Raw genomic sequence first — 60,948 nt, forward strand, 5'->3', positions numbered from 1 at the left:
AGTGAACATCACAATGGTACAGTTATATACACTGTACAATACATATCACAGCAAAGAGGTGTATGTTTAAGGTTATAAATCACATAATGGTTTTAATATTGTACTTCTAACAAGTCACACACTTTCCTACTCCATTTTTTATTGTCAGTGCTTATAAATATTATATAGGCTAATATATATGTATATATATATTTTTTAACCCAAACAGTTAATGATGCTGTTGGAATGAATCTACAGTCCACTTTTGGGTCATGGCCCACCAGTGAAGATAACTGGGATTAAATCACTGTATGTATGTACCTTTGAATAAATGCATTATGGTACAATGTACTCCAATAATGGTAGTTGTCTTTTTTTAATCTACATATTTCCATTTGCCACAGTCTTAACCGTCACAGACCTAAATAACCACAGACGACCAAAACTACTGACTGATCTAAAATGGCAAATAACTTCTGAACCACTAATCCTATCAGTACACGTAAATAATTCAGTTTCAGGTCAACTGCAGTTACTCAGCTTTTCACTGTCTTCAGATGTGTCCAATTTAGACGTCTACAATGTGAAAACACTGTCATTTTCTACAACATTGATTCACCTGTAAAAAAACATGTATGACAGTGGGTGTCGATGCTTGTGTTTACATTCAGTTCATGAAATATTTTGTGGGAAAATTGACTTTTTCTTCAGTTTTCTCTGTTCTGATATAACAACCTTTGAATTTACTCTGAGCTTTTATGAACATCTCCAGGATAAGTAAATATCAAACAGGAAAATATGTGATTTTCACTGAAAATTGCAAAATAAAGAATAATATTACAATAAGTGGTGATCAATTACTTAAGAGAGGATCAAAAACTCCTGTGGAAGTCACCATAAAAATATTTCGAAGTCATTTAGTGTAAAACAAACTTAAATAATTGATTCATAAACATTGCATAAGAAATAATAACAGACTACAGATGATCACAATCAGCTGATCGGACATGTATGTACATTTTGTTGACAGAGAAAGTCAAGACCAGGTCTGAGGAGGTCTCTGAGTGGTCTCCTGGACCAGCAGGACTCACATCCACATGGACCCCATGAACACTCACACACGTTTGTTTCCCATTGTCATCAGCAAGGGGCGACACAGTCCGCTTCACTTTACGGCTTTTCTTCCCGTTGTCCTGGACTCGTCCCGGCGTTGGTGACGTCACCAATGGGACCGGCGATCAAGCTGACGGAGACACGGCGCGAGAGCAACGGAAATGCATGGGTACATTTTCACAATAAAAGCATAAATGATCGGTCGATTTCTGTGTTTGTCAAATGTGGGGTGTTTATACTGGGTTTGGCTCTGGCAGGAGAAAATATAGCGCAATGATATGATATGTGAAGTAATTTTACAACTAAAAGCAAAAGTATTAACTGGAAAGTGTTATAAATGCAAAGGAGACACAACAGTTGTAAATGATGGAACAATATGAAGATGATGTAACAACAATGTAATCCTTGCATTCATGTTCTATTAAAATAAAGGACACCCAGCAGGGGGGCCAGAAGGGATTTGGGGCCCCATTTTATATGTATATGTATATGTATATGTATATGTATATGTATATGTATATGTATGTATGTATGTATGTATGTATGTATGTATGTATGTATGTATGTGTGTTTTTTTTGTTTGTTTGTTTTTTTTTTAACAGCATTGGATTTTTCCCTCCACTGATATAGAAATAAGATACAGCTTTAGTTTTTGGATTGAAGCACAATGGTGGAAAAAATGTTGAAACTGTCAATAATTTAGTTTTGATATTTTTTTCTTTTTAACAATAAACAAACAAAACAATATGTCTGATGCAGCCACACCTTTTGAAACACAAAATATTTTTTTTCTGCAAATATTTCATGATAATATTTGAGATTCTGGGTGTCCAGAACCTTTTTTTCTACTCTTTTTTTCTGTATGTTTAGTAGTACCAGCTAGGACAGTGTTTCTCAGCGGAGGTGGTACCACCCCCCGGGGGGCTTTGAGATATCTTTGGGGGGCGTTTGGAATAAGAAAACCGCAGATCCTCTGCAAACAGGTCCATCACCTTATTTATAGAAAAACATACATCCCCCTACCCCCGTCCCAAATTTGTTTTCAGTAGGTGCCAGGTGGCCAAAGATCAGGTGGGGGGGCTTCACCTACTGAGCTATATAACCCGCCACAAAACACTGAGTTAAAGGTGGGGTAGGACATCCTGGAAAAAGGGTTCGAGCAAGCTAAAATTTGAAAATACACAATTAGTCCAAACCCCTTTTTTCAGACTTCCCCTGAAGCCACACCTCCATTGTATTGACTGTACTCGCAGTGGGGGGAGGGACAAATGGCAGTTGAATTTGATAGACATATCACCATTCAATCATTTCGATGGGTCGGTTAAAATGATTGGATGGTGTTTTTTCAGTCCTATCCATTCCACAGGTGACTAAATTTTTTTTTTTTTTTTTTTGTGTTAGAGCATTTAATTAATTGGTTGTAATCGGGGTGTGAAGGGGATTTTAAGATATATAGTAAAAAAAAAAAAATGCTGAAGGAAAACATCTCCTACCCTACCTTTAAAGGTGGGGTCTGAGATCTTAGAAAAACGGTTGGAGCTAGCTACATTTTGAAAATACTCAGTTCAAAAGTCCAAACCCCTTTCTTCAGACGTCCCTCTGAAGCCACGCCTCCAGAGTAGTGGCATGCGCAATGCTTGTTCCTGAGGGTTCACGAGCGCTGCACAGCAACAATTCGCTGGCTGAGGCTCTGCTCTGCTCTGTACCCAGGTTGGGCTCCGACGCCGTCTAAGGTACAGTCCGGTCCGGTCCAGCCGAACTGTCTCCGACACCGGCTGAGGCACTGTCACCTGTTCCGGTCCCGTATGCCTCGGGCTCCTACCCTGACTATGGTCCCAGCTGCGTCTCTGGCTCGCGTATCCATGCATAGCTCATTCAGTTTCCTCTACCACCCCTGCTCTTCCAGAACAGCCCCAGTTCAGACCTATGTGAATAATGTTACATTTCCTAGTGGTTTATGTTTGTGACAAAACAGTTTGCCGGTGAACTTTCCATCTTAATATAACTAATATAGCCAGGTCTTGGCTACGCTTCCTGTATAAGCACTCCAGCCTCTGGGAATGCGAAGAGGGGTACATGCAGAGGGGGGGAAGGGGAGAGGGACAAATGGCAGTTGAATTTGATAGACATATCACCGCTCAATCATTTCGAGTGGGCGCTCGAAATGATTGGATGGTATTTTTTCAGTCCTGTCCATTCCACAGGTGACTATTTATTTATTTATTTATTTTTTTGTGTTAGAGCATTTAATTAATTAGTTGGAATCGGGGTGTGACGGGGATTTTAAGGAATATAATAAAAAATGCAGAAGGAAAACATCTCCTACCCTACCTTTAAATGAACAGTCTGTGTTCCATGTTGACCTGGAGGTGTTTTATTTTGTAGGCACAGGGCGGATGTGTAGTGTTCAGTGTGTGTGTGTGTGTGTGTGTGTGTGTGTGTTATTGAAGTGTGTGTGTGTGTGTGTATGAGGTGGAGGCAGGCAGCCTGAGACAGAAAAACAAGCGAGGATAGGTCCAACCGTACATGGCCTGTCCATGTTTAAAAGGGAAATTCACCAAACCCAAGAGTATGTGGATATAAACCTCATTTTTGTGGGTTTGAAGCGGGCTCAGTTAGTGTTCCCCTCCCGGTGCTCGGGTGTGTTTTTTTGTTTCTTTAGTTTATTTTTTTGGTAGTTCTTGTGTGCGTGTCGCCGTTTGCCCATTCTCTCTGGAGTGAACACTAAGGTAAGGAAGGCTCCGACCGCAAATGCACTCAACTCTGCGCACTTACTCCGCTCCTCCGACTCACATTTGAATTCTTTTTCTTTTGTTTTTTCTCACTTCAGTGCGTATTTTCCACATGTCGAACAGTCGTAAAAGTTGTTAGTGAAACCGTAGCTTTCTCGTCTCACTTTCTCCATCTGTCGCCGGCTCTTTGTCCAGTCGGATGGGCTGAAAACCGAGGTTAGCGTTTGCGCTTATTTGATAGCGCTCCCCATATGGCGCAAACCTTAATTTTACACCTAGAATAATGAGTTTAATTCATGTATTTTTCTATTTTTAAGGGGCCATTGTGTCAAGGCCTGTAGGCTCAGGCTATCATAGCACAAGCAGGTCTTAATATTCTAATATATCTGTTTAATAAGGCTTAATTCATGCGTTTTTATTTCCACTTTTATTAATTTAAACACTTATTTACAACTATTTTTGCAATTAAAATTAAAATGTTTGTTTGCCACTGTTAAAAAACCTAAAAGCTTACACAATGAAAAACAAATAATTCACTCAAACATGGTGTGCCACATGCTGAGGTTGTCAATGTTTCTAGTGGCTCCTCTGTGGAACTACAGCATGGAGGATATTCACGAGAATCAATCCACCAACAGGAGGGGATGACATCTGGGTCCAAACTTCTATAGAAATGCATGACATTCTTATTATAGGACATAAAAGAAAAGGTGATTTTTTTTTTTTTTTTTTTTTTTCTATTGGCATTGTACGTATTCATTTTACACCAACATTCAGTCAGGTACTCATTCATGGCACACCTATTCTACAGACACACCCTCTGTTAACAGCAACACGGTGGCACAGATTTCTAGGACAAGGTTCGCTCAACAATGACAGGTATGTCTGTGCAAGGTAATAAAACACTGTTGGACCTGTATCACACAAACATCCAATCTTACAACATGCATGAAGAACTGGCGGTGTCGTAATTGCAAGGGTTTTTACCTGTTACTTTGCTGTGCTGTGTTTTTTATGTGTGTCTGTCTCCACTTCAATGCTTTTAATTTCCTGTAAGATATTCGCAAACAATTCAAAACCAAGCCCACAGCCTCTCAAGTCCAGTATAAGTCAAGCTGTCAAACATTTACTAGTTACCGCCTGGAAGTCCTTGAAGCAAAGTGCATGTAAAAGTACAGATAATTTGCTGGTTGTCGGACTTAAATAGATGAATTAGTGTTTGAACAGATCAAGTTGGAACACTTCACTTCTATTATCGTGTGACACATTGAAATTCAATATAAATAGGAACTGATATGTAGGTTTTGTAAATTAAATGCTCAAGGTGAAAGATCTGACGCAGCATCTACAAATAATTAGCAAATCAGGCTCTGAGTAATAAGTATTTTCACTGATGTTTAATCTAGTTATTATTTTCACAATGAATCAATGAATTTTATGGTCTTGAAAACATGAGAATGGTGGAAAAAGTGTCTACTCTTCACACCAAGTATCAGTCACCAAAATAGTTGGTTTATTTTGTAATCTCAGCCTAATTCATTTATTAATACAGCGCTACTACCAATTAGTTCAGTCATCATTTATTAGGCCCTATCCATATGAAGGCGGTTCCGGTCGTATCCGCAAAAGTTTTTGACCACACAAAACCGGCATTTACAGTCATTGTAACCACAACTTTTTGAAATCGAGTCCCAGAGTGGATACATTTGAAAACACCAGTTTCGGGTCTTCGTCTGTACGACCAAACCGCAACTTTTCTGAAATGATGATGTCATAGCCCCACCTCTCTAACCTTTCACCCCAGAAGCATGATGCCACTTCACAACAACAACAACAATGGCGGACTACAGAATAGTGCTTGTGCTACTGCAGCTATTGAACTTATTAGAAATACTGAATCAAAATCTTTGGCTACTCTTTCATAACAATGAGCAACAAACAACCATAGCTACCAATATTCAGTACATGCTCTTGGATCCACTGTGGAGAGGGGAAACCAGGAGGTAATATTTGAACAGACCTGGTAGAACCAAACAAGCTTTATACACATGCTCCATGTATTCTTCTCTGTTTTTCCAAGAGCATTACAATGCCACATACAGGCCTGGCATTTGTACTACATCATTTTCAGTGGTTTCGTGTGGATGCAGATATTTCCTGTAATGACACTTTTTCTGAAAACGACAAAAAACAAGATCGGATAGGAAAAGATGTGGTTTTGTGTGGACATGGCCTTAGTTTTTGGCTTTTCCATGCTGATTCCCTGCTTTCTTCTCTTTAATTTTTTTTCACCACAAAGTGCAAATATTTACAAGGTGTCCGTATTTACAGATACCTATTACTAACATTACACATAAGGTTTGATGGGAGAGAAAGAAACCGAAGCTAAGCAGTATGACTAGATAATACAAACATGAGATTGGTAGCATAGTTGAAATCATGTTAAATTACTGCCAATTTCTGCTCTTAACATCAGTCTAAGTGATACTTAAAGTGTGAGTGCCCCCAAGTGGTCCGCGAGAGGATGTCATAAAAAAGTCAAATTTATATCAGTGTTTCTCAAACCACCCTCATCTGACTTCCAAAGCAAAGTTACGAGTACAGATAATTGATTTCTAAATTAAAAGTGAATCCAGTGTAGCCTAAAGAAGCCTAAGAGTAGACTTTTATTGAATTCATCTGTGCAAATCCACGTTTTGCGTCACCGTCTCTATCTGTATAGAGTAAGTAGGTAACCTAACTGTTTAGGTTACCGAGGTTGCCTATTGTCATATGAAAGACCTCTTGCGACTTTTGAATTGTGGTGGAAATGAAGTAGAATAGCTAAGTAATCAGAAACGAAGAGTGAAACGAAATGAAACGAAGAGTGACTTGAACAGTTCTAAAATACGACAATGGATCAGTGACTGAAGAGAAAAGCTGGAGAAACGACGACCAGTGTTAGCAACAAGGTGCAAAGACAGTCTGTAAGCATTTAGGTGTTAGCACCATTTGTAATATACTGCAGACTTCATTTGTAATATACAAAATATAATGATATTGTAATATAGGCTGTTTAAAAAGTTTTTGTTTTAAGTGTGGGAGTGGGAAACTGGCCAGCTGGTTAGGTGGTCCGTGATTTTTTTTTTTTTTTTTAATGATAAAGTGGTCCTTGGTGTGAAAAAGTTTGAGAACCCCTGGTCTAAATATATGTAGATGTAAGAGGACTTCATCATAGACTAGAGGAAAGCTTGAAGGTTAAAGTTGAAAATGAAAATTTATCAGTTTAACCATATACAGAGTAATCTTCATTTGTTATATAACTTCTACAGCGATAGAGTTGATTGATAGTTTCAAATTGAAGTAGTGTTAAATCTACCCGATCATCAGCTTTGTGAACTGATTTTTGCTGCTATTGGAGGACTAGTCATACATTTTATAAACCTGACCTCCAGGGAGTGTGAAAGTGAACTTGAGATAAACCAGAGATAATCTCTGGAAGGTTAAGTACTGTTGTTGTACTTTAAAACATCATAGAAAACAAGGCAGCAGATTAATGATCGATACATAGATATGATTTCATTTCTCTTTGATGATTGAAGTATTTATAGCAGCACATATAACAACTAAAAAGACATGCCATCAAGGCTGGGATTTTCAAAATGTTTTTGTCACACTGCCTTGTTTTACTACATTTTGTGAATCTTTACATTGTTTGATGGCTTACAACATATTTATGGAAAATAAACTGTAGATTTCTAAACTCTAAAGGTTAAATCTGATCATCCATTCACCAGTGAACATGAGAAAAGTGTGCGGTAGATCCCGGAAAAGCTGATGCCTGTAAATATGTGCTATCTGTTGTTTTGGGTTGGACTTTGTGCAACCGATTGCATTTTTTATAAGGAATGTTTTTCCTGTTTTAGTTTCCTTATAGCTACTGTTTAATGTGAACGGAAAGTGCTCCTTTTACTCAAACACAGTTAGACAGTCTACAGTAGAAGCTGTTATGTATGTATGTGAACAGCAGATGCACGCAATCTAATCATTTATTTAATAGTTTATGATCATGAAAAATTCATGCCTTTTAATTTAATTGATATATAAATTATTTATTATTGCACAATCATTTTTCAGTGAAATATCTGAGAGGAAAAAGTTAAATCCTGTTACATTTTATGACAAAGTTAAGTTTCTCTATAGGAGCTCTTAATAAATTTATGATGCTTTAATCCAGTTTTAGACTTGGTTAAGGCTTTCACTTTGCTTTACAACATGTTTGTGTCCTGAGCTGCATATTTTAGACTGCTGCTTAGACTTTCACATGAAGGGAATTAATATGATCTTATTGATACTAGGACCGTTAGCTTCTTTTCAATGATCAGAGTCTTTGATTTCTGTTCATTTTTCCATGTGGGGGAAAAACGTAAGCCTCCACAGGTTTTATGTTTATATTGCTTACAGGGTTCGTCTGCAGCGGTTTGTCTTAAAATAGTGAGATAAAACCTATATCCTGCTGTGTGATTAGCTCTGAGTGAGTATTAATGAGCGAGAACCAGATCCATTCCATCCACATGCATATGGACGTATGGATATGCAGTTATCTGTTACAAACTGCTGTTCATAAACACTATTGGCATTTATCATTAGCATACTAAATAACTGTTTCATATAGAGCTACAACTAGTGATTATTTTACTTGTTGAGTAAAGCATTGATTATTTTTGTTAATTGTTCTATCTATAGAATGTCAACATGTTTCCCAAATTATAAAATAACATCCTCAAATGTTGTGTGTGGTTTATTGTTAAAGGATATTTGTATTTTAAGAGACTGAAATGGGAGAGTTTTGACTTTTTTTAACTTAACAGTTATTATACATTATCAAAATAGTAGTCGATTAATTGTAGGCATCTGATCAGTTAATGGTTACAGCTGTAGTTTTACACTCATTTAGGAAGGTATAACATCACAACTCCAAGTAAAATGACAATATTAAATGAATCTCCATCTATTCTGATAATTGACGGGAGAAATTTTCTGATTCCAGCTTCTTAACTCTTTATAGGGCACTCATAGAAATACTCTGAAATTAAAAATTTTCAACCTTAGTGTGTTATTGGAGGACATAACAGGTTGTTATTCCTTTTGTGAATTTAAAAAAAAAAAAAGTTTTTTGTTATGTAAAAAAATCAAGCTCAATAAAGTTACCATATTTGGTTCCTTACCCATAAGTGGCAAAAAAAAAAAAAAAACAAGAAGTATAAATAAAGAATGCAAGAAAAACACATGTAAGCTGAAAAGAACAACACTTTTAGAACATTCCATCAACATAAGTGCTGATCCAGACACCTGCCAACATCCACATTATCCCTTTGAACATCATTCCTTACATTAGTACCATTACTTCACGGTACCTAACAAAGCAGGTACACTCACTGTTCATGCAGAGGTGGACCTTACAGACTCTGGAGACCACATTGGACCTGAGATTGTTTACTCACTGTCATTGTTGCTGTCACTGTCTTGTAAATGTATGTGGAAATTACCAGAAATAGTTACTTGCCTGATTAAGGGTTAAATGTGATTATATCCCTCTTTCTTTACTTCTCCACAACAGTCACCTGATTATCTGTTTTTTAAAATGGCAATCATCTTTTTTCCTCTATTTGTTTCATACAATTGATTCATTAAGGGAGAAAATAATCAAATAATTACTTGCAGCTCTGCAAGCTGGCACATCACTCCACACTATCGATAAAAGTAATTGATAAGCTGGAAGGCATTAAATTCTGATGGGTCAGTCTGCTTGGATCCTGTCCACATCCTTATCCACCGTGAGTCGCCTCTCTGTGCTCACTGCAAAACGGTTGATGCTTCTCTGTATTCATGGTTTAGATTGTTGAGATATTTTTAACTATATCAGATCTCAGGTGCAGCAGGAGACACCAGACAGGGAATGGCGATCAGTGTGAAAATTGACATTTTGGCTTTATAAAACCCATGAAAGCCTAATATCTGTTGGAGAGAAGAAGGTATTAACAGCAGGCACCAATGGCTGGTCAGGAGAGTAATACTCGTGAGGATCATGACAGCGGGAAGATAAAGGCCATCCCATTGTCATTGTAATCATCTATAATCTGGGGAAAGGGTTGTCACGAAACTTGCACTACACGCTGTTATGACAATGGACCCCTTTTCTATGACCCCGTGATCTAGAGGGCAAAAGAGGATTTGTGATGATATTGAGCAGAAGGGGCTGAGCAGTGCTGTCTGCTTTCTAGGAGTATGTTTATTTTTTACCACATTTTACTGCTTACATTGATTAATTGTTATAGAAATGGATTATGTGAATTTTGTCCATGTGTCTGATTATCTTGACAGTCTTACTTTTCCCTCTGATGTCATTTTCAGCTGTTTGTCAGTAGCTCGTGGTTTCAGTTGTCCGTTCTGAGCGTCTGTTTTGGGTTGAGTTCATCTATTGTCCGCCTCTTCTGCCTTTATCTCTCTCATCACCGCCCTCCACCACCACCCGGGCTTGAGCTCCTAATTCATACCCAACAACTGAACTAATAGTCTGTTGGCTCTGGTGTCCTTGTGTCACCACTGGGCATCAGGCCTAATCCTGCTGTTTGACACTGAAGGAGAGCCGTGAAGGGAAGGAGCGAGAGTGAGAAGGGAAGCTGGTTATAGTAGAGTACCAAAGTGTCTCAGCCATGAAACTCTGTCAACAAAGCCACAGCTGTGGGTTTGTTTTCTGTGGATGGTGCATGATGATACCAAGCAGTTACACAGAGTTGAAGAATTTGTAACATGATTAGTGAAACCCAAGAATGTGAGCAGTGGATGGATTATATTTAAAACAGCAGTGGGTTCCTGCAGAGAGCTGAGGGAAGTGTCTCAGATGTTTATTGTATATTGTAAGTGCTCGAGGCCTGAGTGGTGTTGAAATTGCTTAATACTTCAATCTAGTGATGGAAAATAAGGTTTTATTGATGCCAGAGCCAGTGTTGATTTTGCTTAACAGTCCAGTGCTTTATCGATTCACTTATGGATTCCTAATCAGTTTAATCTGCAGGCAAACTGTAGACACAGCTTTTTTTGTTTATAATCTAAATGTACACCTTTAGGCTATGGCTGCAGTTGTATATCTTAAAGTTGTCAAATAAAACTTGCAGTTGTGTGATTGGCTTTTAGTGAGATTAAAGCATGGTTGCACTTGAATGTTCAAGTACTCCGTGACTCATTCAGTGGATAGACATCCGGTTTTCAATGTTACTGTGCAAACATATGCTTTTTTTCAGTGGCAAGTAATAACGTAACGACTGTCTTTCTTGTGCTTCCTTTTTAAGCTAAATAAGTGGTACTTCCTGTAACACCATACGTTTACGATGGGAAGGTCATCTTTAGGCCACTAACCCCACTCACACATGAGGCGAGGCTTCACTGGATCATGGGTAGTTAAAATTACTGTGGCTACGCTAACATGCTACCGCTAACATGCTGTCAAATCATGCTGTCAGACTTAAGATGCATTTGGATCATGTGTGACTGTCCAAATTTGTAATGGGAGACATCCCAGTGTATCTATCAGAAATTCACGGACACACTATGTTGTTCAGTGTTCTGGTTTATCAGCTTTACCGCTCACTTCATTTGTATGTGTGCGGGGTTGTCAAAGCCTTATTGCCTCCAGTGAATTCACTGCCGGGATGAACATGAGCTCACGAGTGGATAAAGATAGCCGTGTAAAGAGTAATCGAGGGACACTCCAGTCTCTTCATGAGCGACTGCAAAGGTGTTGAAGTTTAACCACTATTATTAAGAGTAAGTTACTTTGTGCTGAAATGGTAATGATTATCATGAGACCCCCATCCACCCTCAAGCGAAGTTTCAAGGATTTGCTGTTGAAGCCCTTGGCACTAAAAGGCTTTCTGGGCAGTCATAGTTTGAAGTGAGTTGGCATGAGTTTTATTTCAAGCATGCATATGTATGAACACATGCCCATGAGAAGCCAGGGGAATATGTTTTTTTTTTTTCCCATGATGATTTTCATCTGAAATAGAATTTCTCAGATGTACATGAATGTATCACTAAGTTTCCCCTCTGGTATGTGTCATTTACTTGGCAAACAGAAGATCTACCTGTGGGTGGTGCTTTATGTTGTTCTCTATCCAAACCTTATCAGCATTGACATCAGTTTTTATCACAGTCTTATTTTGAGAATCTTCACCCAGTCATTGTTCCTGTGCAGTGCAGTGTTGTTTTACAAGCTGTTCGTAAAATCAGTTTTCCACTGGGTATCAAACATAATAAGGAGTTGTATTTCACTTTCACTGTCAGGCACAAAGTCACAGAAGACAAAGACAGACCAAAAGATGCACTGCCCATGGGTCTTAACCTGAGACAGACTAGGGTTCACAGTTTGGTTCAGTATTCAGTGTTGAAGCTGTAACAATTCTACACTAAAATTCTACAAACTGTCAATAAGAAATGACCTGGTTTAGGGTACTGCAAGTCTAAAATAAATCAAGGAATGTCCAAAGATGGCAGAACATATTCATATTCTCTGACACAACCATCTTGACTGTTTCCACTATAGTTGCAGTATCTATTCTAGAATATTCACAGATATGAAAAAATGTGTCACTCTCTCTGTCACTCCCAGGGAGAATGGAAATAACATGACAGCATGAACTCTTCACTTATGAATTAAATTTATGGCAAAATGTAATCATTCTGGTGGTCACTGTCAAGGGGAAACAGAGTAGACAGTATGTCTGACAGTAGCAGCTCAACAGCATTAACACATGGTGAAGTGGACACAGGTGAGGAACACCGAGTGTATTGTAGTGTGCGTCTCCACTGAACTACCAGGGTGTCAGTGAGGATTTGAGTTGCACAGTGTGGGATGAGATGTCACAGATTCTTTCATAGGAACAAAGTTGAACACGTATTTGTTGTTGACTATTGACATAGCTTTGAAGGCTAACTGTGTTAGCATGTGGTATTGATGAACATCTTGTGCTCTGTCAAAACTTCCTGGGTGGAGCTCCTGCTCATGAATTTTGGTTGTGGGAGTGTGAGTAGGTGGCTAAAAATAAACCTGATGGTAAATATGTGACTCAACAGGGTGCACCACAGGGAAATTTCATAATAAACCGAAAGTTGTGTACTCAGACTGTTTGATACAACCTCATGTACTGTTATTCCCCTAGCAGCAGCAGGTGGACTTAAGCTGAGGCCAAGCTTATCAACTGACCTCAACTTAAAGAGAAAACACAAGTTTACCCAACAGCTGGTTCCACAGATCAATCTCAGCGAGATTTTTTTTTGTCTTTCTCTTTTCGAGACCAGTGAAGTATTTCCATTTCATTCTTCCATTGAAGTTAGTGACATTGACACCTGACTTGACTCAAGGGGAAGGCAGGGCACTTACATAATATACATAAAGATAATAGGGCCAAGTGACTCTGGTAAGATTATGATATTTTAATATTAATGATACATTTTTTGATTTTTTTTTTTTTTTTTTGATTTTTTTTTTTTGAAGAAGTAAGCAAATTTGGACAATGGTGTGGACCTCTGGGAGTGTAAAGGGTCATGGCTGAGCTGATTCTGAACAGTATCTTGCTGACAGTAAACTTCAGTGCACCTTCACTGCATAACAGAGTCATTTTATGGTCTTGTTAGTATAACCTTTTAACTACTCCTACAGTGGAGCTGTCTGTCAGGTGTCTGTGTTTTACTGAATAAACAAACGGCCTGTCAAAGTCTAGCTCTGCAGATGAGTGAGCTGTCATACAGACCTGTCACAGCCCAGACATCAAAGCCTCTAAAACCTGAAATAGTAACAAAAAAAGAGTGTTTAGATGCACTATAAGATCACTTTTTAGAGTTTCCAAATCAAGCAAATGAGAACAAAATCATTCTGACCCAATTCCAGCAGCTCTTTATTGGCTTCATTTTGGAGTTGAGGTCCTTTCCTCTTGGTTTAGACACATTTAGCATCATTAATGCCAATGTTGAGGGTACGTCTGAAGTGGACACCCTTATTATGTTTCTCCCTGTAATGGCAGGCTCTCCCATGTCTTTTCTCTGGGTGTGGATGTTCAGGACCGCTATGAACACACTGTGGCCACACTTTGAATGGACCAGATTTAGCAGACCTCAGCTCTAAGCCTCTGGAGGTGTCCTGGGAGATTACTTTGCAGATTGTAAATACGACTCTTCCTCCCTCAACAGTGAAATGTGACCATAAATTCATAAACATCCAGAGCTGCTCATTAAATAGTAATCAAGGGACAGTGGCTCTCCCACGTTAGCCATCAGCGTGTACAGGCCTCATATTACATAGCAGAAAATTGGTACTTTGGGCCATAAAGTGAGACAGTGAAGTGTGAAACCCAACACTTCTTAGCAAGAGCGTGTAAACTTCAGACAAAAGGTGAGGGTACAGTCTGTATCCACACATACTCAAACAACAAAACACTAATGTTACAGCTCAGACAGCACAGCAGTGACAGATGGTAATTGACAGTTATGTCAGTTACGGTAATTGGTTTTGTGGTCAAACCAGTTTCAGCTTCTTTAATATAAGTGTTTACAACAAATTGAATATACTATTATACTATATTTTAATGTATTAATATTTCAGTTGGTTTTTTTTGTCAGTATTTACCAGTGTTTTATGGCCAAAAGAGATAGACTTGTAGACATTTACTGGTAAAAATCACATAATTACATCTGAGGATATTGTAATTTAAGTGGTCTGAGAGGAAAGAAGAGCGCTACCCACTTCTATGGATTTTTCCGGCTTGGGAAAATCTACCCCAGGATGTTAAGATTCAATCAGTTGTGAGTATATTGCTGTACTCTGATTCGACATCAGAGGTTGGAAAAGTGGCTTCTGTTCTGCTCAGGGGTGTGAAACGATGTCTGGTCATATGTATTTACATTTAGCCTTTTCATTCGGACTGAAGGTTTCAGCTACTGTAGCCTTAGTAATATAATATTCCAAATATTATGCTTTTTAATTCCAAAAATGTCCTCGATATGTTCCAGACTAGGGTTGCATGATACTGGGGAAAACTGATGTTGCGATTTTTTTTTAACCCTGCAATATATATTGCAATATGAAAAAATACTTGGGAGGATATAATAGCTGTGTGGTGCCGACCTAAATGGTCAAACTAATTACTTGTGTTACATCTCGCTGTGACGACAAGTGCAAGGTACTGTCAACATAGAACACGTTTTAATATTGTTCTTCTTGTAGCTAAAATAATTCCAGATAACTGACATTGCTTTTCTTTTTGGCACCAAGTCTTTGTTTTCAGTGATTTTCTCTTGTTCGTTGCTCATTTTTCAATGTTGTTACCAGCGACTCACTCCATGTGCAGGGGTGTGGTCTGCTTCAGCAAACTGATTAAGAAGGATTGTGATTGGTGGATCACTGTGCGCAGTGTGTCAGGTACCCAGGTTGAAATTAGATGAGAACATGTTGAGTTCATTTGTCTCCTACATCACAGTTTATAGTTGTTTCCACGTTCAAAGTATATTTATTATAGCAACCTTTGAAATTCACTATGGACTGATCTGTATGAAAAATTACAGTTTTATCCTTGTTTGCAAGCTTTGATTTATTAAAACGAACAACGATCACATGATTATTCACAGTTAGCCAGTAGCAATCCATTTTTTCCATCATCTGATCTGTCAGTTGTGAACTAAAAGCAAGAGTGTTGTCTCCTATGGAAGTCACTGGAGTTTCTTTGACTCATAAAAAGTTCTTGTTTTCTGTGGGGGCTTCGGCAGGCCCTTCATGCTCTAATTGATTTAATTAAGTGGACATTTTTCCCCGTAGCACAAACAGGCTGTACACAAACAAACATTCAGTTATCTCACCCAGAGCACAAAGGCTTTGCTTATCGGTATTTCACAGAGCGATCCACGCTCTAAGTTCCCCTTAGTGCATCGCAACCCACGTTACATGCACCCTCTGAGGTTCAGCCTCATTAACAATCTCGCACCATTCCTGTGGATTTGGAAGGCACAGAGGGTTTTCCCAGATGTGAGACGAGAATTGTTTGACATATCACTTACATGTGTTGATGGACAGAGATATTTAGTGGTTTTATGATGTCTTTGACAACCTTGTCTCTTCAGATATTCTTTCATTCCGTTTCATATTCCCTCTGCAAGATGACATATTCTGTTCGGTATTATCTGTGACTAAGATTATTTATACGGGCAACCAAAATTACTTGTTCAGTTGTTTGCTTAGCTGCATGAATCTGGCATCAGCACCTGATCATGTGAGTGAAAATAATCTCTTGATGTCACAGTAAGTAGATGGTGTTTGTGCAGATCAACAAGACTCACTGTAGTAATGAGTCATTTTCAATCCACATCTTATGTTGTGTTTGGGTTTTAGATGGAGTTGTATGTAGTGCTGTCATGGCAGCAACAGGGTAGTTGTCGATTAATTGTCATGCGGATAATTGTGATTAATGATTTGTCTTCCTGTTCATCTTTGCCACTAGTGTAGCATAAACTGGCTCCAGTAAAAGTTAAGCACTGGGGAATAAACGCAATGAAATGAAGTCATTAAAATAAACCACATAAGTCTCAGACAATATGAAACTATTTTGGAGATAGTGAGCATATTTCACAATTCTTTTATATCCAGATGCATGAAGATGATTTTCACAAGTATGCAAAACTGTAATAATGTTGCTTATAAATCTCTCAGGCATAGTTGTGTGTATATAAGACTCAACTGTCTTAATATTTTTCCCACAGAGCCATCTGTACAGATCTAAATTGAACCCTTTGGGTAATTTTTAATTTTCAGGCTCAGTAAACTGGATTGAACTGAGATCAGATTCATAAAATGTTCTTATCTGTGTGTTTCTGTACACAGATAAAGCTTTCTAACACCATCATTTTATATTGAGGGTGTTTAATTATCTTTGCATACAGTCAGCCTCCATATTATGCAAGGTATCTTCCATCAACAGCGATGTAAATGATGTGGTTATTGTGAGGCACATGCAGGCTTTAAATATGCAGCAGAGCAAACTCTAAGGCAGCCGTGATATCATTTATCTACATAACTATGCCAAGGTCAGCGTGCAGGACTCTGCAGGTTCACTTGATTGCACAGCTTCAACCAGTCAGGGATCAGTGAAATGAGCTTGTTTTGCAGTTTGTTGGCTTGAAAATAATGCACACTCAACTCTGTGTGTGTGCTGTGAAGTTGAAAACTGGATAGTAAGTTGCTTGTTGTATTCAAAATATTATAACAACCTCTTGAGAGCACTCATATTAATACTTAATGACTCGAACCTGCTGAGAGGATAAGAACTTTCTGAGTAATTTCCCACAAGATAATTGAGAAATCTGTAGGATTAAAGAAAGTGCCCACACAACACACACACAGAAAATAAAGTAAGCGCTTCCTCCAGGCGTCTGAGTCGTATGAATGTTTGCTGGGGCATGCACTGTGGGAGGAGGGATTATGGTGATGGAATTCAACTCCAGTGAAAACCTGCCACCGGCTCTGCTGCACCTACAAGACACGAGCATAACAATGTTGTCAGAATTACAAAATGAACAAGACAGGACACAACCAAGCAGAGGTAACAACATATCTGAGTGTGCCCTTAGTGAAACCTGACCACCTGTAGTGTACACAGGGCTCCACACTGCCAGATTCATATTATCACACTATGTCATTTTTTCCCTAAGCTAATACCCCAATACAAGAGCTGAAATAATAGTCTATACCAAGAGTGTTCTACAACAAGCAGTCATGTGAAAGCCATTCTGAACCCGAGTCAAAATTATTCACAGCAGCCATCTGGGCATCAGTCTGGACCATTGTGCTCATGAAATGTGTATGAGGACAGATCAGTGCTTTGAAACAACCGCTCCATCATTTCTGCATGAGGGTCAATTGACAGGAAAGCAGCCATTTTGACAATAACTACTATAGTCAGGGATTTGGATCCAGCACCCAAGCCCTTTTGTGCACCTTTTAAAGCGGTCTTAGTTTATCAGCAGCCACACCATGAGACAGATATGTAATAAACACTATATGTATGCAGACGGGGCAGTGATTAAATGTACTATACTACTCTCAGGCTGTGACAGAAGTAATGATACAAGAATTAAATTCATCAGCACACGTTTTGTATCTGCACCGCAATAGTTGTAAATCATGAAGCTCATCTAATGATCACCCTGGTACAACAGTGGTATTTATGTGAACAGAAAAAAATCGATCAGAAGGAGAAGAGTGTGGATACAGGGATAAGAAGGCAACATTTGGTGACAATTAAGCAGAGAATGCTAGAGGGTAGTTTCAGCGAACATAAACACACCTGTCGTGTTGGATCTTAAGTAGATGTAGGTCGTAGCAGCAGTCACTGTGAAATGATTATCCCAAATGACTGAAACTGTCTGAATTTTGTCCCAGACTGTCTTTGGTTGTAAAACCTGGACAGTGGCCATGTTGGAACGTCTGTATGTGACATAGGATGACAACTGAATCTACAACTACATTTTCTCATGTTGTGGTGTAGAACAATATTGCACCACATATACTGTGTTTAAGCCAAAATGTGAAGTAAATGTATGGAATTGTTCAGTATTAATTTACCATTAAATAAGTCCAGTGTTTCAGTTTGATCCAAACACAGATCTCCTCTTTTGGCTTTTTGGTCTGCATTAACATTCAGTTTCACACCAGCAAATTTGGTTGGTTCTGAATGGAAATATCACAAAGTCAGAATAAAATGAGGCAGGTGTGATAGTGGTTTCAGTAATAGTAACGTATGACTAAGTAAACAGATAAATCTGGTTGTAAACATGAAAATAATGGTAGAAAATGTAGGTGATTCTAGATGTTGAAATGCTCCTATTGGTGTTGATTCTTTTAAGAGTGTGACGCTCCATTAAGAGCATCTCTAATGTTTTCAGAGATGGATCATTGCGTGGAATCATCACTTCATGTTTGCTATAAAGACATTTTTTCCTCTTAAAGTTTGCTCGTTTTGTGCTCAGTTGCTGATTCAGTTGCTGAATGTAGCAACATGATAGGCTTTTTCTAATCCATTTGTGCCCGCTCCCTTCTAATAAATCTCGCACATACACATAACTGCTGCAGCCAAAGGAAATCCTGCTTTATTCATGAGATGTATGGCTTCACAGGCTTCTCTAGAGGGTTCGCATAGGCAGTATTTAGCCCGTAGTCTCTCTCTGTCTTTCTGTGTCTACAGTCATTTACCCTATCTGCATGTTGGCTTGGCAGAAACACTGTTGTCTGAGTGTGACCTCGGCCTTCCGCAGCAGTGCACACACAGCGGCTGGCAGATGCCTGCTGAATGTGGTGCTTCACTGTTTTATGTGGCAGCAGTTCAGTGGAAGGAGTGATATCATCTGCACGTCAGAGGCAGATGTACCATCAGATGCTAAGTCACATTAAAACACTGTAGAGGCATGTGGTTGTACTGTAGAATGTCAACCAGTGAGGAGGAAATCTGAACAGGAACACCGCAACGCAGAGGCTTAACAATATACAGCTACTTTTTTCCAAAATATCCTGTTTTTATTCAGACAATGCTGCAAAGAGAGTTAATTTTCCCAACTCAGTTAGAGGAAGAATGTTCTTTTTTTGCCCCTGTTCTGCTCAGTTGTTGTCTGCAGGGCGTTCTGACCTGAAAATGGGATCACACTGACTGAGGAAACATTGTGACCTCTGTTTTTTGCCCTTCGTCCTCGATCACATGCATGGTCTAAGGATGAAAATTCAGTGGATGCACTGATAAAGATTTTTGGGTTGCTTAAAATAACTATTTGGCCAAAAGCCAGTGCCCAGACTGTTGGCTTTTTTATTTCATCCTTTAATTTTACCTGAAGAACAAAGCAATTTTTCTTATAATATACTTAGCCATCAAAGTATTTTTAATTAGGACGTTTTTGACTGTAGAAGAGTGTGTAGAATGTGTGTGTATCTATTGTATGTATGTGTGTATGTGTGTGTATATGTATATATATTTTTAAATTTAATTTAACCTTTTATTTAAAAATCCCATTGCGATTAAGAACCTCTTTTACAAGGGAGTCCTGGAAGAAAGGCAGCAGCAAATACAACACACAGTTACAAGGTTACACAGTTAAAACACATAAAACAGACACATTTGACAATAAATTGTTAGGAAAAATAACATTTACAAGCAATGCATATGTTACCACAAATCATAATGTATTGGTCTGTGAAGAAGCACATTTCTCTTTTAACTCTTTTCTGCAAAAACTGTGGTAATCTCTGGTTTGAAGTGTTAAAAAAGCACAAAGGGCAAAAGAAAAAAAGAGAAAGAGTTGCTTGTATTGATTATGTGGAGAGGAGATGACTCGTCCTCACACTGAGTTTTTCCCCTCAGCCTCGGAAAAATCAAGAGCGAGAAACAACAAAGATATGCTGGGGGAAAAAGTGTGTTGTATATGTTATAAAACCAGGTGTTTAATTCCCTGTTGAACTAGATGTTGGATTATTAAAGTCGAAGCAATGGGAAAAAAAACTGCTGTGGTTACTGAAGTGTTTAAATGGGGACAAAAGGCGAGTTAAAATCAGACTGAGAAGATTTAATTAATATTACATTCTTTACAAGCTCGCAATTTTCTTCTTCACTGCCTTTGCAGGTGCATCACAAGTGTTCTTTGCGTGAAAAAGAATATAATCAGCAGTAGAAGAAAACAAAATGGGGAGGAGCTCCACTGTGCCGCTGTCTGGAAAAAACTCCATTGGGAATTTTTAAGACTAGACTCTTAATACTCAGACACTTGTGAAACCAGTATTGAAGTTAAGGTGTAGTAGAAAAAGTATGTAAAAAATTAGAAGAATCTCAAGAATTTAAAGTAGTCGGGGTTTGTACAGGTGCTTGAAATCCTTGAAAATGCTTGAATTCAGCTTGTTGCTGGATTTCAATGTTGTGTTTTCAAGGTCTGGAAAGGGCTTTTAATTATAACTGATGTGATTTAAAAAAAAAAAAAAAAAAAAAAAAAAAAAAAAGGAAATTACCAGGTGCTCTCAGGTTGACTTCAGGTAAATTTTTTTCTTAATCTTTGTCACGGTGTGAGTGTGCCTGAAAAATGCCGGGTGGTGTCCCTTTTTTTGGATAAAACTTTGTGTTCTCCTTTAATTTCTAAACTTTTTGCTATTATGAAACATAATTTTAGATGTTTATAGTATAATACAATGTACATCATTGTGATAAAAATTGGAAAAAAAATAATCACGAGTGTATATATATATATATATATATATATATATATATATATATATATATATATATATATGATATGCATTTTACTCCAGTAATAAGTTGCTGTGCTGGAATAATTTGAAAATCACCCTTAAAAGTGCTTGAAAAATGTGTACGAACCCTCAATAGTGCATTGTATACAAACAATGTAATATATACCTTTTACACGCCATCTCTGTTCCCATCGTACAGTTTGAGGCCTGTGGTTCTGACGTCAGCGCAACGTTATGTAACATAGACAAACAAACATTGAGAAAAGACAAGCAGGATCCCAGTTTCAACCCAGAAAGAGTTCCCATGTGTCTGGGAAAACCTCAATAAATATGGTTTGTTTTTTCAGTCAGTATGGAAAATAACTGTCAGGCTTGAAAAATGCACCGTCGTTGTTTTTTGTCTTGCCAAATGAAGTGACAAGGTCTCATCTTTCCCCTGTTCGGATATGGCTTCACAAACTTTGTTTTGCAAATGTTTTGTTGCAATGATTAATTCGCAACAAAAAACGTCAGGATACTGCATTTGCTCTCCTTGTTAAAGAACACTTTTTGTTGCCGTCTTAAATATTTTATGCCGCTGTGTTTCAGAGTTTACAATAAATATTTTTTGAAGGTCAGTATAACCATTTTTTTTTTTAGATTTATTTTTCAGTGTTTGACAGATGTGAGTTGTAAGTACAGACAGACAGGAAACCGTAGGGAGGGGATGAATGACATGCAGTACGTGCACAGCTCTTTTACACAGAGATGGATCAGAAAGTGTATTTTTCATAACGAAACCATTGCTATAAGGAAAAGTCTCCATTGTCAGTCAGGCTTTGAAAATGTCTATTATTATTTATTGTTTCCTGTCACCGTGGTCCTGACAAGCTGACAGGAGAGATTTCAGACTGAACGACGGGGAATGATTAAAAAACATGAGCGATCACAGCTTATTCACCTAACGTTAACTCCCTGTTGACTCCGACTGACATTTTACCAGTATATGAGACGTGAGGAAACATATTCAGAGCAGGTTTATAACTGGCAGTCACACTGTAGGAGGCATTATTGGATACAGTTATCTAAAGACTTATTCACACAGGACTAGTATAACCTGTGGAAGAAATTAGAAATGAGCCCCCTATGTATTGGTTTCATGTGGCGTATTCACACATGATAAGCAAAGTCTGTTTTTTACTGGAATTTACTGGCATCATTCCCCAGTTCTGATGTCAAGGGCAGGTTCACTACTTAAGGATAACTGTTTTAAAGTAGAAAAATGTTCTGTACTGTCGCTGTCCTGCTCGTTATCCGTCTCATCATATTATGAGATGATGTGAGTTTGCTGTTTCTGTGAATATCCATGCCATATCGCAGCACGACCCTCCTGAATTTCCATCCAGAAGACGTAAAACTTTGATTTATCATCACTAGCGCAGCCTCCGCAGTCCTCAACTGGGAAAGCTGAATAAATGTGTGAAGGGAACACAAAAAATAGAGTAAATCATATCATATTACAGAGATGTCAATTCACTCAGGACTCAAACTATCACAGGATGTCCACTTCTGCTGGAGTAATCATTGGCATTAGAATTTTTATTTTACAGTTTCAGACATGACAGATTTACACACGGTTCAGATCACATATGACCTCTGCAATTATAATAAACAGGGTTTGTACGGGTGCTTGAAATCCATGAAAATGCTTGAATTTCAATGTTGTGCTTTCAAGGTCTGGAAAGTGCTTGTAATTATAAGTCTGTGATGTGATTTATTGACTTATTTTTAATATTAACTCTGCCAGGTTAGATGCCAAGCCAAAGCTACTTATAGAGAGGTGATGCATTTTGAAAAATAAAATTTTATGTCAAAAAAGAAAATGACCAGGTGTTCTCAGGTCGACTCCAGGTACATTTTTATCTTAATCTTTGTCTCGGTGTGAGTGTACCTGAAGAACGCCACATGGCTTCCCTATTTTTGGATAAAATATTTGTGCTCCCCTTTTCATTTCTAAAAACTTTTGCTATTATGAAACATAAGTTTATATGTTTATATCATAATACAATAGGGCTGCAACTAACGATAATTTTAATAATCAATTTATGTGTAGATTATTTTAATAACTAACACTGGGTTACAAAAAAATGTTTTTTGCAAGTTGTCTAGGTTTTTTCAACTGAATTAGGACCATTTTGCACCGCTAAATCCAAAAATGACATCTGTTTTTCTCAATCAGGTCAGGTTTTTTTGCTAATTTGATTTTGAAAAATTTGATCCTCTCACAAAATATAATAATTAATACCAAAATAAGATTGGTAAGCACACTTTATGAAACTTGTTACTTGATTCCTGTTAGGTACAATGGTGTATTCACCGCAGATGTAGCAGAATACGTCAGGCTTATTTTTGCAAGATCTTCTAGTCAAAGCCATTTCATTCACCTGTAATATTAAAAAAAACATTAATCATAAATTGGCAAAAGTAAAATCTTCAGAACTTGTTTATTGCAAGAAATATGAAAGAATTTTGTATCATATGATGTGAAAATGCCCATAAATGTAAGCAAAAATGTTAAACAGCCAATATGTAGCATAGTTCAGAAAGCTGACCTGATTGAGCAAAATTAATGTGATTTTTGGATTCAGCACACCAAAATTATCCTAAGTCACCTCAAAAAACTTAAATAATAAATTTGCTGTTGACCAGTGTAATCGATTCACTGGATAAACACAAAAGACTCAATTCACATCGGTATTTAACCCAAAGCAATGAGCTAAAGGCTGCGGACAAGTCATTAATGATTACATTCACAGTGGCTTCGGGTATAGTTAGCGAGCTCTAGCCCGCTACCTAGACTTGTTATAGCTAGAGACTAGCAAGATATAGTCTTCAACCAGCTCCGGTTATAGACTATCAAACTAACGTTGTATGTATTAGTTCCAGTCGACGATAGGTAATGTTAGTCTGTTGGCCTGATAAATGGAAATGGATGAAAACATTAGAATTATGACTACAGTGTCTAACTAGCTAGTGAGCTAAAGTAATCACGACATGTAGATTATCTTAGGTTAGTTTTATGTTACCGGTGGCCACAGTAGCCCTGTTTGCCCACACATAGTGCGCCATGGGATTTTGCCATTTTTTTCTCCATATTCAAGTTTTGTTACATTAACAGTACGTTTCAGGCAAACGGGGTTGCTGTGGCCATCATGAACATACTGTAAACCTAGCTTTAATAATATGGCCTGGCATCCGAAGCCTCAGCCAAGCTGCTCTGTGTTTTCCTCTGTTACACTACACAGCGTGTGGGCATCCCTCAATACTAACTAGAGTGGCACAATATATGTGGTATGAGCATCGTCAACGCAATATACGTGTGTGCAATAGTCACATCGCAGGTCCTGCAATGTAGGAGGCAAATGAACTCAACATGTTCTCATCTGATTTTAACTTGGGTACCTGACACACACTGCGCACAGTGATCCATCAATCACAATTGTTCTTAATCAGTTTGCCGAAGCAGACCACACCCCTGCACATGGAGTGAGTCACTGGTAACAACATTAAAAAATGAGTAATGAACAAGAGAAAATAATGAAAACAAAGACTTGGTGCCAAAAAGAAAAGCAACGTCAGTCATCTGGAATTATTTTGGCCACAAGAAGGATGGTATTGAAACGTGTTCTGTAGTGATAGTGCCTTCCACCTGTCTTCACAACAAGAGGAAACACAACTAATTAGTTTGACCATTTACGTCAGCACCACACAGCTATTATATCCTCCGGAGTAATTTTTAATATCACAATATTTTTCAGGGTTAAAAAAAAATTGCAATGTCAGTTTTTTCCCAATGTCGTGCAGCCCTAATACTAACGTGCTCAAGACCCAACGAATCAACTGCCGAATTCATTGCCAACTCTTTTAAGAATCAATTTGGATCAATTTAATCAATTTGTTGTTGCAGCACTATAATACAATGTACATCATTGTGATAAAGAAGTGGGAAAAAAAAATCCTGAGTATATGTTTTCCTGTTGATATGTATTTTACCCCAACGATAAGGTGCTGTGCTGGAACAATTTGAAAAAAGATGCTTAAAAGTGCTTGAATTTGACCTTGAAAAATGTGTACAAACCCTGAATAAATTAGGTGCGGTTTAATACTAGTCGTGTCCAAATAGGGCTGAACTTTCAATAAATAAAAACAAAACACAAATTTGACTTTCTTATTTATCTGCCACCAGTATGGATCCCTACTTTCAGCACTATTATTTTCACTTCTGCTATATGCTATATTCATTTTCATATTTTAATTTCATCACTTAATTTTTCTAAATAATCTTACATTTAATTGTCTGAGCTAATTGTCCAAATCTGTGCTCGGGTGAGATTAAGGTGTTCAACAGGTGGGCGCAGCGTTGCACCAGCCTTCCTGCAGGTCTCTGGCTACATACATCACGCTGTTCTCTTGAGAGCTTCAGGGCAGAATCTGATCAAAGAGAATAATTCAGGTCCATAGCTGAGGGAGGGGTAGAAATAAGACCGATGGAGCAGAAGGTACAAAGAGTAGGTAAAGCTCAAGCAGGGATAAAGTCAACAGTAGTGTGTATTCCACAGAGAAGACAAAGGGGAACGCTACAGCTGCACAGTAGTTCTGTATGAGTTAACCTCATTTTATTACATCTTTCACAACATATCCCTCGAATAGGTCTTTGTATTGAATCTGGCTGAATGTGATGTTCCTGCACTCCTTTTACATGTAAGCTTGGCTGGAACAGTCATTAGATAATATTATGAGCGCAGTTGTTTAAGCTTACAGCCATCATTTCAAATCATTTCCATCAAGCTGTTATATTTCTATTTCTATTTCCATGTCATTTTCCTCCATTTGGCTTCTCTTCCAGGGATTAAATGCTGAGATAGCTTTGTGTTTTTCTTACTTTTGGACATACTTTATACTATTAGAATATTTGCAAAATAACTCAAATAGAAAATGAAAACAACTCTGAATTAGAAGGTTTGAGAATAACCTGATTCCTGCTTTAAAAAAAAAACAAAAAACACTTCCTCCTCAGGATAATGTAATTTATTTTCAGGTCCAGATTGGTAGAGAATAGATTCTTTTTCTAGTAAGATGAATTCAACCAATAGTTTTGCTGCTAAAGTGTTAAGAAACAAACCAAACCAAAAACAATAGCCCTTGCCTCCCCTTGGGGAAGGTGAGGTAATAAAAGGAATCTTGAATCTTGAAGGTGTATGTATGTATGTATTTTAATAAACTATTATGAGTAGTTTAGCACTGTAACAGAAAAAGATCAGTCTTGATTCATCTTCTTAATCGTCAACTATAATTGTCGTGACAGCCCTTCTGAAGCATAGAGTGAACATACAGACGGTTCACATCATGCCCCTGCTTTGAGCAGCTGCATGTGTCTTGTTTTTATTTATATATTTATATATTTTTACCTCCCTTGTTGGCTCATTAAGAGGAAATCTCTGTCTGCCATGTATTGCTTGCAGGGATCCTCACAGATGCATGATAATGTAACAGTATGTGATATTCTGGGATTGTAAATTTAGATTTTTGCGAAAGCTCATCCTCTTTTATCCTTAGTACTTTTGTTTTTATTCATGTCTGTAATCCAAGCATTCCCTAGATCACAAAATATATCCATACAGCGGATTGTCCTCTATTGCTGATGAGTTTTTCAGATGTAATTTGTCACGACTATGATCACAATCTTTTTTTTCCTCATTGCAATGTAAGGGCGGCAGATGTTTCAGTGGCAAAAATCAGAAAAAGAAGAACAGGAGGTGTTTGGAAATAGAACTCCCTTCTTTTTGACTCTTTGGTGTCACTTTGTTTTCTGAGGGTTTTCACTCTTCACTTCCTACAGAAATGAGATATCCAGGAAATGAGCTGTCAGAGCAGTGAGAGAGGGAGCCTTGTAGGAGAATAAGGCAATTTTAAAGTAAAGACACACACCAGTGCGGCTGCCTCAAAATCTCTAGATGGGAATGCAAATAGCACAGCTTCCCATGAGCGGAGGGAAAGCGGCATCACCCCCGTGTGTTCATGTGTTGAAGATTGTTAGTGGATGTGGCCTAGATGCTGCAGGGACTTTTAATGGTTTTGTGTGGACTGAAATCTAAGTACCTCCTGTGTACACACGGTTTAGAGGAGCATAGTCTTTCAGTGCTTTTTGTCTGCAGTGGACTTTAAGTTAAATGCTTGTCAATACATAGGAGCATATTAATACACGACAGACTGATGATGGTGCCCAGAAAACCCTGAGATTTTGGCTTATTTTTATCACTGCAGTGTGGCATAATAAGCAGCAAGATCTCATTGCAAAGACGCGCAATTAAGACAATGTTTATTCTGTCTGTGGCCAATTTTCTGTTCCTAATTTGATGTGATTACTTCATTATTCAATCTCATCTATAAACGCAAAGTGGAAAGAATTATTTTGAGCTAATAATTGCCGTATTTACAGTTGAAATGTGGTTCCTCCTACAGCTCTATTTAGATTAATCAAGAAGAGGGTCGGACAGCTGCAGACAAGCACTTTGATTTGATTTAATTTTATTTATTTATTTTTTGCGTCTAATTAACAACTCCAAATGGAAAATGTGGAAAATACAATAAAAGAAGCATAAAAACTAAAAGGTCATTTCCCTCTGGCAGATTATTAGAGCTGTTGCATTCATGATGAATCACAAATGAGAAGGGGTTTTTTTTGTTTGTTTTTTTTTATGACTCTACAGGTTTTCTTTGTGTTGTTTTTCCACTGCTTCTGCATTTCTAATTGACTGCATTGACTATATGGTGTGTGAGCATATCTGAAATGCGGGGTTTGTTTTGCTGTGGGCTTTTTGTCTGTTTATTTCTCCGTGATGCTCATATCCAACAAAGTAAAGTTTCCATGGCTGTAATTCACTGCAGTGTCTCGCCTGCAGTCTCCTAGTGCTCGGTGTAGCATTGTTCTCTGTAAATCCTGCAGTACTTGTTTTCTGGATGGGTTTGTAATGTTCGGTGTCGCAGATGTCCGGATAAAACCACCCGCTCACTGTTGTCTTCTCATCTTCACATTTGTCTGTTTTTGTTGTCAGACTACTAAGGCATCACAGAGCAGTGATTTTGATCATAGGTTATAAATTCATCCTGTAATCAGGTGAAGAGGACGTTGATCAAAGTGCTCTTTTATGACGTCTGACACAATGGACCTGAATGCATCTTAACAGTAACATCTGTGTGTGTGATCGGCTTGGTGGATGGAGAGATGAAAATGATCTATATTACCATACAGACGGATGAACATCGCCTGACATCATCATCGGACGGAAAAAGCACCAGATTTCACTTGAATGCACCGTGCTTGAAAACGTGTTGTCATTTCAGTGTAACTTTGCATTAGCCTGTTTTTTATGTTAGCGGCTGAGAGCGACATACATATTTATAGAACGGAGGAAACATTCAGGTTACTGGTAACGTTATTTTTCCATATGTACGTGTGAATATAAGACTAGAGCCGTGCATCCACTGTTGTTGATGGTTGATTCATACAGACAGGACCCTCCACTGGGATATGAAACAGCGAGGGTTCAGGGGCATGACCCCCAGAGGAAAACAGGAAAATGTTGGCTTTGTGTTCATGCAAGTTTAATGAGTTCACCTTAGGGCTGGGTAACATGGCAAAAAAACATCATATTTTTTTCCATGTTAATGAATATTGATATTTATCCCTATATATGATTTGATATCGCTGCCGGTTGAAAGACTATCCTGTTATTGCCTCAAGGAAAACGCAAAGAGCATTCATTAGTGACACTTGAGAGTATTAAAACTGCAGTGTTTGATAGTTTTTTAGTGTCACTGGGCAAAAAACTCCATAATTACCTTTTCAGTAAGGGTGTAAGAAAATATCTGTTCTACAATATATCGTGATATTATTGATATTAAAAAGTATTGTACTAATATTTTTATAGTTTTCTTTTTGTGAATCCTGCAGGCTCTTTCATTTATATATTCACACGGGTATTTTGCTCTGTTGTTAGTACACTAAAAAAGTAGTATTGTGACTTTTGTTGTGTATTTTTTTTTATACTGATAACACACAAATGTATTCTTTTCACAACTAATAGAATATCAACATTTGAGCAGGATTTGAATGTCTGTAATGTCTATAAAACATTGTTTTATTTATTTATTGTATTTTTGGTACTGGTAAAACTGGATGTTAAAACTTTATTTATTCAAATCCTATACTTTGGTAAAAAAAAAATGTGTTTAGTATTTGTGCATATTTTTGGTGTAATTGAATTTTTACAGGAAATAATCTTTAAAAAAAAAAAAAGAGAGACAAACAAACAAAAAAAAAATACTGTAATTTCCGGTTTATAAGCCGCTACTTTTTTCCACATGCTGTGAACCCGCAGCTCAAAAATGATGCAGCTAATTTATGTTTTCCGGGCTAACGATCGAAGAAGGAAATAGAGCTGCTGCACGTAAGCTTGGTATCAATGAATCGATGGTGAGACGATGGAGACAGGGTGGGTGCAGCTTATAGTCAGGTGCGGCCAATAGTCTGGAAACTACGGTAGTCTTGTTAAGAGTATCGTGATATATCGTGATATATCCATAGCCAATACACTCCCTACCTTTCAGCGTATTATAATTCAAGTGGTCTGAGAGGACACCAGACTTCTGCATCTACAACTATCCTGTGTTTTCAGGATGCAGAAAATCACCCAGATTTTGTCTAATCACAGGTGGTTTTCAGGCCGTTATGGGGTAAAATACACAGTTGTCAGCTATAATTATCAATTCCTGATCCAGTTGTGTCAGATGCGACCTGGACGTGACTAGTGTTCTACTTCATGTTTCGATATGGAAGCTTGGAAAACTGCTTTCACTTTTTCGTACCACCTTAAAACGATGGCAGGTGCATCTAAATTTAGAGGAAAGAAACAGCTTCAACGAGACAGAACATTTTGTAAGACACTTGTGATCCCATTTTACTGGCAGCTCTAGTCCTCAGTGATCAGACCTTTAGGAAGCATCAGTATATCATATTTTTAACTAACATCTGACATTGAGTTTGTTTAACTGATCGATGGCAAAATATACAGAAGTACGAACAAACTATACAGAAGTACATACAATACAGGCCTGGTATTTGTGGCGCATTTCCCCGTGGAGTGTGTGTATCTTAGACATAGTTCTGTAAAAAGGGTAATTCATGTATTTACTCCCTCGGCCTGTAAATGTCTGTGTGGTTTATATGGGAAACGCAACACTTTAAGTATTAAAAAGTGGACTCACTGTGTCAAGTTGCTGCCACCAGTGTTTTCTGGAGTAGGACGTCCTCCATCTGTTCAGTCAGTGCAGTTCTTGTGTTGTGATGAATTATTTTGCTAGTATTCTGTCAAATATTAAAGATTACACTCCAATCTGTACTCATCTGGACATGTGGAGTGTGTTCACACCTTCCACTACAGCATGTGGAGGTACTGATACAGAAAGGCTCATTTATCATTACGCCGTCAGTGTTTTGAAGTAGTAGACAGTGGTTGTAAAATGTACAAACGCAGTGAATCGCAACTTCTTAATCAAAATTATTTCATTAAAATAGAAGAAGTAATCAATATAAAATGAGCATTTGTTTGCTGCAGAAAGTTCAGAACACTGAGCGGCAACACGGTGAACAGATGGTTTAATGTGTGATCATTTTGCAAGAAGTTAGAGCTGTCACAGTAATTAAATTTTAGTTCCTGATTAACGATCATGTAAATAATTACAATTATTAATTAAATGAGCCTAGCAGTTCTGTATTTACACATACACGTGATAAAGAAGAGCAATTTATTGGCTTTGAACTCAAAAACTAATTAGAAATTGCACATGGGTTTGTATTTTAGGGCATATTAACCGCAGTTACACAAGGTCAGATTTGGCATAAATACATATTCAACTGTAGAAGTGTTGATGATGATAAAATAACAGACATGAGGCAGAGGGATGAGGTCATTAAAAGAGCATTGGTGAACTGTCAGTAGAGGTGTGTATTGGCAAGAATCTGGCAATTTGATACAAATCACAATACTAGGATCACGATACAATATATCACGATACTGGTAAAAAGGCAATTTTTTTTTCTTTTTTTTTTTTTTTTTCAAAATGATTATTTCCTGGAAGAATTGAATTCCACCCGAAATCTGCACAAGTACTAAACACATTTTTATTTGATCCCAACAGGATCTAATGCTGTATCACAAAATGTTCCTGTGTTCAAACTGAAATTATGTTTTACAGATATTACAGTTGAAGATCCTGCTCAAATGTTCATATTCTATTAGTTCAAAACTAACATCAGAACATTATTTTTGTGCAATCCCAACAAAGGAACTAACATTATTTAATAAAAGAGTGTTAAATAATAATAAAATATAAACAAAAAAACAAAAATGAACCTCCACAATATCTGCATTTGAATAAATACGTAAAAATATCGATATAGTACTTTTTAATATCGATACAGTATTGTGAAATGAAATATCGCAATATATTACAGAACCGATATTTTCTCCCACCCCTAACTGTCAGATGATTATTTTCCTGTTATCTAGTTGTTTTTTTTAATTTTTAACATATTTTATTGTGTCATTTTTGAGATTTTACAACACAAACATTTAGAACGTCGTGTCAGTTGGCATCCTGTGTATTGTCCGCTTTTTCCGTCGATCTTCGCATGTTGCTTGCTGTAGTCTTATGATATAAGGAAGTCTCTCCATGTTATGAATTTCTTCCACAATGTCTCTCCAATTATTTAGGGTGGGGGTGGGGGGGGGTCCTCTTTACACTATTTTCATGTGATGGCTTTTTTAGACGCTACCAAGAGGATTTTAATCAAATATTTACCCTTACTTGGTATGTCTTTTCCTGTTAAATGACCCAAATATAGCACAGAACATGTCCTTGGTAGTTTGTTAATCTAGTCTTTTAATTAACATCAATATTTTTTTTAACAATATTAGCAGAGTTTTACACAACAATAAATGTGGTACAATTAAGTGGATAAACTAGAAGTTTCTTGGGCTGTTTGGGGACTTCATCTTTTTGTCAAAGCTCCTATTGTACTTCTCTGTCTCAAACACATTTTTATAAAAATATCCTGTCACATGGGGGCTACTGCAGTAAGTCCACAGATCAGAGACGTGTTTTTTTGGTTTGTGGTTTGTTTTTCACAGCAAATGCAACATGTGTTGTACTTTACAGCCCTGGAGAAAATCTGGATCTTTGTTGCCACCTTCCTCTAACAAAGTGGTACAGCTTTAAGGAGGTCCATGTCAACCTCAGAGGCGTCAGTGAAAGCGTAGTACAACACTTTATAATAATAATAATAATAATAATAATAATAAGTGATTAAAAGACAAAAGTCAAATTTACATCGTAATACAATTAGTCTGAAACAACACTACAGCCTCTAGCCACTGTTCCATCTTTGTTGTTCGACCTAGAAATGACCCACTTTCTTAACACACACATCGATGCTTCATTCTTCTTCCTCCGTTACAGACAAACATCACCTCAGGTTTTCTGTCTCCTCCAGTCGCAGAACAACAAACTGTGGTGTACATCAAAGCTGTGTGCACTACATGTGCCCGCCGCGCTTTACAGTGTTCGCCTTTTGTTGTTGTGCCAGGGGACATGGATGCCAGACTGTCACATACACAGTTAAAAATAGAGGCAGTCCTTCCCACTTTACTTACCAACAAGAGCGCCGAAAAGGACTAAAAAGACACCAGGAGAAACTTTGCTAATGGGTAATGGCTTGCAGCAGAGTTTGGTATAAAACCTACTGAGCACAAACTGCTCGGAGACATTTCATCATGTGTTGCGAGTACAGGGAGGGTGTTCAGAGGTGAACAAACACAGCACTGTTATGGAAGGAGGTAAAGCAGAGAAAACAACCCAAGTCTGAAGTCAGGCTACAGTTTTAGGCTAAAACAGGAATAAAGGAGGAATTTAATCCACTAGGGATTTAATGTTGTTTATCATGTCTGCAGTTATTATAATGGAGTAAAGGTATTAAATAAACATGATGCACCAATCTGTGCCTAAATAAAAGAGCTGATACTAATTAAAACAGTAACTTGCTAAGTCTGATCTGCTTCTTCCAAATTAGAAATTGTTGAAAGTTTGGGGTTTGACGCTTGAGTACAGAAAAATGTCAGAACCTGCCATCTGTCTGCGGAGATAATGTGGGATGCAAGGATCACATTACAGTGGGCGCATTTAAGTTTATTGCCTCAATTACGCTATCAAAGCTGGACAAAATGTTAGTGCTGATCCATAAAGCATGCTGATAACACCTTTAAAAAAACTGGCATCGCTATCATATCCAGCATTTTAGTTTTGCTGTGCACCAACTTTTTCGCTCAATTTGTCTTTTTCTTTGACCTCAGTGGGAGAAAATCTTTGTTGAAATCACAGCCCTGTGGACTCAGAGCCTCTTTGTGGAGAATGAAAGTTGATCCTTTGTGAGGAAATATCGAAAATCGAAGAGTAGGGGGATAAAAGTCAGATTCTTCAGGGAACGCCCCATCAGTGCAGAAGGGACCACCCACTGACTGTTGTCGTGGAGACTCACTCGACAATGTCACCTCCACTTAGGAGAGGAGTGCTGAGGCAATGACGAGAAATGAAAGTGACATGTGAAAAATGGCTTGTGAAGAAAAGCCAGAGGAAGAAGGTTCGCTCAAAGGAAGTTGAGATTTAAAGCTCTTTATGTGGATGCGTGTGAAAATACGACACTTCATGCTGCTGGAGGGATGATGGCAATACATCTTTTTTTCTGTTTTCTGTGTGTAATTATGGTCCTGAGTAAAAGTTGATGAAAACAGGTGGTTAATTCCAGATTCAAACCATTCTTTATGGTTAGAATATGACAAATGCCTATCAATAAATAAGCATTTCTAGAGGTTGATCAATCAAAACAGTTGAAACAAAGTTAATTTACCAATAAAATATGAGAATAGTTAATGAAAAAAACTAATTATTCTAAATGTTTCACCTGAAAATGTAAACAAAATAACTATTACTATTGCAAGTAAATAGACAGTTATCATTGTTACCTCCGGCAAGGAGGTTCTGTTTTCATTGGGGTTTGGCTGTCTGTCTGTTTGTCTGCTAGCAAGACAACTCAAAAAGTTATGGAAAGATTTTGATGAAATTTTCAGGAAATGTTCATACTGGCACAAGGAACAAATGATTACATTTTGGTGGTGATCGGGGGGGCTGATCTGCCTTGGCGGAGGTCTGCGCTCTCCGAGTGCTTTTCTAGTTATTGTATGAGACTATAAGAAGTCAAATATTAGCAGACTGTACAGCCTTTTGGGCAGTGCTAAATATGTTCAAATTCTTCACTTCATATACTTGTAGGTGTAAGGCTGCGTTTTCTATGTTGATTAGTCTGTCGATTATATTTTTGATAGACTGATTTGATTTATGATTTATTAGTTTATTATGTCGTGAACAATCCCCATTAATTAACTGTATCAATAACAGTAGAAAGGGCAGCTTTAGCCAACATGGCTACCGTCCTGCTGTAGTCCCCGGCCTGATGAGAATAGGCACCCAAAAAAAAACAATCTACTACAGCACTGATTATTTGCTTCGTCTATAAAATGTCAGAAAATGGTAAAAAAAAAATAAAAGTGAGAAGTGTTTTTCAAGCAAAACATGACATCCTCAAAGACTTTAGAGAGAGTATTCACATTTAAGAAGAGGGATCATGAGAATTTTAACCTTAGGTTTCTTCAGAAATGACTCAAACTAGTTATTGATCATCAAAATAATTGTTGATTAGTTAACAGTCGTTAATTCTTCATTCTCTACTTTGATGGTTGCTGATATACCTGTGGTCTTGTCCATGTAAAGTCCATTTAGGGGAAACTTGCTGTACAGATCTGTGTCTGCATGTTGCCCCATGCATAGCTGTCGTATTCCCATGGAGGGTCTTATGTGTTACTTACTCCTTGCTGCTGAGGTTAGCAATAGTGGGTTTTGATAAAGCCCCTCTGTGTTCCAGTGTGGAGTCGTATGGTGTGGTGACAGCAGGCCTGGCTCCGTCTGTGTGTGGTCTGATTGTGCTTACATCTAGAGTCTATTTTAGGCCCATAGTTAGAAATCCTCCTTTTGGTGCTGTGTTTGGGGTCTTCTTTTATCAACTTGATGCTGTCATAGCATACAGCAGCCATTCTCCTAATACCAACTGTTCTCCACCTTTTGTTTATCACACGAGGGGTGTAAGAAAATATCGGTTGCGGAATATATCGTGACATTTCATTTCACGGTACTGTATTGATATTTTTAGGTGTTTATTTAAATGCAGACATGACGGAGGTTCACCTTTGATTTTTTTGGTTTATCAAGCTCTTTTATTAATATATTCACATGGGTATTTTTCCCATGTTGTTTGTATCATCTACTACAGAAACAGTATTGTGATACTGCAGGTCATACATATAATTCTTTTTTAAATTGATACAATTGTTTTATTAAATAATGGTTATTTCAAGAATCCAAAAGGCACTTTTTACTGTCTGAAAGAGGCCGATTTTAGTTCATTTGTTGGGATTGCACAAAAATAATGTAATGATGTTGGATGATTCAGGGAATGTACATTATGCATTATTTTCACAATTAATAGAATATGAACATTTGAGCAGGATCTTAAACTGTAATCTCAGTAAAACAATTTTATTTATTTATTTTTTGTGTGTGTTTTGTACTGGTAAAGCCACGTGTTCTAACTTTATTTATCCAAATCCTACAATTGAAGTTTTTACCTAGGGAAGTTTTATGATAAAGCATTAGATGATGCAAATAAAAATATTTGTGGTGTAATTAAATTGTTCCAGGAAGTAATCTTAAAAAAAAAAAAGAAACAAACAAAAAAGTATCACCTTGTTAACAGTATCGTGATATATTGCGTTGTGTCGTATTGTGATCCTAGTTTTGTAATTTGTATGGAATCGCCAGATTCTTGCCAACACACACCCCTATCACACACCCTCCAATAAAGGCCTGAAAGTGTGTGACAGATGGACAAATGGATCGTTTGTAAAATATTGACCAGTGCAAAATGATCTGTCACTCATTGGACTTTTTAGTTCTAGCTTTACTTGTTAAAGTCATAAACGTGGAAAACCTCATTAACCACCTGTGAAAGGCTTTTAACTGTGCTCCAGTCTGGGTTTTACTGTGAAGAGGACCATTAGGACACTTCAGTCTCAGAGCCTTGTCGTGCCACAGCGGGCGTGACGGCAGGTCCGGCTCCAAATGCTTCAGACCTTTATTACCAGAAAGGAGTGAAACACCCCTTCTTCCTGTGAGAAGCAACTACTGCAAACAGCGTCGAGGGGGGAGGATGGAATGCCCTCTCATTGGCTGAATACTGTCATTGACCTGAATGCCAAACAGAGAAAGCACTGCCAGGCGTTTTTTTTTTTTTTTTTCCCTTTAAACACCCCCACTTTTTTATAATCCTCTTTTACTTTCTCTTTCTCTTTGTGTGGTGTTGAAAGAGCCTGTGAACCCCCTCCTCTCCCCAGTGAAGGGAGTTGTGAAGTGCTGGTGAAGCCCAGCTCAGCAGTCTGTCGCTCATCCCTCCTCTTTTAACTCTCAGCAGAGGAATGGGGGGGGGTCACAGAGGGCAGGCGCTCTCAGGCTTTTCCCTTTTTAAACCCACCCTCTCCCTCATCCTTTGTGTATATTTGTTTGCACCCTCACAGGAAAAGTGTTTTCTGTGTAACCACCTGTCTGTTAATCAAGAGGAACTGTGTTAGTGGTAAAGTCACTTTGATTAAATGACTAGTGGGCCATGAATAATTCTGTTTATTGGTTCCAGTTTTTACCCACAGTTGGCTGATACACAAATGGTTTAAGCGAAGACTTTTCAGATTGATTTGTGAATAAGCGATCCCTTGTGGATTTCATTGGCACGTCGAGAGTGACGGCACGTATGGGGGGCATCCAAATGAGCAGCAGCATACTGTAGCCGCCGCTCCAACGTACATGATCGCCCACAACGGGAAGGACTCGATTTGGAGTGGCATTCCCATCACTCTGCCTAATGAGCAAGGTTGTCAAGGAGACAGAGGAATTGGTACGATGGATGAGGTGAGGCACTGTACTCGCGTTGGCCCGCTAATTTACATGAAAACAGCCGTGTAAAGCATCGATACGTCATGAGCGTAGAGAGACTTTTGTGTCTTTAAACTCAGCCAGGATCAGTATTGTTACAAGGTTTGTCCCAAATTCCATTTTTAGGGTGTCGCCAGTCAACCATAAACAGTGAATATCCAAAGCATGGTCTAAAAAGGAAGCACGAACAACATCTAGTGTGTTGTTCACTGCTGTTTAAGTAAGAAAGAAGGAGAATGTTTGACTATTAAAACTAAAAACTGGTTGTCTACCTGTTGAACGAGTATTGGAGCAGGCAAATATTTGTGTCCACCGCTGGTTGTTTGTTCTGGGTTTGTTCTATAGGTGATATAGTAAAGGACTATATCGGTAACAAATTGCAAACTGGAACAATGTACACTACAAACAAAAAGTTAAGGATATATATATATTTTTTTGGTATGTTTTTTGTCATTTTTGCCATTTGTCAATAAAACTACGTCTGGTCATTAAAAAAATGTGTTTCAATTCAGTTCACACAAAAAGAAGTAAAAAGCACTGTGTAAGAATCCCAACTGAAAAAAATAGCCCAAAAATTAAAAATATCCTTAACTTTTTGTTTGTAGTGTATTTGTAGTTACTGGAATGTGGAATGGACATTTCATTTCTCTCTTAAACAGGGATTCATTTTAACCCTTTTTAGGGCACTCGTAGATATACTCTGAAAATGTAAAATTCAACCTTAATGTATTATTTGAGGACATACCAAAAATGTATTACTTTTGTGAATTTATTTTTAATTATGTAGAAAATCAAAGTCAATGAAGTTACCATATTTGGTTCCTTACAAAAAATCCAAGAAATGTATATAAAAAATACAAGAAAAACACATGTAAGTTGAAAAAAACATCACTTTTAGAACATTAGATCAACATTAGCACTGATCCAGACCCCTGTCCACATCCACATTATCCCTTTGAACATCATTCCTTACATTAGTACCATTACTTCATGGTACCTAACAAAGCAGGTACACTCACTATTCATGCAGAGGTGGACCTTACAGACCCTGTAGACCACACTGGACCTGAGAATGCTGACTCACTGTTCTCATTGTAACTGTTGCTGTCACTGTCTTATAATGTATGGAAATTACCAAAAATAGTTACTTGCCTGATAAAGGGTTAAACAGGCCAAGTATCAGTGTCAATACAGTATTTGACATCCATTTTCAGACAAATGTGGCCCATTTCAACACTAATTAATAAGGTAACATGCAGCCTAATTGCGTTGCTTGAATTCCACAAGTAGACCTTGAAAACACTGCCTTTCAGATAGTATTTGTGTTTCAGCTTAGTCGGTTTTCTTTTCTAGCTTGATAAATGTGAGTGTTTCCTGGTGTCTTTACTCTTCTAACAGTAAACTGATAATCTCCATGGGTTATGGGCCAAACAATGACATTTTTCAACGTTTTGTAACATTTCATAATCCAAAAAACAACTATTTGAGTAATTGAGAAAATAATAAGTAAATAATCAACAAAGCAGATGATAGGTGGTTGTAGCCGTGTCTTTTTTTTTTTCCACTTGGAGCACTTCTGATGTGCTTTATATTTCAATGTCTCAAACCAGCGTGGTAGGAGAATACTGCAGAGCATTTTCCAATAAGTCGACATCAGGCTTTCTCATCCGTCGATCCGTTCACAGCAGGAGGATTAAATTCAATAAAAAGAAGGAAAAGTGGAAGGCTGGGCCAATCCAGCGTCTGTAGCTTGAGGCGGATGGAGGCCGCGGTGTGCTCACATACCTCCTGTCTCCTGGAGGAGCTGATGTCACCATCCCTCATCTTGTCATAAATCTGCCCTCCTCTTCTACTTCCTGCACGTACCAAAGAAACAAGAAGAACAGCTGCTACTTTTTTTTTCTTCTTTTTGTCTTGACCTGCATGTGGAGTTCGCCCTTTGACCTTCTTCCTTCTGCTGCCGTCGTTGCTGCGGTAACAGCGTAGTCTTGTTAAAGCGAGTAACTTCAGTTATGGTGAACTTGACCCAAACTCTCAAAGTGGTGTGTTGCACAACTCCCTCTTCCTCCTCTTCCTCCTCCTCCTCCTCCTCTTCTGCTGTCCCTGTCCAAGCCTGTGAAGAAATCCAGTTTGACAGCTTTAGTGACGGCAAGCAGAGGCACATTCACAAGTACGGCGCTGTGCTGTACAAACTGTTGCATTTCAATTTCTGCTGCTTATTGTGGAGACAGGAAACAGACCTCATCGTGGAGTGACACACAGCCCTGGTTTTGGCTGTGACTGTAACTGTACAAGTGAATCCAGTAATGGCTGCGCTGTCTCTGCGGTTGTGGCCTAATTGAAGTGGAATTGAATATCTGCGATTGAAAAAACGACAAGTGCTTTAGAGCGCTCTCATTTGCATTTTTATAAAACTTAGCCTGCATAGAAGACATCAATCTTCCACCGGTAATGGAATCTTTTTATATGGGCTGATTTGTACAGTTACACTTCTTGTGAGTCATAACTCTCTTCTGTGGTTGCACTTTATCTGCCCTCTCATTAAAGAATAAAATGTAAATGGCTGTGAGGATAAAGAAATATACACCCCTGTGTGAAAGTGGATGCAAAGAGACAGCAGCATATGCTCGTACGTTCTAAATAAATATGAATAAATATCTCATTTCTTTCAAAAACTCAAGCATTAATTCATAATCATATTTTATTCATAACAGACACCATTATCACTACTATATTATTGTCTCAATACAGTGTCATTGTGTTAAAAAGAACTTAAATAGATTTTCTTGAGCTATTTTTATCTGTAGTGGATGAATTTGGTTTAAGTTTTGATGAAATATTTTTTCTTAGTAAAGGGCTCTGTAATCTGTGTTTTATTAAGTGCTATATAAATAACATTTATCACTATATCACAGTGCCTTACAGTAGCAACATAGTATATCAGATTTTAGATGAAACAGACTCTTTTAGTAAAGTTTAAGCTGAATAATTGCCAACACAGAAGCGCGATAAAATGACTTTCTGTTGTGTATCTCTAAAATCAGTCCCTTATCTTTCGAGAGCTCCATTTCATGTGAACCATTCGACTTCCTTTATTTATTCCAGTGATCTTGTTTCCAGCTGTAGACTTGGCAGTGTGCTAAATATAAACTGGATTGCTCAGATGGTTCTCATACCACGAGATTCACAGTAAAGGTTTTCACAGCACGGCATTGAGCAAAATCCCATCAGACTTTTACTGATCACTTCACGGATGTTATTCAAATAGAGACTTTACTGCCTGTTATTTCTCAGCAGTTAAGGCGGTCCAGAAAACCCATGTCAGACCACCTCACCTAAGGCCTGGGAAATAGAGCATGTAATCGCCCACTGTCTGTCTCAAAACTAATAGAAAAGGCTTTGCGCATGTGTGTAGGGTGAATGCATGTGGAATGAGCACATAAATTGATTTTGTGTGTTTGTGCTGCTTTCTACCAAAAATACCACTTCAGAGTGCTTCGTTTGGGCCGATGATCGCACTTTAAAACCATTATCGTGCAAAAACCGGAGTTTTCTTGTGCTTTAAACTGACATTTGAAGAAGTGTTGGTTGTGTTTTTTCCAGTATCATCCTCAGGGTTTTGTTGGTGTTGTGACTACCCTTTGTGTTTCCTAACACTTAAACGCAGAAGCAGGCGCATGAATATCAGATTTTGCTGTAATCTTCATCCACAAACGGATTAATTTAAAGCCAGTTTCACCACATGATATAACTACTAACACATATTTAGCTTGGTTATGTAATCTGGCCTGTGATTGACTGGCAACCTGTCCAGAGTGTATCCTGTCTTACACGCCGTGTGTGTAAGAATAAGCGCTTTAAAACCTGGATGCATGGATGAATATGGATTAATATGTAATTTGACTTTTCACAAAACTAAGCCTCACACACACTCAAACCTCAGAATGGCTCTGTACAAAATATGTCACACAAAGACAAGGATTTTGATCATTTCTGTATTAGTATTTGTAACTAAAACTGCTTAGAATGCAGCTCAGAATGTTTCATTATTATTGAGGTGTAATTTTTAACTGTGTTTCCCAAAGTATAACCCCGTAACATAAAGTCTCTCTTCATATTTAATCAGTCATTCACTCAGTTGGCTGTGATCTTCCTGTGTATACGATAGTACTTATTACAGGGTGTGAATGACAGTATTGTTATTATTACATAATCACTTGATCCTGATTATATGAACACCATCATTCAGTGGAACGGCTGCAAACGTTTCTATTCTCTTGAAAGTTTTCGTCACTATTGAGACCTTTTCCACCTGTTGAAGTTTGACCTCTGATCAGGACACTACGTCATCTCAATGTGTCTTTTCTTTTGCTGTGGTTTAATGGCACCTGAATGGAATATTAGCACCAACTGTTAAGCTTGAGGAACTCATTTCTAATATGATCTGGCTGTGGTGGTGGATGGCAGGTATACGACCCAGTTTGGTAATGGTACCCTACATTGTTTTGTTATTGTAGCTGGTATTATCTGTAATTTCTTTGTATATATCAGGGAATGCATTTGTATATTTACAACGAAAATATGCAACAGTTTCTCACCAAAAATAACAATGCATAGACTCCTGCATTAATAATCCTTAATCATTACTTCTGAACCGTTAGAGCAATGATGCTCAAAGTGTTGGAAAGGATGTTATAAAAAAAGTAAAATTTATGTCAGTGTTTCTCAAATCACCCTCATCTGACTTCCAAAGCAAATTTACGAGTACAGATAATTTATTTCTAAAGTAAAAGCAAATCAAATGTAGCCTGAATAAGCCTAAGTGTAGACTTTTATTGAATTCATCTATGCAAACCCACATTTTGCGTCCCCGTCTCTATACGGTTAGGTTACCTAGGTTGCCTATTGTCATATGAAAGACCTCTTGTGACTTGTGAATTGTGGTGGAAATGAAGTAGAATAGCTAAACAGTCAGAAACAAAGAGTGACTTGAACACTTCTAAAGTACGACAATGAATCAGTGACTGAAGAGAAAAGTTGGAGTAATGATGACCAATGTTAGCAACGAGGTGCAAAGACTTTCTGTTAGCATTTAGCTGTTAGCACCATTTGTAATATACTGCAGACTTCATTTGTAATATACAAAATATAAGGATATTGTTAAGGCTGTGTATAGGCAAGAATCTGGCGATACGATACAAATCACAATACTAGGATCACAATACGATATATCACGACATATCATTTAACTGTTAAAAAGGCCATTTTTGTTGGTTTTGTTTGTTTCTTAAAAGAGTATTTCCTAGAAGAACTGAATTACACCAGAAATCTGCACAAATACTAAACACATTTTTATTTGATCACAACAGGATCTAATGTTATATCACAAAATGTTCCTGTGTTCAAACTGAAATTATGTTTTACAGACATTATGGTTTAAGATCCTGTTCAAATGTTCATATTCTGTTAGTTCAGCACTGACATCATAACATTTTTGTGTAATCCCAACAAAGGAACTAACATTATTTTATAAAAGAGTGTTCAATAATAATAAATGAATAAAGTATAAACAAAAAAGAAAAAAAAAAAGAACCTCCACAATATCTACGTTTGAATAAATACTTAGAAATATCGATACAGTACTTTTTAATATTGATACATTATTGTGAAATGAAATATTGCGATATATTGGAGAACCGATATTTTCTTACACCCCTAGATATTGTAACATAGACTATTTATAAAGGGGTTTTTTAGGGTGGGAGTGGGAAACTGACCAGTTGGTTAGGTGGTCTATGAGGGGTTTTTTTTTGTGATAAAGTGGTCCTTGGTGTGAAAAAGTTTGGGAACCCCTGCTCTAGAGGTATGTGGTGGTGTATTTATTTGCAGATACCGTACCCTCTACCTTTATGTCCGATTTTCCTGTTGTTTTGCTGTGTCCGGGACATTAACCTTTGACCAGTGTGTTTATACCTCCAGCCAATAACACCATCATACAACGTGCATGAGTGGAACAATATAAAAATGAAGCAACTCTGGTTCAATCTGCTCTTCACATTCACTGACCTACTTAGTGTTTCAGCTACAGAACTCTCAGCCTGTCGACTGACAGCAGGAAGCATGTTTTTCCCCCCTGGAATATGTTTATTTGTGCTTTAGAACATAACCACTGTGAACCAATCAGTTTCATGTTACATAGTTTACCCATATCTGCTGTGTCTAGTTGTTGAAGCCTTGAATGCAAAAACAGAAATGTCATTGTTATTTATTTGTTCCAGTGTTTAGTGCTAAAAAATTATGTTCTTGACAGAACATGTTACAAAACTGTTATTTGTCTTATACTATAATAGTGCAGTAAAATTAACAGGAAATTAGATTTGTTTTTGGCATTTGTTAATCACAGTTGCACAGGATGGTTGTATTTGTGATTATACCGAGGATGTGTTGTGTTTTATCTTGTATTCGGGTTCCCGCGGGGTCTTAAAAGTTTTATTTAATACCTTGTAAAAGTCTTTAAAAGGTGTTACATTTGATAGGGTAGGTCTTAAGTCATGTTGCCATAAACTTGTTCGCTATGTTGTGTTTAAATGTGTCTGGGAAATGTCCAAGCTGCAAAGAAAGTAATATTATTCTACTCAGTTCCACCCCTTCCAACCTGACAATTTATATTGAAATTAGGAACCAGTTATCGCTAACTTTGCAGCCCCCGGTGAGAAATGACTCAGAACAATGGGAATCAAGGCGTTGGAGTAAATAAATATATTTTCCTAAATTCTAGGAGTCACAAATTTTTGCCAGTTTGGTTGTGAAATAGGCATTAAATTCTGTTCTAAGTAGTCTTAAAAAGGTCTTAAAAAGTCTTAAATTGAACTTATAGGAACCTTGTTGTAGATTGCCTCCCAGCTGCTCCTGTTTGATTCTACCTGTTTGGACAGATTCATTTTAGCTCAGCCCTGTCTCTCTTTTCTCCTCAGGGGGACTCCATGAAAGATGACAGAGGAGGTGATTGTTGTAGCCAAGTGGGACTACACGGCCCAGCAGGACCAGGAACTTGACATCCGTAAAAATGAGCGTCTCTACCTCCTAGACGACTCAAAGACCTGGTGGCGCGTCCGCAATGCCTCCAACCAGACGGGATATGTGCCATCCAACTACGTCGAGCGCAAGAACAGCCTGAAGAAAGGCTCGCTGGTGAAGAACATCAAAGACACACTGGGTAAGGAGGATTTACTTTCACTCCTCTTGGAAGTTAAAGGTCTCCTCTGTGCACAGGCTTTCACTGTCTGTAGAATATTTTGGGTAAAAGTGGAAAATCCCTGCACTTCCTTTTCAGTCCACTCTGCTCCCTGTGGTCATAAACAGAGGCCTCTTGGAGTGCATGCATGTATGCTAGTCTCAATTTTCCCACAAGTAAAATGATTCCCTCGCTGTGTGTCTGTCATAGCAAGGAGCTGTCATTGTGCACCCTAGGGATCCCGTTGAGTTGGCCATCGCTTTATCTGTCAGCACACTGTCAGTCCTGGCGGTCTAGAATGTATTAGACTGAGCGTGTAGCTGTAGCTGTCAATTTACTAGAGACTATCGGTGCGTACTGCAAGAGATTTTTTTTATATGATTAAATCCTATTGAGTTTTTGTGTAAAAGTAAAGTTGTCATACAATAGGAGAGCTCTCAGCTTCCCTGTGGGCGCTACACAAATAATCTATGGACATTAAAGACGCAAGTAACAACAGCACCACATGATTACTTTCAGTTGACTATGACATATGCTTAGGCCTCCAGGAAAGAAGCGGCTTACGCTGTGAACCAGGTACAGGATATTCATGACTCCAATTTGTTGCTGGTTTCTTTAAGCCCAGGCATAAGCAGTGTCACAGCAGTGGATGTCAATGTGGGAAGTCCTCACTGGATTTCCAACTCTAGCTACAAGTGTGTTGGCAATAGTTGAACTATCATAATCATTAGCCAGGTCTAGGGATGCATATTTTAAACAATTCCTGCTAACATTAACAGATATGATGAATTAAAACATGTAATTCAAGATACTAAGAGTAACACAACTGAAACTTTTACATACCTTACCACAAGTCACAGCTCATTTACAATTTAAATCAATCATCTTGACCAGAACGTCTGTTGTCTGTCAACAGAATATCATCAGATTTGTATTTGTACCTTCAAGTAGCAATGTCGGCCTCTTCTTTATCAGTAAAACTATTGATCCAACACTTGGAGGATTGTGGGTTAATTCTTGCTCATAATACAATTCAGTTACTTTAAGTTTCCAGATGCATGTTTTTTTAAATTTAGATGGTTAAGTTCAGCATTAAACAATCATGGTTTGGGATGAAGTAGAACATTTATTATATTTATTACATGTGTTAAAGCCTTTCTGTCAAAACTCAAAGTTCTGGTTGGTAAATATCATACAATAGTTGGTTTATACAATGTGTGTGCGTGAATGGAATACATTTCTATTTACAGACAGCTGCAAATGGCATGTGCTAAATGTGTGAAAGTTTCCTCCTTAGGTATTGAAATTCAGTTTAAGGGATCTTTTCCATAGTCATTTGATAAGCGTTAACAGCTGCTGCAGTAAAACCCAGGAGGGACCAACCTGCAAAGTCTATGAAGGTGTAAGTTAATATTCTTATCAGTATCACGTGACTTTATATCATTAAAGAACAAATATATCTAAATAGAAATACCGCTGTGAAATCAGTTTGTGTTTATTTGGCTTGTTTGACATGTTCGTTTGCTGTGTAACACGAGTTTAGCTTTATTCCCTCAGCTGCAACTCCGGTGGTACTGAAAACTCTTGGGAGCCAGTAATGATTAAATAAATAAATAAATATTGATTTTCTTTTAGTAAATGGCCACGTAATCGGTCTCTAAAACCATCTTCTTCCTAGATCCCATTGCCTGTGCACTGAGGTCCATAGGATATTAGAGGAATGGTAGAGCAGGGAAATAGAGCATCTCAGAGACAGAACTTTCTAGACAGCGTTTTTATACATGTTCATCTCAAACACGACCTACTAGCATGATATATACTGAAAAACTAAATATACTGTGTATAAGTATATGTATACCTAGGGCTAGGCGATATGGAAAAAAAATCATATCACGATTTTTTTCGTATCAGATGATATTGATATGTATCACCATATAAATCAAATCACTCTTTTTGTCCAGCTTAAATTTTCCGTTACTCATAAGTTAGTTGTGAAGACATCAGAGAGAGAGAGAGAGAGAGAGAGAGAGAGACATACACCGGGGTACTCATGGAGAAGTCCCCCCTCTGCTGTTATGTATTTTTCCCCCTGTTTTATTCATCTCCCCCCCAGCCCCCCCCTTAACATTTATATGCCCCTGTCGTGTTAGTGTCTTAAGTTTAATTTTCAGGTTTACGGCCGTATGGTTTGCGTGTATTAGTATTGCAGTAGGCATGGAACCCCACCCCCCCCCACCCCCGGCATAAACTGAAAGTGAAAAAACATGCTTTGACTGTCCGACTCCCTGCTACTATGCCTCTGTTGTACGCCGGAACCAAAACGGTTCGCACCCTACTTTTCAGTATCCCTGTCGCCCGAGTTTTCTGTCAATATTTCTCCCGAGGGAACACTCATTTACTCCCGCTCCAGCCCAAATATTAGCGTGTGTGCTGCGGCTGCGCTTACGCCTGTGCTGTGTGCGTCAGCCTAACTTGACGTAGCTGTAGTGTGATTGGTTTGATTCGGCGCTACTTAATTATGATTGGCTGTTCTTACGTCTGTCAAAACATGGACGAATGAATTCTATCGAAATTGTATTGAGCATGTCTCATATTTATTTCAAGGAAATGTTATATCGTGATATATATCATTATCGTTTTATCGCCCAGCCCTATGTATATCTATATATAATCATGAATAATGACAAATTTATGAGTAAATGGGTTGAACTAGATAAGTGCTTACTTGTTTCCACTCCTTTCTGATTACATAAAGAGACTATTTGTTGCTTTATTTTCTTTACTGATTGATTGATTACTAATACTTAAGTTCTCCTTTCTTCATACTCAAAATGCTATCTTTTTTACTAAAAAACTGTTAAGGCACTGACAACTCTGAGTCTAAGTTTAAGTGAACTCCAAATAGCACAAGGTGAGGTCATTAAGATAAGAAACTTTAATATTACTCTGATAATATGCTGCAGTATTTTGACAAATGACCTCATAACTTAATATGTCATGGCTACGTACAACCATCAGACCTAATTAAATTTTGGTGTTAACTATTTGGAGGTGGTGTAGGCCTGATTAAGTCTTGAAGTATCCAGTGTTGACATATGAGTGGGACCACCACAGAACAGATATAACAGCTGCAGAACGGCACAAAGCATATGCAACAAAATGAGATGACAGTGGTTAATAGATGTGTGCTAAACTGGGGTATGCAGTTGATGTCAAGACCGAAGAAATGAATCTGAAAATGATGAGGCTGCTCCATTTTGCTAAAGCGGGATGGGGAGTAGGGAAGAAACTCATCTGTTTTGACAGTTTTAACATGACTTGCTGGTTTTTGTCAGGGTGCAATGGGAGAGAGCTGCAGATAGAGTGAAAATAAAAACATCTGGCGGAAATTCTAACAAGACAGAATGATCAAGAAGTGCAATCGTGACAAAAATAGCAACTGTGTAGCCCTGAAAGGCAGCCATATTTAGAGGAGTGAGCAGAGAATACAAAGAGAGATGAAGGCAGTCTGGTGTAATGTGCTGACTCCCCCAGGCTGAGGATACGAACCCTGAGGGAAACGGCAGCTCTATGTGGGCCAGCGTGGCACAGCCTGCCACTGTCACCCTCAGCAGCGCTCATTGTGTGCATCCTCCCTGTTATTCTACACCCAATACTGTTTCCATTAACCCTGCTCTGTCACTGGAGTCTCTGCTTTTCTATGATCAGTAGATTGATTAGTGGAGAAGTCTGCAGCCTAATGGTTGCATTGGAATGATGGATTCACTGTGTCCAAACGTATTACATATTGACTACAACATTATGGCCTAGTTCCATTTCAGTCTAAGTAGTCTGCGTCCGTGCCTTGACTCTTTCAGTGTTAAAAGCTCGAGTAAATCCAATAGGCGAGAACATTTTCATGATGAGGCGATGAGCAATGGCTGAGGTCAGAGGCTAATGGATCTTATTCACACGTTCCAATCCAGAATCTCATTGGCTCCGAGCTTGATTACTTCATCCCTATCTACAGATCTTTGTCTTTTTCAGCTGTGTAATAAGTCAGCGTTGTGCTTATGGACCTTGCAGATAGTCTCTGTGATCACTGTTATCTCCAGCTTTCCTCCTCATTCATTAATTTTAATGCGTTTGTATCATCGACATCCATCCAGGCAGAATTGAATTGTAAATGGCAGCATGCTGCTTTGTGCTCCAGTTTTCTCTCACAGCCACTAAAAACAGTAATGGCAGAAAGAATTTAGAAAAGGCCACAGTAATTGCTCGATGTGGGTCAGTACTCACCGATAGTGTGTACACTGTTGCTGCTTTTGCCACCAACTGTGAGCGACTGTGTGGGTGAATGCGAAGTTGTGGAAAGCATTTTGCTTGCCCAGCGATACATACTATATATGTGCAGTCCAGTACTACTCACTCAGCTCTTTTAATGCCAGTCATTATTGGAAGTGTTGGTGAAATTGGCCTATTTCCTGTACAAACAAGCTGTGACATGAGACAAAAATTTATTTAAGTCTGAACCACAACATGTGGTATACAGTTCAGGCTAAAAGCTCCTGGATAAGAGCTTAGGTTTCTGTCAGTGTCTCAAAAATCCTCTGACTGAAAATGGTCTGAGTCGATATCAGCAATGAGCATTCTCATCGTTTTGAGCCAAGAGTATTAAAGATAGATAAATGTAACATTTCCACATTAAAATGTACAAAAATCTAAGCCTCTGTTATTTATATTTTTTTGAGTTTTGTGCTTGGATAACATCAAATGTTTCCAACCATGTCCAGGTTCAAAGAAACCCCTATTTTTAGCTTACCAGCTGATAGGCCATAAGCTATTGTCGTCATGCGGCGGCGTCATCTGTTGTCGTCTTTCGTCCGCTACAAAACTTTCCATCGTCTTCTTCTCCGAAACTACAATTCCAATTGACTTCAAACTTGGTATACAGCTTCTTCATGATGATGTCAACAAAAGATAGTGAAATTATTTGGATCTGGATCTGATTCTGGATTTGGTGCGACTTTGAAAAATGTTCCCATTATAACAGATAGGAAGTGGATTGATCCAATAAATCAGTAAGTATCAATGATATCAAGTTGGAATTTGAATTTTTTACAGTTCTGATTTGAATATGACCAAAACATGGGCTATTTCTGTAATATAATAAATACACATAACTGGGTGATAATAAATGGCATCTGGATACATTTCCCAAAGCTTTTAAATTGGCCGGTAAGCTACAGTGCCATTGGTCCTATTTTTCTTTAACTTATGGCCTGTTCCTTTTGGTTGCCTGTCAGTTGTAACTTCCTTCTCACAAGGAAACACTTGAAACACTGGAAAATATTCAAGATGTAACTTAGTATGACGTGCAACCAGAGGATTATGCAAGATAAGACGTTAATAGCTGACTTAACATTAGTTGAAGTCAGTTATTAAACAGTAGAAGAAGAAGAGATACTTGCAGCTTTTTCATCATAATGTGCGTCAAAACCATAGTGTACAGCACTAAACTGACTGTGACTAAAATGTCATTGAGTCACCCTTGTCTTTAAACATGGTTTTGGGCAGAGTTACATCAGAGATATTTCCGTTTGCAATGATGGTGAAACAGTTCCCATGATCTCACACCATTTCATCAATTTGTGTCATTTATTACTGTTTTAACTGAAAGCAGAAAGGACATACTTAGCTTTTAAGTATTCTATAAATAAATTAATGGGCAGCTATTTTGATAATTGGTTTGAATAGTTTATGGGAAAATAAAACATAATTTTCTGCTTTCATCTTCTTAAGCTGAAGTCCTTGATAGCTATTACTGAGCAAAAACTCCATATTTTCCCTTTAGCTTATTGTAATTCAAGTGGTCTGAGAGGAAATAAGAGTTCTGCTAACTTCTGTGGACTGAATAAATAATAACATTTTCTCATGTCTTTACCCCTCCTGTGACCGTAAACCACATATCTTTGGGTTACGGACCAAGCAAGATCATCTCAGATTATGAAGAACACTGACATTTTTCTGTATTTTCTGACATTTTATAGAAAAAAACCTGATCCCTTATTTCAGAAAATAATAGAGGTAGGCCGATATATAGATTTTTTGTTATATGATATTTGATCAGGCATCTGTGTGGTCAGCACTTGAAGTACCATGTTTACACGTATTAATAATTTCATTTATATTGCTGCATAAAAATCTTAATCATCAGAGTGTTTCAATAGTATTTTATGGTCAATGTGCTTTTGAAAAAAAAAAAAAAAAAATTGGCCTTAAATATCGGCCTCAAAAATCAGCTGTAGATATCGGCCGTTGGGTGACCAAATTTAAAAAAAAAAAAAAAAAAATTGGCATCGGCCTTAGAAAAACCCGTATCGGTCGACCTCTAGAAAATAACCATGAGTTTCAGCCTTAGCTCTCACCAGTGTTTGATTCCAGCTGATGGATCTCCTGTGCCTCTACATCTGTGCTTCCTGTTGCATCTCCTATTGGCTATTTTGCTAATGAGGGTGAAATAATATCAAATATTTATGTAAACAAGGTTCGGTTTGTACTCTCAAACTAATATCTTTTGTAACAGTTCTTCTCATCTTCTCTGGTTTTTATTCCAGTTGAACCATTATGCCTGTCGACAAATATTTTTGGTTGCCTGAGGTTTTTTGGCAGGTTTTACTGGTTTTACAAGACTCTAGGCACGCGTGAAATATTAACAGTAACACTGCACCAGTTATTTTTGGGACCACATAGCTTGTTTCTGATTTACTTCAAGTGCTCTTTTAAATTGTTGCACTCACTGCCATGGTGCAGATGCTTCATGTAAGTGCCTGGATGTGCTTTTTTTTCATTACTACATCCACTTGCAGTACTTGTGGATAGGGTGGCACTGTGAACTCATACTAACATCCTCACAGTAAGCTATAGAGTGAAGTAATGTGCTGCAACATGTAGTCATCGGCACTTTCATCAACTCCGTATCCTGTGAGTTGAAGCGCCCAGGGTTTGGAAATCTAGTCTCTTTCCACAGGATGAAGCGGTCGGTGAGGGCTGGGAGTGAATGTGTGGGAGGAGAGGATATAGCTCACTTCTTCTCTAACCAGTAGGCCAGTGCCTTGAAGTGGAAATGAGTGAAGAAGAAAGGTGTGTGTGCATAGAGAGGGTTTTCACTTGGCTTGAGGGAGTGTGATGCACCGCTGCTGTCAAGTGACGGGATATTTTATTTTTCTCATGGGACTACCTGAAGTAGGTGCAGGAGTCAACCTTTGTTTCTGGCTAACAGTCAAGAGATACGCAGAGCTATTAGATATGTAGGCTCTTCACTTCTATCCATAAACATGATCTGCTTGTTATTCCCGTCTCATCCTTCTCTTTGCGTTTTTGTCAGCTGTGGCCTCTGATGTGCTCCGTCTATGTGTGTGAGAAACAGCTGCCAAGGGACCCCTCGTCTTTCTTCGCCACTCTCCTCCTCGTCTTCTCTCTGCCAACAAGTTTCATGCTACTCTGTGTGAACCCAACAATTCTCCAAACAATGTAAATGATCTATTCAGCGGTGACATTTCTGTGGCATTTCAGCAGCAGGCTCTGTGGCAAAAACTGGGTGATTTGCTGTCAAGAAACCCACATTCAGACACACTCTCACTTAGTTATTAGCAGCACACGCATATGCATATTTCAGCTGTTGAACCAAAGGTTTAAGTGTTGTCAAACACATAGTGCATCATTATTATTTTAGCAGGGATCTGAAGTGGAGACCTACTTGGTTATGTTCTACGGAGAGACTTTAGAAGTTTAAGGTCTAATTGAAGTGTGCAAACACATGTTAAAAACCCAGTCTTTGAAAGTACACCAGTGGAGAAGTCAGAGACGGGTAAGACAGGTGCCGACTTTGATCCTGGATATACCTGTCATTATCAAGCCCACGGTGCCTGCTCCACTTTTCATTCCCTGTCTGCACCGCCTATTTTCATCCTTTTGATTAGAATAGGTGCACATACAGCATGTGTCCACAGAATATTAAGCAGATAATGAGGAATCTAATTTCTCTTGGTATGAGAATATGAATCATGCAGTGTTCATAGCAGCTGGGCGTGAGTATTTCCATGCTTGTTTTTTATTAATTAGAGCATTGGCACATCCTTCACTGCTGAGATCTCTAATAGGACTTCCTGTATCATCTCTTTCTAAAGTTGTTTTCTTTGCTTGTGAGGGACTATTAGTGCAATTTGCGGCCTCAATTAGTTTTCTGCTGACCTAACCTGCATCATCCCCCAAAGGACACAGTCTTTCCTGCTTTCTGAAGTCTGCTATCAGTTTTCACAGCCTCCTCCATCTGCTTCCACAATAAAATAAAACTCTGACTAGATTGTACATTTAAAGTTGCCACAATAAATGTTTTGATCAAATTTCTCTTAAAGGGAAAAGGGTGAGTGGCTGTGATGAACCACTCTGAGCTGTCTAAAATGTTTCCCATGATGCGATGAAGACCAGGCCAGAGCTAATATTAATGCTAATGCTAATTCATATCTGCTGACGAGTTAAAGGAGTGATATTTTGCTTTTTTAAAAAAATGAAATTATGCATTTTAAAACATTTCCCTGTGGTCTACATAAACTGTAAATGCTATGCTTGGGTCTGACTACAACCGCTGCTGCTGACAAACAATTACGTCGTACTCAGAGAAATGTTTGTCTGAAGTCTTGACCGTATACGTGCAAATGTCTTGGCATGACTACTTATAAAACATAACAAATTAAGCAGTAATTAAAACAGGTTGTAGAAATCCACTCGATTTTTGCCAAAATGAATATACAGATAGCTTTGCAGCACCTGGAGGGTTCAAATTCAAACTTTTTGAACTATTAGGGTCCAAATACACAAATAAATGTACCAAAGACTAATAAAAGTGGGTTTAAAAAAATATGACCTCTTTAAGAGTTACCGGTTACCCACAAAATGTATTTTAGACGATATTATGTTCATGTGGTGTTTCCATCCTGTAGTTTCACCCTCAAACATTTTGACATTGAAAAAGGTCATTAATCAAAGTTAACATTCAATTTCAGAAAATTAGGGCAAAACTATATAAGGAAAAGCTTTCTCTTCTACAGTTAATAGGCCTTTTAGACACTCCCTACTGGAGCACACAGCAAGGTGGTTGGAGTTTTCCAAACTTCTACAGGGTCTGTGTTGCTACAGTTCTGCATTTTGGATGGAGGACCTTCATTATAAACTTGAGAAAAGGAGTATTGAGGGGAAACTATTTTCAGCATAAAAAGCAGAATGTTTATTTTTGTCAATCATGCCATTTTTATGTAGGATAAACATTTGTCAGATTTCGTATTTTATTTTATTTTTTGGAGCATTCCCTTATTCTTGTGTGCACAGCAGCATTGACATGAAACAGAAATGGTCTAAAGTCTCTGATGTGCCATCTACAGTTTATAGACTTCTGTAAAGAATCATTAGGTCATTTTTTATTTCCTGTAGAAACATGACCTTTTGATACTCTGCACATGCATCATGAATTATTTCTTGTTATTTGCTGTCCTTTAAATACAGCTTGTCTTAAAAACACTTCATCTGACTTTTTTTTAATATACATTTCCATACAAGACACTACAATGGCTTCACAAGTCGCATTTGACAAATGTTTTCACTGCTTTAAGTCGATGTAATTATTTCTAAAGCTGTGTGTCTGTGGGATTCCTTGTTTGTATTAGGTCCACAATATGGACATAAATATTGGGACACCTCACACCTACACTTTGTCAGAATTTCCCATTCCTGTTGATATGAAATATTGTCATGATAAAAACATCAGTATCAGTTGTTGCCAGTTATCACTATAAATGTCAAATCAGTGTTTCATTCAAGTTTAGAGGCTGCATCTTCTTTCTGAGTGAGCGTTGTAGAAAACAGGTGTTTACTTGTGGTTTAAAATGATTAGTTGTGGTCAGAAAGTGACAAATATTCAGAAATCTAGAATATCTATATTATAATGATTTTTAAAAAAAAATTAAATGTTGGGTGAAATGTACAGCAGTATTTTGTAAGAGTAGATAAACAAAAGTAAAACTCAAGATGAAGTAAAAACATTTATTTCAATATTTATCACAACATAAAATTATAATTTGACATTTGTCGTTATAATTTTTGAACCAAAGCCCCTGTTAGAAATCAATGACCTAGAGCCTGAGCCTTATAGGTAGGAGGAAAGATTTATCAGAAGGTTAAAAAAAAGAAGATGAAACCTGAAATAAGGTTTTAGGAGCAGCGGTGCTCCAGTCATGTGTTGTAGCTCCATTAAAAACTACATCAATAATTTTTTTTCTTATTATCAATTAATCATCTATCAAAAGTAAAAGAAAAAGTAGTGAAAGTCCTTTGTCTTATACGGTGTTTTCTTATTAATTGAAGATTTGTTTTCATTGTACTAATTGATTTGTTCAAACTTGGACATCACTTACTGATTTGTGTCTCGTCATGTTTTCTCTCTCTGATTCGCTGCAGGACTTGGAAAAACTAAGCGGAAGACGAGTGCTCGTGACGCATCCCCGACGCCGAGCTCAGACACAGAGTACCCCTCGAATGGCAGCGGCGGCGGAGGAGGGGGTGGGGGCGCCGCAGAGAGAATCTACGACCTCAACATCCCCGCCGTGGTCAAGTTCGCCTACACAGCAGAGAGGGACGACGAGCTGACCCTGGTCAAGGGCTCCAGGGTCGTCGTGATGGAGAAATGTAGCGACGGCTGGTGGCGAGGCAGTCAGGCGGGCCGGGTGGGCTGGTTTCCTTCCAATTACGTCCAGGAGGAGATGGGCGGCCCAGATGACAGAGGGGAGGGGGACGCCTCACGGGGCTACGGAGGCTCTCAAGGGACATTGGTGGCCAACGGGCGCGCAGGTGGAGGCGGACGGGCCGCTGTTCTGCACCTGGTTCAGACGCTCTACCCCTTCAGCCCCGTGACGGAGGAGGAGCTGAACTTTGAGAAAGGGGAGGTCATGGAAGTGGTGGAGAAGCCGGAGAATGACCCCGAGTGGTGGAGGTGTAGGAACTCACGTGGCATGGTCGGCCTGGTGCCTAAAAACTATGTGATGGTGCTGGACGAGCGGCCCGGCCCGCCCTCCTCCACGTCCGGCTCCCCGCAGAACCGCTTCATAGCACCGGCTCGCACGGGGAAGTTCGCCGGGAGGGACTGGTACTACGGCAACATCACCAGACACCAGGCCGAGTGCGTCCTCAACGAGAGAGGAGAGGAGGGCGACTTCCTCATACGAGACAGCGAGTCATCGGTGAGTCATGAGACCCCAGGACGCTGCGAGGAAAAAGAAAGATTTAATGAAGGCACGCAAGGGAATGACCTAGAGTTAAAAATACAAAGTCACAAAAGTGCATTAGTTCTGCATTCAGTAACTGTTGGTTTGGAGTCGGTCCACAGGGAGTTTACAGCGTCAGTGACATTTCAACAGCTTATTTCATACAGATTCAACAATCAAGCTGTTACACTATGTTCAGATGAGTCTGCTTATTTTATTTTATTTTAACTTAAATTTATTTCTGTTTTATTACATTTTTTTTTTACTTAATTTTATCTTTATTTTATTTTGTTTTTATTGTGTTTTTATTTTATGCGGGTTCAAATCCCAAATACTTACTATAAGCTGTTGAAATGGTACCGATAATGTGAATTTTCTAGGTGAACTATCTAAATAAAGTGTTCTGAGAATTATTTTCTCAAAAGACAAAGTAAGAACCATTTATCACCTTTAATTAATCTTATTATACTGGTCTACAATTTTTTAGAAATGATTTGCTTCAGAGATTAAATGTGCTAAATGTTACATATTTTAATAAGATTAAATTGAAAATAAATGACAAAAGTGCCGGTTTGCTGATGTTTTCAAGGTATATGATTAAGTGTTATTACACATATATATTGGTTTATGTACATTTATATAATAGTTTTATAAATCTTCCACTAAATAGAACCTGTAAAGTGAATGTATTCTAATGTGCAGACAGTGTTTTGAAGTAGATCTTGTAGCTCTGAGACAAATATTCCTTTTGAGTCAAACCCATTCTCTCGTTAATTCTTGAATTTCACATTTTGACCCAAGGCTGTATCTTGGAAAGTTCAGCCAACCAGCATTTTTTACTTGATTTTTCTTAATCAGTGACTCTCATGTGGTAAAATTTCATTACTTTTGTTCTAGAAGCATTTTCCTTGTAGACCAGTGTTATGGATCAGACACTAGTATCTAATCTGCTTCCTTCACAAATCACTGTTATAGTGATATTTTTAAATATATCTTACATTATTACACATCTGAGTAAAGAGACACTGGAACATTTATTTGCAGAAAATTGATGTTTTTGAGAAATCAATGCAAAGAAAATGAGTCGTATTCATTATTAATCAACATAACACTAATGTTTTAACTTCAGTATTTGGTTTATTTGCCCTGATTTCACTAGTCAACAATGATTTTATAGAAACATTTTATAGTGAGAAAAATACCTGGTTTTACTTATATCTGTTTTGCTGATTTCACATCTGAAATCAGAATTATCATGAACAAGTCAATATTTACCCATTAGCAACATATCACATCAGTTTTTTTTTTTTTAGAAATTCTAAGTGACTAAACTTTAGATAGTTAATAGTACCTTAAAGAAGAGTCGATTCTTTTTTTTCTTTTAGCCAATTTGAGGTGTAAGTCATGAAGATGGTAAACAGTTTCATCCAGATTATTATTATTATTTTTTTTATTGTTATAACCTTTATTTAGCCAGGAAAAAACTCATTCAGATTAAAGATGTCATTTTCAAGAGTGTCCTGGCCAAGATAGTTATCCTACACAAAATGGAAATCACAGCCCTACATCCACACTAACATACATAAACACAATGAAGTCAGTACTAAAAACAAACTTGAAACTGATAACATATAAATAAAACATAACCATTATTTGAAAAGGTACTAAAAGTATAACAACAATGGTCCTTATAAAAGCATCTCAAAGCCAAACCAAATTCAAACAATTACAAAAAACATCTACACCCACATTTGTCTTTTCCCATTCATTTAAAATGACTTTGAATGTATTAGGAGACAAATTCTTTCAACATCCAGATATTTGTGAAATGAATCCAGGTACCACAGGGTTTAACCTGAACATGACGGTGTTTACTGTTGGTTCCTACGGCATCAAACTGTAACAACACAAGAACAAGAGACATTTCACAACATTGTTGAGTCTGAAGGTTTATTCTTTACTTTGATTAAAAACCATATATTTAAGTAAATATGACCAGGTCCACATGTATTACCTTCAGATTATGAATACATAAGAAAAGGCATTAGCAGAAGACTGAAAAACTAATGTTTTTTTTTTTTTTTTTTTTTTTTTTTAACGTGTTTACTAAAAATCGTGATGTGCTGGAGGAATTCTAGTTTGAGATTTGGACTCAGCATCACTGATATAGTCCAGAGCAGAGGTTTTTCCTCCAACAGCAGAAGAAAACTTTTAGGTTTTTGTTGTTGTTCTCCAGTGTTTTCAGTCACTGCTGCAAAAACTCAAGTAGATCATGTTTATCTGATGGTTTGTTCATCCATCTTCTTGATCACGTCAGACATTTGAACTTTGCTCAGACCTGTATATTTGTTGTCTTTTCCTATTTTTTTCCAAAGCGGTTGCATTAGTTCCTTATTTCATGGAGCTGCAGCCATCTAATAATAATGATAATGATAATGATAATAATAATAATAATAATAATAATAATAAGTTTTGTATCGCGCTTTTCTAAGCACTCAAAGATGCTTGATTTGAATGTTTTGGAGTCAGAGCGGTAGATTTTTACTCAAACCTAAATCTTACTTTTTGCAGTTTGACATGTCTCTTTAAACATGACTCTATACTGCCATCTGCTGGTGGACTGTCCTGTATTAACCAGAATGACCTGTTCTTCTCTTTATTTCTAACCAGTGTTTCTCCATTTATATTTCAGCCCAGTGATTTCTCCGTGTCTCTGAAGGCGGTGGGTAAGAATAAGCACTTTAAGGTGCAGCTGTCAGACGGAGTTTACTGTATTGGCCAGAGAAGGTTCAACTCCATGGACGAACTAGTAGAGCACTACAAGAAAGCCCCCATCTTCACCAGTGACCATGGAGAGAAGCTGTACCTGGTCAAAGCGCTGCTGTGATTCACACATCGTCACATCTACACTGGATCTCATACACACAAACACACACTCATACACACTATACGAACGTCACTCCCTAACTGTCTTAATCAAGCCTTAGCTCTGGACCCTCTTGCTGTGGCATCGTGGGAAATAACGTCCCCTCTTTACCATATCCATACCCTCAGTCACTTTGTTTGGTTTTATCCGTCACCCTCCTACGGTGACTGAATGAAAAGGCCACGTATTTAACCCCCGGATGACGAGCACTGTGTCAACACTCATCCCTCGTGTATGATTTTGTAGTCTCTGTCGTTCTTGGGGTGTAATTTGCAGCGAGCACATCTGTTGCAAACAAAAACACCCGTGGCCTTTTTGTTTTGTTTTTTTTTTGTTTTGTGTGTGTGGGGGCGGAGCTCTTCTTCTGATGTCATACATAACGTCCATAACTGACTACCATGCACATGTAGGTTACACCATTGCTCTTAATCCACACAGGAGGACAGATGCCGCTGAAAGAGGGCGTGACCTCTTTAAGGACCTTACTCTGATGTCCTGTCCAATTGTCAGCCATTGTTTTATTTTCTTCTTTTATTTTTAAAAGATGTCGAAATACTTTTGCTTTCCTGAGGTGTTTTTTTTTTTTTTTTTAAAGCTAATTTAAGTTTCTCTCTGGAGTTATTAATCACTGCGCTTACATACGACTTCACTAAGTGACCAGAATCACTCTCTTGCCTTTGTCTCTTTTGTTTTCACCATTCCTCCTCTATAATTTCTCTCCCCGTCGGAACTTTATTTTTTTCACTTTTTACAATTTCCTCCTTGTTTCTGTCTTCACAAACTGATGTTGGTTCAAATCTTCCTGTTAAATGTGGGGAGGCTGTTAATGCAATAGGGGAGACCTCTGATTTCCTGTAGAGTTTGAATGTTTATCAGTGTAACCAAATGTGCCACCCTGTACCCATACTACTGGCTCCAGGTCTGCACTGCACTCACTAAACTTGGCATTCATTCATGCTCATGCTTTATATTGTGTCACATTGAACATGTTCCTGTTCTGTTCTCCAGTATGTGTCTGTAGCTACATAAGGATACTGACTGAAGAATAATAAAAAACTTTTTGGTAACAACTCTGAGTAGCTACACTTGATCTGCTTTAGCTCCTGCAAATAAAAGCAGTTATAACAACAAAAAAAAAATAAAGTACCTGATCTAGTATTTCTCAAAGATGAATAAATATATCTTTGTGAATTTTGTGATTATTAGAGAATTTTTTGCAGAAAAGTAACATTAAACACAGAAAACTACAATGTTTTGTGATTGAGACCCCAGTAATAAATACACCATGAAGGGACAACATTCACCTTTACATTAAGATATCTATATTAAAAAAAAAACAAAAAACCACAAATTATGACGTTAAGACCAGCGCTTTCAGCTCGTTTATCGTTTTGACGAAGCAACAGCAATTAATGATCATGTTTCACTGTTAGGAAACCAAATACACTGTCAGCTGGTTTAAAAAGTCCTACCAAACGTTTATTTTCTTTTGCAATGCTTGTCTGTTTACCAATGGAAGTGTTGATCATGGGGTTCTCAGCTTTTATATGATATATCTGAATGTTATTGAGCATTGTTATTTAATTCTTGTCTCCACTGTATGTATATATTCAAAATAAGATGAGGTGCATATATGAATCAATAAGATCCAATTATGGTACTGTATCACCGACAACGTGATGAGAATTGAAATACTTTTGTTCAATAAAATTTTTTGAAGAATACTAAAATGATTGTGTTGGTTTCATCATCTTTTCGGTCAAATGTGACTGTGGTATTGGACCCGAACACCGACCTGGACCCGGACCCAAATCATCCAGAGGAGGAGCTCCATTTGGATCGATGCTTTAACCCACCGGTGTCAAACACGTTAGTTCACATGCAGCCCAATATGATCTCACACAAACCAGTAAAATACCAGCATTATAGAAATAATGACAACTCCAATTTTTTCTCTTTGTTTTAACACAAAAAAGGGAAATTTCTGTATGACAATGTTTACAAAGTATGCCTACACAGAAAGTATGAATAACCTTAAGAAAAATAAATGTGATTTTGTCAGGTTATCATTTACACATGAATTGCAACTTCCAGGTTAATGGATTTACAAAGGCACAAAATACTTAGTTATGGGCTTCTGGAACTGAAAAATAATAGCATTTAACTTTATGATCAAA

General features: G+C 37.9%; 1 protein-coding gene across 1 annotated transcript; it reads left to right on the plus strand.

Moving 5' to 3' along the window:
* Positions 1 to 3,570: 3,570 nt before the first annotated feature.
* Positions 3,571 to 60,190, plus strand: nck2a (NCK adaptor protein 2a). Its single transcript, XM_030124920.1, has 4 exons — positions 3,571 to 3,821; positions 44,292 to 44,533; positions 55,043 to 55,821; positions 58,538 to 60,190. The coding sequence occupies exons 2-4, from the start codon at positions 44,308 to 44,310 to the stop codon at positions 58,730 to 58,732; spliced, it is 1,200 nt and encodes a 399-aa protein (XP_029980780.1). The 5' UTR covers positions 3,571 to 3,821; positions 44,292 to 44,307; the 3' UTR covers positions 58,733 to 60,190.
* The last annotated feature ends 758 nt before the right edge of the window (positions 60,191 to 60,948 follow it).

This window comes from Sphaeramia orbicularis, chromosome 21 (assembly GCF_902148855.1).
Source record: "Sphaeramia orbicularis chromosome 21, fSphaOr1.1, whole genome shotgun sequence".
NCBI lineage: Eukaryota > Metazoa > Chordata > Actinopteri > Kurtiformes > Apogonidae > Sphaeramia > Sphaeramia orbicularis.

Coding starts and splice junctions, on each gene's coding strand:
- nck2a (XM_030124920.1), top strand. CDS start 44,308: ATGACAGAGGAGGTGATTGTTGTAGCCAAGTGGGACTACACGGCCCAG. Junction 44,534..55,042: donor GAACATCAAAGACACACTGG/GTAAGGAGGATT, acceptor GATTCGCTGCAG/GACTTGGAAAAACTAAGCGG. Junction 55,822..58,537: donor TACGAGACAGCGAGTCATCG/GTGAGTCATGAG, acceptor TTTATATTTCAG/CCCAGTGATTTCTCCGTGTC.